Source organism: Rhinolophus sinicus, chromosome 8 (assembly GCF_057876585.1).
Source record: "Rhinolophus sinicus isolate RSI-liver-muscle chromosome 8, RSI-T2T, whole genome shotgun sequence".
NCBI classification, from domain to species: Eukaryota; Metazoa; Chordata; class Mammalia; order Chiroptera; family Rhinolophidae; genus Rhinolophus; species Rhinolophus sinicus.
In genome coordinates, this window is record NC_142508.1 from 33,406,975 (window position 1) to 33,479,063 (window position 72,089).

Here is a 72,089-nt window from a genome sequence, read left to right on the forward strand (position 1 = left end):
AATTGAATTTTACAAAACATTCAAAAAAGAATTATCACCTATTTTTCTCAAGCTGTTCCAAAAAATCCAGAAGGAGAGAAGGCTCCCAAACACTTTTTACGAGGCCCCTATCACCCTGATCCCAAAATCAGCAAAGGCACTACAAAAAAGAAAACTACAGGCCGATATCTCTAATGAACATAGATGCAAAAATCCTCAACAAAATATTAGCGAACAGAATTCAGCAATACATTAAAAAGATCATACACCATGATCAAGTGGGATTCATCCCTGGTATGCAAGGGTGGTTCAACATTCGCAAATCAATTCATGTGATTCACCACATTAACAAAATGAAAAATAAAAATCACATGATCATATCAATAGATGCAGAAAAAGCATTTGACAAAATTCAGCAGCCATTTATGATAAAAACCCTTAAGAAAGTGGGAGTAGAGGGATCGTATCTTAACATAATATACGCCATATGTGATAAACCCACAGCTAACATCATACTCAATGGGGAAAAGCTAAAACCACTCCCCTTAAGATCAGGAATAAGACAAGATTGCCCACTTTCTCCACTTCTATTTAACATAGTGCTGGAAGTTCTAGCCACAGCAATCAGACAAGAAAAAGAAATAAAAGGCATCCAAATCAGTAAGGAGGAAGTAAAATTGTCGTTATATGCAGATGACATGATACTATATATAGAGAACCCTAAAGACTCCACCAAGAAACTATTAGAGCTGATAGATGAATTTAGTAAAGTAGCAGGATACAAAATTTATATTCAGAAATCAGTTGCATTTGTATATACCAATAATAAAACATCAGAAGGAGAAATTTAAAACAATCCCATTTACAATTGCTTCAAAAACTATAAAATACCTGGGAATAAATTTAACCAAAGAAGTAAAAGATCTGTACTCAGAAAATTATAAGACACTGAAGAAAGAAATGAAAGAAGACACAAATAGATGGAAACACATCCCATGTTCATGGATAGGAAGAATTAATATAGTTAAAATGTCCATACTGCCTAACGCAATACACATATTCAACACAATTCCTATCAAACCACCGATGACGTTTTTCACAGAAATAGAACATATAATCCTAAAATTTATATGGAACCATAAAAGACCCTGGATAGCCTCAGCAATCTTGAGAAATAAGAACAAAGTGGGAAGTATAACGATACCTGACATCAAATTATACTACAAGGCTACAGTAATCAAAACAGCATGGTACTGGAATAAAAACAGACACATAGATCAATGGAACAGAATAGAGAGCCCAGAAATAAATCCATGCCTATATGGCCATTTAATCTATGACAATGGAAGCAAGAATGTACGGTGGCATAAAGACAGTCTATTCAATAAATGGTGCTGGGAAACCTGGACAGATACATGCAAAAAAATGAAGCTGGACCACCTCCTTACACCATATACAAAAATAAATTCAAATTGACTTAAAGACTTAAATGTAAGATCTGAAACCATAAAATTCCTAGAAGAAAATATAGGAAGAAACTTCACAGACATTACCTGGAGTAAGATTTTTACTGATATATCCCCTCGCCCGAGGGAAGTAAGAGAAAAAATAAACATGTTTTTTCACAGCAAAGGAAACCATCAATAAAACAAAAATGGATCCTACTGAATGGGAAAAGACATTTGCCAATGACATATCTGATAAGGGGTCAATATCACAAATTTATAAAAAACTCACTCAACTCAACTCCAAAAAAACAAACAACCCAATTTAAAAATGGGCAGAGGACATGAAGAGACATTTTTCTAAAAAGGACATACAGATGGCAAACAGACATATGAAAAAATGCTCAACATCACTAACCATCAAAGAAATGCAAATAAAAACCACAATGAGATACCACCTCGCCCCAGTCAAAATGGCTATCATCAAGAAAAGGGAACCCTTGTGCACTGTTGGTGGGATTGCAGATTGGTGCAGCCACTATGGAAAACGGTATGGAGGTATCTCAAAAATCTGAAAATGGAACTACCTTATGACCCAGCAATTCCTCTCCTAGGTATCTATCCAGAGAAATCCAAAACTCTAATTTAAAAAAATTTATGCACTCCTCTGTTTATTGCAGCACTATACACAACAGCCAAGACATGGAAACAACCGAAATGCCCATCGGTAGATAACTGGATAAAGAAACTGTGGTACATTTATACAATGGAGTATTACGCAGCCATAAAGAAGAAATCTTACCATTTGCAACAACATGGATGGACTAGAGAACATTATATTAAGTGAAATAAGTCAGACCGAGAAAGACAAATACCATATAATCTCACTTATATGTAGAATGTATAGAAGAGAATAAGCGAATGAACTAATCAGAAACAGTTTTGGAGACATAGAGGAAAAACTGAGGGTTGCTAGATGGGAGGGGGGGTGGGGATAAGGGAGAAGGTGAGGGGATTAGAAAGCAGTCAGTAACTACAAGATTGCCACAGGGTTACAAAAGTTAACTTGGGGAATGTAATCAATAATGTTGTAAATATTTTGTAGGGTATCCGATGGACACTTGTCTCATTAGGGAGACCACCTCAGGGATGATGTAGATGCCTGATCACTACACTGTGCACATGAAGCTGAAGCTGAACAATAATGAATGTCAACTACAAGTGTGTGTATATATATATATATATATATATATATATATATATATATATATACACACACACATACATATACATATACACACACACATATATATATATGTGTGTGTGTATATGTATATGTATATGTATATGTATATACTTACAAGAAGCCAAGTACAGCATTAGGAATAGAGACGATGGAAATGTAATGGCTGTATGCGATGTCAGAGGGATACTGGATGGGGGTTGGGGGCTGGCACAGTGTGAGGTATATAAATGATAAACATCTAAGTATTACTTTGTTTTGTGCACCTGAAACTAATTTAAAAAAACACTTAATAAAATGGGTATAGAAGGAAAATACCTTAACATAATAAAGGCCATATAAGACTAACCCTCAGCTAATATCATAATTAATGGTGAAAAACTGAAACCCTTCGCTCCACATTCAGGAACAAGACAGGGCTGTCCCCTATCACCATTGCTTTTCAAAACAGTATTGGAAGTCCTTGCCAGAGCAATCGGAAGAGAAAGAAATAAAAGGCATCCGAATTGGGAATGAAGAAGCTAAATTATCACTTTTTGCAGATGACATGATGCTGTATACAGAAAACCCTAAAGACTCCACCAAAAAGCTATTAGAAACAATAAACAAATACAGTAAAGTTGCCTGCTACATCAACCTACAAAAGTCCACTGCATTCCTATATACAAACAATGAAATCTCAGAAAAAAAAAAACCAATTCCTTTTGCAATTGCAACAAAAATAATAAAGTACCTAAGAATAAACTTAACAAAGGATGTGAAATACCTATACACTAAAAATGTAAGACATTTTAAAAAGAAATTGAAGAAGACACAAAGAAATGGAAAGACATTCTGTGTTCATGTATTGGAAGAATCAACATTGTCAAAATGGCCATATTACCCAAAGCAATATACAGATATAATGCAATTCCCATCAAAATCTTGATGGCATTTTTTAAAGAAATAGAACAAAAAAATCATCAGATTTTTATGGAACAACGAAAGAACCCGAATAGCCAAAGCAATCCTAAGAAAAAAGAACAATGCTGGAGTGTCGTGCGGGGCGGCCTGCGGGGTCTCTTGTCCCGCTCCCCACTTAAGAACGCAGGATACAGTGAGGCCAACAAGGAACACCCACGGAGCCATAGGTAGGGGAGCCATACCACCATGGTCTCACTGGAGGCTGGGCCCACCGGACGCGTGACCTGCCGTCCGCTTTTCCGCCAACCGACCGACCGACGACTCTTCTCCACTCTCTCCTCTGTTCCTCTCTCTCGGCTCTCCTCTTCCGCTCTCTTCGGCTCTGCTCGGCTCTGCTCGGCTCCTCGGCAATCCTCGGCAGTCCTCCGTAGTCGCAGCAGTTATACCAGCAGCCAATTGGCTAACCGGCCACAGCCGACGGCCAATCAGCCACAGCCGACGGCCATTCACCACCCGAGCCAGCACCCTTCCACGTGAGGCCGAGAGCCTGTAAACTACTTTCTGGGGCTCTGTCCCCACATGGAGGTATCACACTCCCTGACTTTAGCTTGTACTACAGGGCAACAATCATCAAAACAGTATGGTATTGGCAGAAAAACCGACACATAGATCAATGGAATAGAGCTGAGAACCCAGAAATAAACCCACACAAATATGGAGAGATGTTTTTCAACAAAGAAAGCCAAAAACATACAACGGAGAAAAGACGGCTTCTTCAATAAATGCTCCTGGGAGAATTGGAAAGCCACGTGCAAAAGAATGAAACTAGACTGCTCTCTGTCACCATGTACCGAAAGTAACTCAAAATGGATCAAAGACCTAAACATAAGACCTGAAACAATAAACTGCATAGAAGAAAACATAGGAACTAAACTTACGGACCTTGGGTTCAAAGAGGATTTTATGAATTTAACTTCATAGGCAAGAGAAGTAATAGCTCAAATAAATGAATGGGACTATATCAAACTAAAAAGCTTCTCCACAGCAAAAGAAACCATTGATAAAATAAAGAGGAAACCAACTGAATGAGATAAGATTTTTGCAAACAATGCCTCCAATAAGGGACTAATATCCAAAATATATAAGGAACTCATACAACTCAACAAAAAAACAAACAATCCAATTAAGAAATGGGCAGAGGGCATGAACAGAAACTTCTCCCAACAAGACATGTGAACGGCCAACAGACATATGAAAAAATGCTCAACTTCACTAGCTACTAGGGAAATGCAAATCAAAACCACAATGAGCTATCACCTCACCCCAGTCAGAATGGCTATCATCAACAAGACAAATAGTAACAAGTGTTGGAGAGGCTGTGGAGAAAAAGGAACCCTCATACACTGTTGGTGGGAATGCAGACTGGTGCAGCCGTTATGGAAGGCAGTGTGGAGGTTCCTCAAAAAATTACGAATAGAATTACCATATGACTCAGCAATCCCTCTATTGGTTATATACCCCCCAAAAAATCTGAAAACATTTATCCGTAAAGATAATATGTGTTCTGATGTTCACTGCAGCTTTATTTACGGAGGCCAAGACATGGAAACAACCAAAGTGCCCTTCGATAGATGAATGGATAAAGAAGTTGTGGTATATATACACTGTGGGGAGCCAGAGTTACAGGTGACTCTAAGCTTTACAGAATGGCTCGGTTTATGCTACCTGTTTCCTCCCCCTGAGGCAATTGTTTCTGCCTGCACCTGGGGGGAGCTTGAGCTTGTAAACTGCTGAGGAATGTGGTGGGAACGGCCAGTTCCCGGACACAGAGGGCTGATGCCTATCAGGGCAATTGATAAGATAATTACTTGTGAGAGTTTCAGTAAATTTTGTATCCTCTATGTGAAAGTTAAAGAATTTACATTTGTTATATTAATACATACTTGCACGTACTCAAACTGCTTATATGGGTGCAGTAAAATAAACTCAGTGACTTCAGCATCACTGGAGCCCGCGATCGCCATCATATGTGAGAGTGTCTTTTATTCATTCCCACTCCCCCATTCGGGAACTGATCAACTTGTGGCGGCTGGCCCGTCACAATACACCATGGAATACTATTCTGCCATAAGAAAAGACAAAATAGGACCATTTGTGACAACATGGATGGATCTTGAGACTATTATGCTAAGCGAAATAAGTCAGACAAAAAAAGTCGAGAATCATTTCACTGATATGTGGTATATAAAACTGAAAACAACAAAGGAACAAAATAAACAAATGAAGAAACAACTCATAGACACAGACAATAGTTAAGTGGTTACCAGATGGTACGGGGAGAGGAGGGTAGTAGATAAGGGTTAAAGGGATCAAATACATGGTTATGGAAGGAGCACTGATTCTGGGTGGTGAACACACAATGTGATATATAGATGATGATATATTACAGAATTGTATACCTGAAACCTATGTAACTTTACTACTAACAAATGCCATCCCAATACACTTTAATTTTAAAAAATCATAATTTCTTAAAACCAATAATAAAGAAAAAGTTTTAACACTAGCCAGAGGGGGGGAAGAAAGATACGTTATATACAGATGAAGATGACAGCAGATTGCTTATCAGAAACAATTCAAGTGAGAAGATAGTTAAAATTTTTTTAACTACTGAAAGGAAAAAAAAGTATCTTTCAAATACAAAATTATTTTTAGATATGCAAAAGGTAAAACAATTCATATGAATTGAGACATAGAAAAGCTGCAGCAGTCCATCAGACCTGCACTACAATGTCAAAGTCCTTCAGGAAGGAGAAAATGTACACAAGATGGAAAAATGGATCCCATCAAGGAATAAAATGTGGCAGAAATGGTAACTGCAGGAGTAAATGTATGAGTGCAAAATCTCTTTCAGATATTGTTTAAATAAATGTTAAAAGATTGTTTAAATAAAAGTAATAATGTAATGTGGGGTTATAACGTATGTACAAGTGAGATGTATGACATCAATAAAACAAAGATCAGAAGGGGAAAAAAAAAAACAGATGTAGAAACTCCATCTTGGATGAAGTTAAGAAACATGGTGATTCTGAGCTTCAGAAACACGAAGAAATGTTGCTAAAAGTGATGAGAATCCTGGGAGAGGAAGCTACTCTTGCACTCGAGAGCACAACACTCCTCCAGAGCAGTGGCATGTCTGGAAGGGCAAAAGAAGGGCACCTTGATGGGAGCCACATATTACTCTGAAAGGTCTGGCTTCAGAAGCCTCCCTAGGTGAGGTGAGGGACAGGAGGGCTCAAGGAGGAAGCAATCGGGTTTTGAAAGGTGAATGTGACAGCTGAGAGGGAAACTGCCAGTGATGTAAAGGGCTATAAAAAAATTTTTTTTAAAGGCAAGGCTCAATCCTTGCCACTCAGTAGGGCCATGGCCTTGCGGCATCAGCATCACCTGAGAACTTATTAGAATCTGGGGACCCAGACCCAGTAATTCAGAATCCACACTTTTATAAGCCCTCCAGGTGATCTGAACACACAGTAACGTCTGAGAATCACTGAGCTAAAACAAATTTCCTGCTATTCTGAAGTATCGCCCTTTGATAAACAGCTATCAGGAAGAGCTCTACTCATTCAAAACTTTAAAATCCCAGCCTGCAGAGATTCTATGGAATAATGGTAGACTTGGACCTACAGAACTTCCTTCTACCCAAAGTGGACAAAATGAAAAAAAATAAAGAATATGCCAGCATCACTGAAAGAGGAAAGTGATACCACCTCATATCACACACTATGAAAAGCATAATATAGGAACAACAGTTAGGGCCACACTAAATGAACTTTCAAGGCTCTTTGGCACTCTCTGCCTTCTGATAAGAACATAATGGAGGAAAGGTACACAGAAGAAATTCTGAAAAACTTGACTAATGTATCCCAACTTGGACAAGTTGGAGCCCTGGACAAAGGTGCATGAGTTCCTAAGACTCCTTCTTCATTCTAGATAGACACTATTTGAACAGGAAAGGCAAGTTGGCAGTATCTATTAAAACATCCTATCTTTTGATCCAGCGATTTGTCCTCCACAAATATTGGTGAAACCTTTCAAGAGCACATGTACAAGAATATTAATTGCAACAGTTTTTAAAAATAAAAGATAAATCCTAGACCCACAGTGAGCCCTGCCCTTGCTAAATGCTTATTATTTAAGATCTGCACTTCTGATAAAGATGGAATTATAGGAATTAAATAGTTTGCCCTCCCACCTGAAATGCAAAAAAATAGGGCAAAATACAGGAAAACTTGGTGTTCAAGACATTGGATATCAGGCAATGAGACGGAGATCCCTAGGGAACACAGGAGGTGAGGACAGTAGTATGAGTTCCGTGTCCTGCACGTGTGGTTTCCAGGCTGTGGCCTCTGTGAGCGGAGACAGGGCTGGGAGTCCAGGAGACTGAGATGGGCAGAGTTCACAGGGCAAAGAGCCTGAGAGCTTAGAGAAGAAACAACCTAAACAACTGCAGTTTTCACAAACTCTAGTTCTTACCTGAATACTGATGAAAACAGGCATGTGAGCAAATTATCTGAAGCTGGGAAAAGAACTGATGGAACTACATGGCAAAATAGACAAATCCACAATAAGAGATTTCAACATGCATCTCTTAATAGAACTCACAGACAGAAAAACAGTAAGGATGTTGAACACTTAAACAACACTATCGGCCAACTTGACCTAATTGACATTTAAAAACTACTCTAACCAAGAACCAATATACATTCTTTGAAATGCACCAAGAACATTTACTAACACAGACAACATTCCAGGCCTTAAAACATGTCTCAGCCGGCCCAGTGGCTCAGGCGGTTGGAGCTCCATGCTCCTAACTCCGAAGGCTGCCAGTTCGATTCCCACGTGGGTCAGTGGGCTCTCAATCACAAGGTTGCCAGTTCGATTTCTTGAGTCCCACAAGGGATGGTGGGCTCTGCCCCCTGCAAGTAAGATTGAACACGGCACCTTGAGCTGAGCTGCCGCTGAGCTCCAAGATGCCTCAGTTGGTTGGAGCGCATCCTTTCAACTACAAGGTTGCCGGTTTGACTCCCGCAAGGGATAGTGGGCTGTGCCCCCTGCTACTAGCAACGGCAACTGGACCTGGAGCTGAGCTGTGCCCTCCACAACTAAGACTAAAAGGACAACAACTTGACTTGGAAAAAAGGCCTGGAAGTACACACTGTTCCCCAATAAAGTCCTGTCCCCCTTCCCCAATAAAATATTTTTAAAAAGAAAACATGTCTCAATAAATTTAAAAGGGGTCAAGTCATACAAAATATGTTTTTTGACTAGAATGGATTAAATTAGAAATCAGAAACAGGGAGATAATTGGAAAATTCCCAAATATTTGGATCTAAATAGCCCAATTTTTAGTAACCCATGGGTCAAAAGAGAAACCAAAAGGGAAAACAAAGTATTTGGGTTGAATGAAAGTTAGGACATAGCATATCAAAATGTTTAACATTGTACTTAGAAGGAAACATATAACACTAAATGCCTAAGTTATAAAATAAAGCTCTCAAGTCAATGACTTCAATTTCCACCTTAACCAGAAAATTAACAGCAATGAAACCCCAAGTCAGCATAAGGATGGAAATAATAAAGATAAGAATAAAAATCGATCTTGGATTTTTTAATACTGATTTTACAGAACTCATGTAAGTTTAAATGAAAAATTGTTCTATTATCCTGCATGATCACCCTTCACAAACCTGGTAGTTGTTTGCTCAGTGGCACTCAAAGTTAGAGTGACCTAACCATGTGATCAGACATTCAACAAAGTTGTCTTAACGAGATATGGGTGTTTTCAAAAATAGCCTTTGCAGAAGGAAAACTTACACAGAAAGAGTTCAATTATATACAACCTATTTATGAAAAATAACTATGATTTTATTTCTTACATATTTTGCACAAGCTGGAGAGATTGAAAGCTATTGTGATCAACAGCTGACAGGAGAACAGCCTGGTACATAAATCCAGGGGTTTCCCCATATCTTAGTCAGCTCGGGATGCCATAACAAAATAGCAAGACTGTGTGAACTCAACAAAAGAAATTTCTCCCTCCTAGTTCTGGAAGCCGAAGGTCCAACACCAGTGTGGCCGCATGGTTGGATACTGGTGAGGGCTAGCTTTCTGGCTTGTAGACACTGCCTTCTTGCTGTGTCTTGACAGCACAGAGAGCACAAATCTCTCTGGTATCCTTTCTTTGAAAGATACTAATACCACCATGACAGCCTCACCCTCTAATTACTTCTCAAAGGTCCCATATCCAATACTACCACGAGGGGTTAGGACTTCAATGCATGAATTTGTGGGGGAGGGACACATTCAGTCCATAAGACCCCGTTCTCCACCAATTACTTATTACACACCAGTGTTCTTACATGAAAATACCAATGTTTATTTATATAGACAAATTTTCAAATTAAACAAATAACTTCTCCCTGTTCTGAAGTGCCTCGTTTTTCAGTGTACATCCTGTTTTCCCCCCATTAGCCTGTCAGGCTTGTTATTATTCACACCACGGTCACATATCTACAAAGACAATATGGTAAATGTTTTACCTTTTCTCTACATAATGATGAGTGCTATCTTTATCCACTTAAAGATTCACTCTTCTTTATTCTGATAAAAGCGAACTGGCATTTTAAGAAAACTGACCTGGGAGCTCAGAGGTCTATGGATCAAGCTGAGCTTCCTGTTATTTCCTAGTCCTGAGTTCCTGTTAAATTTTATGGTTCTAACATCCTGTCTGGAGGAACATATATAGGGGCCATCTTGGGACAGTGCTCTTTCTGCACGTGGCCAGGGGCTGGAGGTGCACGTTCTCACTGCTGTGGTGGTTTGCTTTTTCCTTTTCCCAGATAAACACTTTATTTATTTATTTATTTATTTATTTGTTTGTTTGTTTGTTTAATTTTATGAGTTTCAGGTGCACAAGACAAAGTACTACTTAGACGTTTATCATTTATATCCCTCACACTGTGTGAACCCCCCTCCCCCATCCACTACCCCTCTGACATCGCAGAGCCATTTCGTTTCCACTGTCTCTATTCCTAATGCTGTACTCCGCTTCTTGTAAGTATATACATATATATATATGTATATATATATATATATATATATATATATATGTATATATATATATATATATATATATATATAAATTATAGTTGACATTCATTATTGTTTAGCTTCAGGTGTACAGTGCAGAGATCAGGCATCTACATCACCCCTGAGGTGGTCTCCCAAATGGGACACATGTCCATTGGATACCCTACAAAATCTTTACATTATTACGTTTCCCAAATTAATTTTCAAAACCCTGTGGCCATCTTGTGGTTACCGACTATTTTCTAAACTAAACCCTCTTTTTAGAAGGCTACCTGAAAATTTATTTTATCCAGTCGACTTTTTGGGGTGCTCATCCAGGATCCAGAGAACAAACTCTGGCAGCTTCAAAACAGTGAGCAAACCAGCTTTGGCACCTCACAGGGCCAATTCAGTGCCATGCTTTTTTGCTCCACCCTAGAGGCCTCAGGCGAGTTCTCTCCTGGATCTGAGACAATGCCTGTGTATCTGACACTCTCCAAGCTTTATTTGGGAATTGTTTTTAAAAATTTGTGTGTGAGAATGCGTTAAGGGCCTATTTGTCTGTCTATGTTTTTTGTGTTAGGTCAGCTACCGGCATGATCAAAGTGGCCAGGAGCCAAGTCAGACCTCTCTGCCAAGTCAGACCCCTCCTCGCATGATGGAAACTGGGGCCCCTGGCGTTTCCCCGAAAAGGCAGCAGACCGTTGGTGCGATAACTCCCGGATGCAGCTGCCCATGCCTGATCTGCACTGGGGGGCCTGCTCAACTGCCACCTCACTCAGCCAATCCCACCCCAAAAATCGTATATATGCCTCCCTCGCTCTGCCCTGGGTGCGACTTCACCGGCCCCGTCTGCGGATGGGTGAATCTCGCCCAGCGGCGCAGAATAAAGCACTCACCTTTCTCAACCCACCTGACTCTCTTAGCCTCATTATCTCGCCGCAAGCCTTACAGTTTGAGTACTCGTAGCACATCAGCTTGAATTCTTCAGAAAGTAAGCTGTCCTTTGAGACAAAAATTGGACTTTTCCTAAAGTCCCTTTGGGGATAGAGGTTATTTCTACTGAAACTGGACAGTTTGGGCCGGTATTAGACTGTGCCGTCTCATTCAGAAAGTGAGAAGAGTGCCATCCAGCTCAGCCTATAACTTAACTCTCTGAGAGTTGGTTATTTCTATGGAACTGGTGTTTAGCCTTAGGCCTGGTTCTCAGTGATCAGACTGTCCAGAGTGAGGTGAGCTGGAGAACTGCAGGTTGCTCGAGTTGTAAGCTGTTTTGGGCACAGTATTAAAAATGAGATCTCTGCTGTCTAAGCCTTCTGAAACTGTCCCTCCAACAGGGACACCAGCTAAGTATATGTTTAAAACCCACGGGGAATTTTCATGCACGTATTTTATTAAATGGAAAGATCTGACTAAGAGTAATTTAGAAAATCAGTGGCCATTTTGGGAAACTTTGAGATTCCCAAACTTGATTTTCTTAAAACTAAATTGGATAACAGCACTGTAATTAAGAGGAATGGACTGCCATTTTGAGTGGTACATTGGGACTTCCAAACAAGGCTATGAATCTAAAGTTGCCCGTTTACAAAATAAAGTCTCAAAGTTAGGAGGGCTGCTAAAAATTCAGAGACAAAATGGCCCCTGAAACCTCGTGCTCTCCACAGCACTGCCTTGCCCTCCCCTGCACTCCTCCTTTGTTTCACGCTCCGTCCCGGCTCCATCTTGTCTCACTGCTGCCGCCTCTGCCTTCAGCTCAGCCCCTAGCAGCACCTTCTCTTGAATTTTCCTTTTCTCCTTCCTCAGAACTTATCAGTACTTCCCCAATTAAGGTTAAACCCTCTGGAGATCCTAATAAATCCCACATCTCCTATGTCCCCTAAAGGTGAGTTAAGCGAGATATTGTAAAGGAATTCCCTAAGGTAACTGAGGACTCTGACAAGTTTGCTGAGGAACTTGATAGGACTATTCAGGCCCATCAGGCTGGGTTTTCTGATTTGTCCCAGCTAATCAATGTTAGGTGGTGAAGGCCAAGCTCAACATTGGAGAAGGATTGCGGGATGGGAGCATCCTGATACATTTAGAAAAGCAAACCTCCAATTGGAAGGAAGCAGGGAACTTGCTCAAAACCTACATCAAGCAATTCCTAAGGCCTTCCCAAGGTCTACTGATTGGAGCAAAATTCACACGTGCTCACAGAGGCCTGATGAATCTGTTCACGACTATTATAATAGATTCCAGGTATTTTTAAAGGAAAATTCTGGTCTTCCTTCAGATATTGACCCCACACATGTAACTTCTAATTCTTTTGTCAGTGGGTTAAATAAAAACCTTTCCCCCCTGGTTAGAAGATCCAGGATGGGATGGGGAAGTATGCCTACCCTAGACTTGGTAAATTTGGCCAATGAGCTTGCCAGTACCCTACGAGCCACCTAAAAGATTGCCAAGACTTTTGACTTTCAGCAGTGGCAAATGAGAGGCCTTATGCAAAACCAAATAATTCCAACTTTTTTCCACTACTGCAAGGAGCAAGGACCCTGGAAAAGGGGTTGCCGTAAGTTTAAGCATATGAGATGCTCTCTGCCTTCCAACCAGTCTTTTGCAGGTCTTCCCAATTCCCAGTGATGGGGCTCCAAGGAACTACAGGGGCTTTTTCCAATCCTTCCCCTTAATCATCTTGGAAAAACTCTTCAAATTGGGGAGGAAACTATTTCTGTTCTTATTGACATCAGTGCTACAGTCTCAGTGCTCAACCCCATTGTTATAAACCAGCCCCTGCCTCAGAGTAATAAGACATTTCACATAGTGGGGATTTCAAATAAACCTCAACAGGTTTACGTATCTGAACCTGTTCCCTTTCGTCTAGGCCCCTTAAGAGATGAACATTGTTTTCTCCTTAATTCTTTTGCCCCTCCTCATTTATTAGGCAGAGACTGCTTAGAGAAACATGCTGGAATACCCTTTTCTCAAAAGGGAGAAATACAAGGTCTGATGGTAACCGTGAGAATCACCAATCAGGTGAATTACACGACTTCAGAATCTTTCATTTGTACTGTCTCTGATGGTGCAGTAGCTGAACCTGAAAGCACTGACAGGTGGTCCCTATTGAACCAACTACCATCATTTTTATGGGTAAAATCTTCAACTGATATTGGCAGAATTCACAGTGCACCTCCTGTCAAGGTTCAAATTGATCCTTCAAAATCTCTGCCCAGAACTAATATTCTATAAGGAGGCCTTCCAAGGTATAAAGCCCATAATAGAAGATGACATAACTCAGGGTCTTATTATCCCTTGCACTAGTCCTTGTAACACTCCTATTCTGTGAGAAAGCCAAAGGGACGAGGTGGAGGTTTGTCCAGGACCTCTGAGCAATAAACCACATTGCTATCCTTTGACACCCTGTTGTTCCTGACTCTCATATGCTGCTGGCATCCATTCCAGCTGGAAGTATAATTGATTTACGCAGCACATTCTTTAGCATCCCAGTTGATGAAGCTAGCCAATACCTTTTTGCTTTCACTTGGCAAGGAAAGCAATTTACCTGGACAGTAATGCCTCAGGGGTTTACTGATAGACTTTCTTATTTTGCACAGATTCTGACGACTGATTTGGATGATGTAATTTTTCCTAAAGGTTCCACCTTGTTACAATATGTGGATGACTTACTTCTTTGTTTTCCTCAGGTTTCTTCACAGGATGATAGCATCCATCTGTTGACACATTTGGCCTTAAAGGGACATAAGGTCTCTAAAGAAAAATTACAATTTGCTCAAACTCAGGTTAGATATTTGGGACATCTGATATCAGAACAAGGTCTACACCTGGATCCAGACAGGTTCCATGGTGTCTTAAGTTTCCCAAGCCCCAAAACTAAACGCCAATTGCGAGGTTTTCTTGGGCTACGTGGCTATTGCCAGAATTGGATCCCAAATCTCTCTTATGGCAAAACCTCTGTATGTCCTATTAAGGAATGACAGTCCTGATCCAATTTCATGGGAAGAACAGGATGACATGGCCTTTAAGGCCTTGAAGGAGAGTTTAATGAACCCACCTGCTCTTGGGCATCCTAACCACCAGATTCTTCTTTCTTTCTGTGCATGAAAAGGCAGAAAATGCCCTTGCGGCTCCTACTCAGAAACATATGGATTAACATAAACCCCTAGGACACTGTAGTCAGAAACTGGACCCTGCGGCTCGGGGATACCACACTTGCCTCAGAGCAATTGCTACTGCCCTCCTGGTGAAGGCCACAGGGAAGATTGTTGTGGGATCCCCTCTAACCATTTCTGTGCCTCATGCAGTTAAAGCTCTCCTGAATTCTCATCACACCCAGCATGTCAGTCAGCTGCCTTACTTCCTAAGAAATCCTTCTGTGCACTGTTTCCCATATAACCCATTTGCACTGTGATCGCCTTAATCCAGCTACTTGTCTTCCTTCTGAGACTGAGGAAGCCCCTCACGACTGCCTGACACTGACCGACCACCTTCTGACTCCTCGTGATGATTTACAGAAGACCTCTCTGGGTAAAGCTGATTTCTCATAGTTTACTGATGGTTCATACTTACAAAACAAGAGTGGTGAATACTGTGCTAACTATGTTGTAGCCCCTTCAGAAGTCATTGAGGCAGCACCTTTGCCTCTGGCCACTTCAGCACAGCAGGCTGAATTATATGCCTTCATTCAAGCTTGCATTTTAGCAAAGGGTAAAACTGTCAACATTTATACTGATAGTAGGTATGCTTTTCAAGTGGCTCACGACTTTGGCATGCTATGGAAATGTGGCTTCCTTGCCTCCAATGGAGATAAAACTTAAAATGGCCCATATGTACGGGAATTACTGGATGGTTTTCCATGATGCTTTAGCTATTAAGATTCCAGGACCTTCTAAACTTGGTTCCCTGGAAGCTAAAGGAAATCACCTTGCCCAAATTTCTGCTAAAAATGCTGCCCTAAAAGGCGTCAGCAGCAGTCAAACCTCTGTCATGGTCCAAAGAGAAGCTTTTCGAGTTGATAACTTAGAAAAACATAACTGGAAATCCAACAATTGCTGGTTTGATAAGGAGAAGACACTGGTTTGGATCAAATAACAATCCAGTCCTACCAGAAACTCTAAAATTCCCGCTCCTAACCATTGTACATGCGTTGAACCATTGGTCTACTGACAAAGTGGTAGCTTTCATGCACCAATAGTGGTGGGGCGATATTAATAAGGCTGTGTAAAGTGCCTACCTCAGCTGTTCCACCTGTCCAAAGTATAACTCAGGGAAGCCTGTTCATACTGCCCCTGGACATTTTAAGTTGCCAAATGAACCATTTGAGGTCTGGCAAATAGATTTCATTCAGCTTCCCCCATCTCATGTATACAAGTATGTTTTAGTCATGATATGTATGTTTTCTCACTGGACTGAAGCTTTCCCTTGCAGACAAGCTAAAGCGCCTGCAGTGGCTAAAGTATTGTTAGAAGCTATTATTCCCACTTGGAGAACTCCTCTTTAACTCCACAGTGATCGAGGAACACATTTCACATACAAGCTAAAGCAAGTATGCTATTTGGCCAGTTCTACCAACAGTTTCACTATGCTTACCATCAACAATCTTCAGGATTGGTTGAACACACTAATGGTATTATTAAGACTCAACTGGCAAAATGTGTAGAAACTCTTCAAATACCAAAACAAAGCCATTAGTCCTTTTAAATCTCAGATCTACCCCTTTGGGACTCAAGCTTTCACCTTTCGAGATAATTACAGGATATCCTATGCATTTGGCTCCTGCCTCCTGATCCACAGTTGGTGAAAGGAGACATACTTCAATACTGTAAAGGTTCTGTTGCGTCTATCGACAATAATCATGCTTTAGTAGAACCATTGTTTCACTGTGCACCCCAGGGAAATGAAAAACTAAAAATTCATACTCTATAACCTGGAGATTTTGTTTACTGGGAAAAACACCTCAAAAAGGATTCCCTCCAGCCATGCTGGAAGGGCCCTTACCAGATACTGCTGACTAACCCCTGTGCTGCTAAACTGCAGGGAGTAGACTCTTGGATACACGTCACACCTAAAGAGGGCACCAAATCCTGACTGGAACTGCACACAGTCTGGGGACCTGAAACTAAAGCTGTCAAAATTCAAAGCAGGTGATTTCTAAGGAGATGAGTTATCAAATATTTTATATGTTATAGCTATAAGTGGCACCCTGGTTTTCCAGGAAGTCCCTTATATGGGATAGTTGTAGTTATAAGGGATAAACTCAAACTCTTTCTTCATGTGATGTTAAATCAGGCTCAAAGCCCATCCACAAAAGTGTACTTGACAATTCCACTTTGCTGTATGTGAACAATGAACTAGCTCTAAAACTACATTGAAAATAAAATATCAGTGATTCTTATCAAATGAAGAATGGTCATTTGAAAGTGACTGATCCAATCATCTGAGCTTGATTAAGACCTATGATAAGGTCACTGCTTCAGATGATTTCAAATTCTCAGGTCAAAAGTCACCAAGGATTTTTGCTCTTTGGCTTTCAAACTGGGACACATCATCAAATGGTCCCATTTTTACGAAATTTATGTTAGAGACAAATGCATTTTTGCCATGCTTCTGTCTCTACTTTCAAAGCCTCAGTCTTTGGTTTTATAACCACTGCAGGCTTTTTCTTTGGAATGTATATTCTGATGTCGAATCAGGGATGAGCTCCGACTATATGCCTTCCCACATTTACTACATTCATATGGTTTCTCTGAAGAATGACTTCTCTGATGCCGGATAAGATCCGAGCCACTGCTAAATGCCTTCCCACACTCACTACATTCATAGGGTTTCTCTCCAGTATGACTTCTTTCATGTAGAATAAGGGATGTGCGTTGACTGAAGGCCTTCCCGCATGTTTTGCATGTATATGGTTTCTCTCCAGTGTGAATTCTTTTATGTTGGGCAAGGTGCGCGCTCTGACTGAAGGCCTTCCCACACCGATCACATTCATATGGTCTGTCTTCAGTATGGATTCTCTTATGTCGAGTAAGAGATATTCGATGACTGAAGGCTTTTCCACATTCCTCACACTGATAGGGTTTTTCCCCAGTATGAATTCTCTGATGCTCAATCAAAAATGATTGACGGCCAAAAACTTTACTACATTTATTGCATTTAAAAGGTTTCTCTTCAGAATGAATGTTCTGATGTATTTTAAGGTTGGCAGTTCCAGAAAACATCTTCCCACATTCCTTACATTCAAACAGTTTCTTTTTCTTTGTATGAACTTTCTGATGTTGAATAAGGGACGAATGTCGATTACAGACCTTCTCACATTTATTGCATCTGTATAGTTTCTCTCCATTGTGAATTCTTAAGTGTAGAATAAGGGTTGAAAACCACCTGAAGACCTTCTCACATTTGTCACATTTGTAGAGTTTCTCTGAGGTGTGAATTCTCTGATGAAGAATAATGGATGAAATCCTATTAAAGAATTTCCCACATTTTCTGCATTTATAAGGATTCTCTAAATGGTATCTTTTCTGCTGACTTAAGGCTTTCTGACTTTCATGGGTTTTCTCTCCAGTATGAGTTCTTTTATGTATAATAAGGACTGATTTCTTAGTGAAGCCTCTCCCACATTTATTGCATTCATGTGTTTTCTTTCTAGTGTGAATTTTCTTATGAAGTAAAAGGGATGACATTCGAATGAAGGCTTTCCCACATTTTTTGCAATGGTGAGCATTCTCAACAAGGTGAATTTTTTGATGTATACTGAGAGATGAGCATTGATTCAAGGCCTTCCCACAGTCAAAGGTTTCCTTTCCATCATGAATTTTCTCATGTAGAACAAGGGTTGTTCTTTGAATGAAGCTTTCCCCACATTTATCACATTCATGGCTTTTCCTTCCATTGTGAATTCTCTGATGAAGAATGAGGGATGAGACTTGTCTAAAAGCTTTTCTACAATTACTACATTCATAAGGCTTCTCTTCAGTATGAGAGTTCTGATGAAGTTTAAGAGATAAACTTTGACTAAAGATTTTCCCACAGTCATTACATTTTAAAGATTTCTTCCCTGAATGCACTTTCTTGGGTTTTATTAGGACTGAATTTTTCTTGCAGCCTCTTTTTCCTGTGAGATCTTTTTGTGATACAGAAACTGGTTTCTGACAGATGCTTTGCCCAGATTTGTTGCAATGATTTGAAGGTAACTTCTTGGTTTCACATTTAGACCCTGAGTCTGAAAGACATCAACAAATTAAATATTTTTTATTTAATTTTTTTTTCTGTCGTGTAAGAATCTAAGTTGAATTGACATGGAAAATATCCTAGGATATGATAAGTGAAAAATTAGTTTGTCAAATTTTACTGCAAGACTGATTCCATTTTATAAGTTGAAAACATTTGGAAGTTGTGCATCAAAACAGAAAGTGTTGCTTCTGAAAGGATCACCAGTAATATTTTCCTTCATGGTGATTTTTGTCATTTTTTAAAATAAACGTGTTTCTTGTGAATATAAAAATTAATAGTAATTTAAAATTATTATAGTAGCTCTTTCAAATATTACAAAGGAATGGTGAAAATTGAACATCATTAGAAATTTAAAACTGCTTGAACCCCTTTGATATTTTCCCAAAATTAATGTCAAGAAAAATTAATACTGTGAAAGCTGAATTTCATTAGGCTGATTAAATTTGAGGCCAGGTGGCTTTTAACTAAATACTCATTTTTGCAAGAACCATTTGGAACTCTCTTTAGAAGAGAAAAACCACTAACCTAGAATTCTGTGCCCTGTGAAAATATCCTTCAAAAGTGAAAGAGAAATAAAGACTTTCTCAGACAAACAAATATTGAGGGAGTTTGTTGCCAGTAGACCTGACTTACAAGGAATATTCCAAGAGATGCCTTAGATAGAAGGAAAATATAGACCAGAAACTGGGATCTACATAGAGAAAGGAGCAGTGTGAGTGTGTGTAAGTGTGTGTGTGTGTGTGTGTGTCTGTGTGTGCGCTCTTATGTATAAATGAAGTGAATGACAGCAATAACATTGAGGATGGAAGGAAGGAATTGGTATTATTTTCTTATTTTAAGATACTCATACTACCCAAGAAGTGGTATAGTGTTATTTGAAAGTGGACTTGGATTAATTGTAAATATGTAGTGTAAACTTTAGGGCACCAATTAAAAAAAGTATAACTGATATGCTAAGAAAGACAGAAAATGTGATAATGTCAAATGCTCCTTCAAAACCACAAAAGGCAGAAAAAGAGTGGAAGGCAAAAATAGGATAAAGGGAGAAAAGAATAAAGGCAACAAATAGAAAATAATAATGAATAATGGTAACTATATGTTCATTTCTGATATTATATATCAACTATATCAATAATCACTGTGAATGTAAATGGTCTAAATGCACCAATTCAAAGAAATTGTCAGAGTGGATCAAAAAACATGACCCAACTGTATGTTGTCCATCAGAAACCCACTTTAGATATAAAGGCACACAGAGATTAATAGTAACTAGATGGAGAAAAACATACCATGCTAAAACACTATTCAAAAGAAAGCAGTAGTAGCTATATTAATTTTGGACAGAGCAGATTTGAAAACAAGGAAAGTTATCATGAACAAAGAGGGGCAGTAAACAATGAGAAAGGGGTCAATTCTTCAGGAAGATATAACAATTCATAATGTGTGTGTGCCTAACAACGGAGCATCAGCTAAATGAGACAAAGACTGATAGAATAGCCAGGAGAACCAGATGAATCCACTATCCTAGATGGAGACTTCAACACCCCTCTCTTGGAAATGGGCAGACCCAGAAGGCAGAGAACCAGTAAGAATAGAGTGGAACTCAACCATACCATCATCAACTGGATCTAATGGACATCTGTAGACTATTTCATCCAACAGCAGCAGAATTCATATTCTTCCCAAGCTCACACGGAATATTCACCAAGACAGAGCATATTCCGGCTGCTAAAACATACCTTAACAAATTTAAAAGACTGGTAGTCATATAATGTCTGCTCTCAGACTGCAATAGAACTAAACTAGAAATCAGTAACAGACAGGTCACTGGAAAATCCTCAAATACTTGGAGATTAAACAATATACTTCTAAACAACACACAGGTCAAAGAAGAAATCTCAAGAGAGATTTAAAAATATTTTGAACTAAATGAAAAAACAACTTATCAAAATTTGTAGGATGCCACAAAAGCAGTGCTTAAAGGGAAATTTATAGTATCGAATGCATATATTAGAAAAGAACAAAGATCTAAAATCAATAATCTAAGAGTCTTCCTTAAAAAGTAAAAAAGAGCAAATTAAATCCAAAGTAAGCAGAAGAAACACAGTTGACCCTTGAAAAGCATGGGTTCAAGCTGTGGGGGTCCACTTACACACAGATTTTTCTCAATAACTATACAGTCGGTATAGTCGGTCCTCCATATCCCCAGGTTTGGCATCCATCCCTGAATTCAACCAACCTCGGATCGAAGACCTTATTTTTGATATGTGGTTGGGAACCGACTTGAGTTATATGCAGATTTTCAACTATGCAGGGGGTTGACGTCCCTAGCCCCCATGTTGTTCAAGGGTCAATTTTATTAGCAATGTGAATTCAACAGCACAGTGAAAGTATCATACACACGAACAAGTGGGATTTATATCTGGACTGCAAGGATAGTTCAATATGGAAAAATCAATCAATGTAATATATCACAATAACAAAATGAAGGACAAAAACCACATAGTCATCTCAATTGGTGCAGAAAAAAGCTTTTGACAAAATTCAACACACTTTCATGATCAAAACACTCAACAAACTACAACTAGAAGGAAACTACCCCAATATAATAAAAGCCATAATTGAAAAGCCCATAGCAAACATCACAGTAAGTGGGGAAAGACTGAAACCTTTTCGTCTGAGATCAGGAATGAGACAAGGATGCCCATTCTCACCACTTCTATTCAACACAGTATTGGAAGTCCTAGCCGGAGCAATTAGACAAAAAAAAAAAAAAAGGAAAAGAAGTAAAATTCTCTCTGTTCACAGATGACATGATTATATTTACAAAACTCTAAAGATTCCACATAGAAAAACTGTTAGAACCAAACAAACTCAGTAAAGTGGCAGAACACAAAATTAGCATTCAAAGCTCAGTTGCATTTCTGTACACTAACCATGACCATTGCAAAAAGGAAACTGAGAAAACAATCCCATTTACTATAGTATCAGAAAGAATATAATATTTAGGAATAAATTTAACCTAAGAGGTGAAAGACTTGTACACTAAAAACTACCAAACGTTTGTAAAAGAAATCAAAGAAGGTAACAAATAAATGGAAAGATATCCTGTGCTTCCATGGACTGGAAGACTTAATACTGTAAAAAACAATCAAATGATTAAGATGATCTACAGATTCAGTATAATCCCCATCAAAACTACAATGATAGTTATTTAAGAAATAGAAAAAACAGCCCTAAAATTCATATAGAATCTCAAGGGACCATAAATACACAAAAAAAATCTTGAAAATGAGGAACAAAGTTGGAGGCCTCACACTTCCTGATTTCAAAACATTACAACAGTAATTAAACAACAGTAATTAAGATGGTGTGTTACTGACATAAAGATAGATATAGAGACCAATGGAATAGAATAGAGAACCCAAAAATAAACACTTGCAGATCTGGTCAAATGATTTTCAACAAGGGTGCCAAGACTACACAATGGGGAAAGGAGAGTCTCTTCCACAAATGGTGTTGGGAAAACTGGATATCTACATGCAGAAGAATGAAGTAGAATCCCTCCTTACCTTCTACCATGTACAAAAATTAACTCAAAATGGATTAAAGACCTAAATGTAAGACCTAAAACTATTAAAGCCCTAGAAGAAAACATAGGGGAAAAGCTCCAGGACATCGGATTCGGTATTGATTTCTTAGATATGACAGCAAAACCACAAGCAACAAATTGAAAAAACAGACAAATGAGATTACATCAAACTTAACTTCTGCAAGTCAAAGGCAATGATCAACAGAGTGAAAAGGCAACCTGCAGAATGTGAGAAAATATTTGCAAATCGTATAGAGAGAATGCCAAAAAAGCATATACACATTTTAAGAAAGGAAAAACCTATTAAAATTGTAATCCTCAATATACACTAACAAAAGATGAATACAAGTCACATTTGACCTCTGTAATTATAAGAGGTGCTCAAAGTGGTTACCATCAGTGTCCAGACACTTCTGATTACAGAAAACTACTGCTTGAGCAACATTGACCATCTCTTAAAATGTGTATGTATTTTTTTGGTACCCCTGGAATCTGATAAGCGGTTAATATGCAGACTACATAAGGAAATTCCACAATTCAACAACAAAAGACAAATAACTCCACTAAAAAACAGGCAAAGGGGAGTGGCCAGATGGCTCAGTTGGTTAGAGTACGAGCTCTGAACAACAGGGTTGCTGATTCGATTCCCACATGGGCCAGTGAGCTGCACCCTCCACAACTAGATTGAAGACAACGAGCTGCTGCTGAGCTTCCGGAGGGGCGGCCGGATGGCTCAGTTGGTTAGAGCGCGAGCTCTCAACAAGGTTCCAGTTCCCACATGGGATGGTGGGCTGCGCCCCCTACAACTAAAGACTGAAAATGACGATTGGACTTGGAGCTGAGCTGCGCCCTCCACAACTACCATTGTTTTCCTGAAAATAAGACCTAGCTGGAGACCTAGCCGGTCCATCAGCTCTAATGCATCTTTTGGAGCCAAACTTAATATAAGACCTGGTCTTATATAAGACCCGGTATATTATATATTACATTATATTATATTATTATATGATATTATATATTATTATGATATTATATGATATTATGTGATATTATATTATACCAGGTCTTATATTATGTTAAAAAAAAGACCAGGTCTTGTATTAATTTTGGCTCCAAAATACTCATTAGAGCTGATGGTCTGGCTAAGTCTTATTTTCGGGGAAACACGGTAGATTGAAGGACAACGACTTGTAGCTGATGGGCCCTGGAGAAACACACTGTTCCCCAATATTCCCCAATAAAAAACATTTTTAAAAAACGGGCAAGGGACTTGAACAGACATTTCTCCCAAGAAGGTAGACAAATGGCCAATAAATACATGAAAAAATGCTGAACTTCACTAATGATTAGGGAAATGTAAATCAAACACATAATATCACCTCACACTCATAAGGACAGCCACTATCAAAAACAACAGAAAATAACAACTGTTGGTGAGGATGAGAAGTTGGAACACTTGTACACCGTTGGGGGAAATGAAAAATGGTGCAGCCACTGTGGAACACAGTATCGAGGGTCCTCAAAAAATTAAAACTAGAACTACCACATGATCCACCTCTGGGTACATATGCAAATGAATTGAAATCAGGATCTCAAAGAGATATCTGCACCCCCATGTTCACTGGAGCATTATTCACAGTAGCCAAAAGGTGGAAGCAACCCAAGTGTCCATCGACAGTGAGTGGATAAAGAAAATGTGGTACAATGGTCCCTCAGTATCCTCAGAGGATTGGTTCCAGGACCCCCAGGGATATTGAAGTCCATGGACGCTCAAGTCCCGTATACAAAATGGTATGGTATTTGTATATAACATGCACATCCTCCCAAATACTTTAAATCAACTCTAGATTACTTATTATACTCAATACTTTGTAAATGTTATGTAAATAGTTATTATACTGTGTTGTTCAGGGAATAATGACAAGAAGAAAAATAATCTGTCCATGTTTAGTACAGATGTGACCAGTGTGGATCTAACTACATAGCACACGTTGGCAACGTTAACATCTTTTTTCAAATATTTCAATTCATGGTTGGTTGAATTCACAGATGTGGAACAGGATATGGAGGGCTGACTGTATGTACACACAATGGAATATTATGCAGCCTTTAAAACCAAGAAAGGAAATCCTGTTACATACTACAACATGGAAGAGCTTCAAGGTCATTAAGCTAAGTGAAAAAAGCCAGTCAGAAAAGGTCAAATACTGTATGATTCCATTATTATGAAGTATCCATAGTAGTCTAAATCACAGAAACAACATCAGAAAGGTGGTTACCAAGGGCTGGGGGAGAACTAGTATTTAGAGGGTATAGAGTTTCACTATTGCAAGATGAAAAAGTTTTGGAGCTCTGTTGCATAACAATATGAATATACTTAACTGTACATTAAAACGTAGTTAAGATGGTATATTTAAGATGGTACTTTTTTACCACAATTAAAAAAAAACAATACCCACACAACATGACCAACCAAAGAGGAATCTATTAGAAAAGGGAGTGAGTTCTTGAAAAGTAGTCAAAATGAACAGTTATGGAAAAGATTTTCATTTTAAGGAATGAAGAGAATGATACAAGTTTGGACATTATCTTTAGATGTAAGATTATTAAATAAGTCACTATTTTTTTCTTTTTTTTTAGATCTTAACTCACTGGCATTATTTATTTATTTTTTAGACTTTTTTAAAATTAGTTTCAGGTGCAAAAAACAATGAATAAATCATTATTAAGTCATTAAATAAGGTCACTGAATAAAAAAGAAATACACTTCCACTGAAAGGAAATATGAAAGCCAAGGCAGGGAAAGTGGTAGGTGGAGGTGAGGGTGTTAATATCTGAGCTTCTGAGACCAAAATGTGGAGTTCAAACCACCCTGAGGCCACTTCTTAGGTGAGTGATCTCGTGCAAGTCACTAATGCTCTGTGGTCCTCAGTCTCCTCATCTATAAAACAGGAATAACCTGCCTATAGCACTATTGGGAGGAACCTGTACTTAGAAGAGTATCTAATACCTAGTAAGTGCTCCTTAAATAATAGTTCTTCTCCCTCTGCAGGGGTGACACTAACGAGACTTGAATTTTCTCCACAGGCTCAGGGCCTCAGAGGTGAGGAAAGTGTCTCTTAGATGTTACCTTTAAGAGGTGGCCCCTCACAATAGAGTGCACTTGTACATAGAACGCCAACTTCTAAGCCTTGGTTCTCTGTCACTCACCCAGGCCCCGGCGTCTTCTCACTGGTTCCACCATCCAGGGTGCTCTCCCTTTCTCCAATAAGGTGATCACATTTGGCCTCCGATAGGAAAGTCCTGCACATGGAAAAAACAACAGAACTGAGCATGCGGGTGCCACAAACATCAGAGCCAAGCCCTGTGTCAACAGGAATGGAGGTTTCTTAGCACGTAGGGCGTGGAGGGTGTGAAGGGCAGCTGGAGAACGGGGAGGATGAAAATTCAGTGACAGCGAACAATTTTTCATTTCTGACTCGGCAGAGCCAACTGCTGTTCTGAAATGTTGGACCAGAAACTCCTGAAGCTGACTATTAAGCTACTGCTTTTCAGACCTTCCCCCTCCCCCGACCTGTTTTGGGGGCAGAGGCTCCGCAAACCCACTATTCTCTTTCACCAGCTGCTCCCTCAGTGTCCACCAATAGGGGTTCTGGCGGTTTCAATGTCTGCTTTTCTTTTTCTCCCTCCACTCCCAGACTTGCCTCATCTTGCCCCCTCAGAAATATAAACACCAGGCAGTGCACCCCTCTCCTTCAGAAGTCTGTGTCCCTTCTCCTATGTCCTAAAACCTCCAGCTCTCCCTTAGGCCTAGGGGATGGCTACATCCTGCAGTTACTGTGGCTGCTTGTCAGTGTCCTCTATTCGCCCATTAATAGTACCTGTTAAGTAAATTCCTCATATTAAACTCTCTCTCTTAAACAACCAGGGTGTTCTGAAAAGGACATATGAATGTATGCATATATAGTTACTAGTTACTGCGTGGCCAGCAATCCCACTCTTCGGTACATACTCAAGAGAAATGGAAATGTGCATCTGTATAAAAACCTGTACAAGAATGTACACAGCAGCATATTCATAATAGCTGCGCAGTGGAAAAGCCCAAGTGCCCGTCAGCTGACAGATGGATAGACAAGCTGTGGCCCATCCACACACGGGAATGGTATCTGGCCATAAAAAAGAGGCACTGGCACACACTACAGTGTGGGTGGCCCTAGAAAACGTGATGCTCAGTGAGAGAAGCCACGCAGGACCACACATTTATGATGCCACGTCTACGAAAGGCCAAGAACAGACAAATTCACAGGGATAGAAAGCGGACTGTTTGACAATTCTGGGGGGATTAGTGGGGAAATGAAGAGTGACTACTGACAGGGATGGATTCCTTCTGGGGTGATGAAAATGTTCTAAAATTGACTATGGTGATGCGTGCACAACACTACCAATAGAAGCCACTGAATTGTATACTTTATATGGTAAACTGTATAGTATGTGAATTACAGCTTAGTAAAGCTGTTAGAAACAAAACCCACCAAAACTGGAGTGGCTTCTGCTTTCCTGACCAGACTGATGGGCTTTCCTGACCAGACTCAAAGGGCTGCTGAGGGTTACGGCGGCCTTACCAAGAGACAGCAGATTCTGGTAGTTGTCTAACATGACATCTTTGTACAAATCCTTCTGAGTGGGGCTCAGCCATTCCCACTCCTCCTGGGAGAAGTAGATGGCCAAATCCCCAAACGTCACTGGCACCTGAAATGGAAAACCACACGTCTTCTCACCATGGGCTTGTGCTTCTGCATGCCTGGGGAGACAGTGGACTTGTCCCACACCTGGGGGCTATGTGGCACCGGGTATATAAACCTAAGTAAGACAGTCCGACCTGATACAGCCATTGTTAAAGGTGGTGTTGCATGAAAAAGCGTATCAACCTGGATGTACTGGGCATTGAGAGTCCAGGCCTCTTCCTATCACCAACATGTACTGACCCTTTTAGCACCCATGTTAGCCAGTGACCGGGGCACTACTGAGGTCACAGCAATGATGCAGACGAGGAAAGAGGCCCAGAGGCTGAGGTGACTTACTGACGTTCTGCCAGCTAGTAAATGCAGGTGCTAGGCTTCAAGCTGGGCAGTCTGGTTCTGGCTCGTGCTCCTAACCACTTGCTCTCTAAAAAGCATGTGAACATGTCACACGCAGCAACTGGTTCTTCATAGATGTGATCAGCTGACCTTAAAATAAAACAGGGAGGTCATCCTGGCTTGTGTAGTGGGCCCGATGGAATCACAGGAGCCCGTAAGAGCAAACTTTTCTCCAGCTGGTGACAAAAGAGGGAAAGGGAAGTCAAGGAGATCTGAGGCACAAGCTGGGCATGCGCTGCTGTTGCTGGTCTGAAGGTGGGAAGAAGGGGCCACACGGAAAGCGGGAGGAGGAACTGAGCTCTGCCGGTCATCAGTGAGTTCAGAAGAGGACCTGAGCCTCAGGTGAGACCAGTGCCAGCGACACCGAGACGTCAGCCTGCGAGACCCAAAGCAGATGTCGCAGCTAAGCCGTGCTGCGCCTGAGCTCCAGCCCACGAACTGGGCGATGATAAATGTGTGTTTTGAGCTGCCAACTTGTGGAAATGTTACGGCAGCGACAGGGAACGGGTACACACAGCTCAGAGGGCGAAGTTGTTTGTTATGAGAAGCGGCCTTCGAGATGCTTACTGTAGAAAATCACTAACGTGGTGAAGCCTGCTCATCACAAGGGGCTGCCGTTTCCACCTCATCGGCTGGGCTCCAACAAACCCAACCTGAATACAGGGTAATGGGCAGACTCCTAAAGTCCGAGCTGTCCTCCTTGTAAATACGAGTGGTACAAGTAGAAACAAAGCGACATTAAGGGTTAGCTCTGAGCACAGCAGTGACTCGCCCTCTGCCTCAGCAGGTCCCACCTGGGCACACATCTCCTTCTCGAGAAACCATCTTCCCTGTGGGGAGGGCATCTCTCCCAGCACCAGCAGAGAACCTCGAGATGCTGGACCAACCGATGAGTGGTCATGTGCACACTGAGGAAAGGGGGGGGGGGGCACTAGGCAGCTACTTGGGTCGCTGTGGCCCTTCTCTCGCTCCCAACCTCTGGTGATGGGAGAAAACTGAGGGCCACGTCTTGGCTGGGTCTCCGTCGGGCAGGAAGTGTCCATGCAGGGAAAGCAAATGATCTGCGTCTTACAAGATGGAACTTTCCCAAAGAGGAATCACTCCTTACCTTGGGTTTGGACTTCCCTTGTGCAGGAGGCATCTTTTCTTCCCTGATGAGAGTCTGCATCTGGGGAGGGGCAGCATGCTGGGGAGGTGAGGCTGCAGGAGAGAGAAGTCAGGAGGCTGACCAGGTCTTCTGGGTGGTCCCAGAGCCTCAGGGATAAGAAATACATAGCTCCTCACCCTGGACATATCCGTGCATGCGCACACACGGAGGGAGGTCACTCACAATGTCTTCTGGAGCATCCCCACCCCTTTTCAGGGTCCGGGAGGGGCCACAGCCAATGCTACTGGCTCCTAAGATCACAGAAGGCTCTGGATCAGGAGGCAAGAGAAACATGCACAGACCCCTGTTCATCCATCTGACAAGTATGTCCTGAGCACCTTCCAGGTGCTGGGCACTGTCCCAGGTGCTGAGGAGAGAGCAGTGAGAGCAGAAAAATACCGGGTCCCATGCACCCTACATTCCAGCAGGGAAGACAGAACAGTGTTAACTGAGATCACTATGAAGAACAAAAAAGGACCAGGGTGGGGGGGGGGGGTGGAGTGATGGGTCCTTGGGGTGGTCTCTCAGAGGAGGCAACATGGAGCTAAGGTCTCAATAGTGTGAGCACGAGCCTCATGGGCGCTGGTAGAAGAGCATTCTGGGCAGAGGCATAGCAGGTGCCAAGGCCCTGTGGCAGACACCTGCTCGGTGTGTGGAGGGAAGTGAGGAGGCCAGTGTGTTGCAGCGGAGTGAGTAGAGTGGGGAGTGGTAGGCCAGGAGAGGGGTGAGGTCAGGAAGGTCAGATCATGAAGGAGGTGGTGAGCAGTTTGGAACTGACCCCAGGTGTGGTAAGACATCACTGAGGGAGCAAGTAGCCGTACAGAGAAGTGACATATCTGACTTAACATTTAACAAAATTTGGGGGGTGGCTATGTGGTCAATAAACTGTGTGTGTCTGTGTTGGTGGGAGGTGGGGGACAAGAGCAGAAGAGGAGCTCATTAATAGGTATGTGGAAATCCAGCAGGAAAATGTGGTGGTGCATTAGGATGGGAGGACGGGAAGGGGTGACACCCTCAGGAGACCCGAGGCACTACACCTGTGCTGTCCAACTTGCATGCCACTAGCCATGTGTGACAAGTGCGTTCTGGAAGTAAGGCAAGTGCAACTGGGAAACTGAATGTTTTATTTTATTCAACTAGCTTATTAAAACCATAATAAATAAATAAATATTAAAATTACCTAATTAAAATTTACTATTAATCTAAAATTAAAAACTTGTCCTAATTCAGTTACTGTAAAACTCTTAAGGTATGTTTGGAACAACTTGGTGTATGAATCTGCTTTTCCAGGATACATTTTATGAAATTTCAATACATATTGAATAACTCCAATGAAAATCAGGTGTCTGGACTGAGGTGCACCACACATGTAAAACACACACCAGCTTTGGAAGACTTAAAAAAGTAAAATACCTCATTGGTAATTGTTTATATTGATTACAAGTTGAAATTGTAATATTTTGGTTATATTGAGTTTAAAAAAATTAACTTTCATGATTGATTTCTTTTTCTGTTTTTTTTTTAACTCTTTTCAGCGTGGCTACTGAAACAGTTTCAACTGCCTCACCCTGTGCTTCCTGTGACAGGACTACTCCACCCGGTACAGTGTGTGTCCTGGGGGCTACTCCACGCTGCACAGCCTGCACTGTTCTGCTGCCCAGCGCGGCCTACTCCCTGAAAGTGCTTTGTTTGTTCGTGTGTCTACATGGATACCGTCTCCCCACCATGACTTGGGCACCACGACAGCAGGCACCTTGACTCCTCCGCTCACTGCTCTCTTCCGGGGGGCCGAGAATTGGCCTGCAGAGCCCCGCAGAGTGGTGCAAAAAAATGCTTGCTGACTGCCACAGTAACCAGCCCCAGTGCTTCCCAGCCACCCGCGGCATGCTGAGACCACACCACACAACAGTTCTGCCAGCAGTCACCCCACCTCTAAACATGACTTTTAGAGAAGGGTGAGGTTTGGAAAAGGCAGAAATGGGAGTATACTTTTCCCCTATTTCGAAAACTCTGAAATCTGGAGAAAAGAACAGTACAATGAACACCTAATCACTCTTAAAATATTAACATTTTCCTTACTGTTTTTAAAAAATTGAATCATTTCAGAGTAAGTTGTAGCCATGGCAACAGTTCATCCCTCAATGCATCAGCGTGCACCTGGGGAGAAAGCTAGCATCACACCCCAGTGCCAACAGCAATGGGTGCCTCTGAAAAGCTTTGTGATTTTTCTGAGAAAGGCACAGCGGGAGGCAGTCTGGGAAACGGTTTCCCTCTACAGGTGTTTGCGTTCTTTTCTCTCTTGCGAGTGGGGGTAAGGGAAGATAAATGAAACCAAGACCATAATTAAGGTCAGAGTTAGATAATGGATATGTTCTGATTCAAAATGTCAACCATAACATGGCCTCGTACTGTTTATTTAAAGGAACCCAGACAAAGAACGTTTGATTTATTATGTTTCTCTCTGTACAAAGAGAAAAGCAGTAGTAACAGTTATAAGTAATACTAAGATTAATTATTAATAAGACTGATAAACACTGAGTGCTTATATGTGCCAGGCATCACTCCACAGAGATCACCATTTAATTCTCACTCTGAGCCTGAGGCAGGTACTCTTAACCCCATTTCCAGAGGAGGAGAGTGAAGCACAGAAGTGAAATCACTTGCCCCAGGTCGCAGGGCAGGGAAGTGGCAGAGCAGGATCGAGCTTGGGTATGGGCTCCTCACTCCTGGCTAACCCTCTGGGTTGCAGGAAAGAGCTGGGCAACCTACTGTTGTGTCAAACACATCACTCTTGAGTTGGACCACCTGGGTGTGACCACTGTTTTCGTTAGCCATGGGCCCATGAACAAGTTACTTAACCTCTCTGTGCCAGTTTCCTCCTGTTAAACGAGGACAGTACAGAACCACTTCTGGAGTTGTGAGGATTAGATGAGAGTCCACGTGATGTTTGGCCATATTTTGCCTCCCACGTGTTGTTAATGTGTGTAGGACTCTTGCTAACGCTGGCCTCCTTGCCAGGCTTTGACCTTGCTCCACAGCCGTCCCACAACCCGGTCAGCAGTGCTCTTCCCGCCTCACTTCCGCACGTCCTTCCATCTTTGCTCCAACTACACTTTCTCTGTCAGGCTTACCCCAACCATCCTATTTAACACCACCACGTGCCTCCGACCCACCCATCCACCATTCCCATCTCCCTCACCCAGTTCTGACTTCTCCTTTCTCCGCAGCTCTCTCTGCTGTCCAATGTGCTACATGAGTTAATAGAAAAAAATGTATTTTGGTCTCTGTCCCCGGGTCCTGGCACAGAGCTCCTGAAACCTTTGTGACTTCCTAAGGGATGAGAGCACTTGGAGCATCTTTTGTCCTATTGAGGTGACCCTGGGTGGGCTCCCGGGTGGGGTCTGGTCAGCAGAAAGACCACGCCATTAGAAGCATGGGATTTTGAGCCCCATCCCCATCCTCTGGCGAGGGGAGACGGGCTGGAAATGGAACTAATGATGGATCACGCCTACAGGAGGAGGCCTCCATAAAATCCCTCAACGACGGGGCGCATCTGGGTTGGTGGACACATCCATCCAAGAGGGTGACACACCCAGCTCCAAAGCTCAAAAGCTGCTGGGACCCCTCCAGACCTTTCTCTATGTACCCCTTCATCCTGTGTCCTTTGCCATATTCTTTAATAAACTGGGAAACGTGTTTCCCTGAGTTCTGTGAGCCGCTCTAGCAAATTAATCCAATGTGAGGAGGGGGTGGCAGGGACCTCAGATTTATAGCCAAGTCAGACAGAAGTGGTGGGTAACCTGGCACCTACTACTTGCAATTGGCGTCTGAAGTAGTCTTGTGGCATTGAGCCCTTAACCTGTGGCATCTGACACTGTCTCCAGATAGGCAGTGTCAGGATTGAGTTAAATTGTAGGACACCCAGGTGGTGTCACAGAAATGCTTGGTGGGGAAAAGCCCCACACACATCTGGTGTCAGAAATGTTGTGAGTGGTGACAGTTGAGAGGAAAGGAAAAGCACGGGAGAGACTGAGTTTTCCCCCAAAATACTATGTATTTTGTCTCCTTGTTCTGTCTGGTACTTACAGTCTGTCTCCACCGACTCGAGGGCAAGCCCGCTGAGAATAGGCCCTTTGTGTATCCCCAGTGCCCTGGACCAATGCCTGGCAAAGGGCTTGCTAACATCTGTGACCTGAGTGACTAAGCGAAGTTTCCTTACCATCACTTCTTCAATGAGCTGTCCCAGCCCCTTGGCTGGGGTAGGGGTCCCCTTGCACTGCACTGGGTGCCACTTCATCACGTGGGCAACTAATTCTGTTGTGACTTCACTTCCTGTCCTGCACCAGACACTGTGAGTTGACCAACGTTCCTGTGTGTACCGTGGGACTTGGGGCAAGTTACTGAACCTTAATGGGCCTTTACCTTGATCCTTTCCGCTGTAAAGGGAGGATGAGGGCTGCTGCTGTGAGCAGATAAGACAGTATCACGGTGAGTGCTCAGTAAAGGGGAGCTGTATTTCCCGCTGTTGTCACCAGTGTGGGGTGGGGCCAGTGCTGTGGACTGTGAGTCTGGCAGAAGCCAAGTGACCGTCCTTCTGTCTGTGTGCTCTGTGGAAGCGTTCTGGTGTGTGTGTTGAACATGGTTGCCCCACCCCCACCCTGAGGGTGACACCACCACCTCCTGGGTTAAAAACAAGTCTGAGGATGAGAGCTGAGCTGGGTACTTTATATGCATTATATGATCTCCTTTCATCTTTCGAGCAAACCAACCACATGGAGTTTGCATTTTCCATTTTGAGGGTGAGAGAGGGGAGATGACCAGCGAGCTGTCACAGAGCCTTATGTAATGGAACAAGGGTCTGAGCCCCAGTTGGTCCACATGCAACACCACCTGCCCTCCTGGTGTGGGACAGGAGTCTGCATGGGAAATCCACCCTGTCCTCTCTGGCAGGGTTTCAGAGTGTCAGCGTGGCACCACTTATGACACATTTACCTGTGACAGCAGAGTGGCCACAGGACCTGGGGGCGTTTTCAGCACACTACGTTGAGGGTTTGTAGCTTAGTGACAAACCCAGTGGCCTGGCCTGCAATTCTATGATCGCCGAGCAAGGCTTCCACCATGCTGAAAGTGGAAACAAGGGGCCACCCCAGAACCCCAGACCCAGAATTCTCTCTGGATTAGACCCCAGGACAGGGGTGTGTTGCGTGATTTGAAGCGTCCGCCAATTTCCATGGTGCAAAATACTCCCATCAGGGCCCAACATAATTACAGCCCCAAACTGAAGTCACTGAGCATGGAGCTGGGGACAGGCGTGCGTAACAGGCTTCTGTGAGCCAGTGCCAGCCAGCCCCAGCATTCCACTGTCGCCGGCCCTCTGAGAATAGCACTCTGTCCCTTGCCTGGGAGTTCTCACACTTTCGACTAATATCCCCCAACAGTAGAGGAGGCTTAATGCCTAGTCCTGTGTGCTGGGACACACCGCAAAGCAGCTGCCTTATAACAGAAAACTCTTTTGCTGGTTGTTTATTTCATTCTGAAACATCCATACGATGACTTTAGCATCCTATGTCATAATAAATCAGATCTGTGTTAACATAACAATCATGTTTTAAATTACTTACCACATAAGTACACTGCTTGGCTTTTCCATTCCATTTCCTCACGTCAACCGGATTGCTCCCGGAAGTGGCACTGTGTCCATCCTGTGGCTTCTCATAGCTGTTTGCGCTCAGCCATGCACCCAAATTGGAGAGGCACAATTCTTGTCCAAAAGACAATTTTCTCTGAGGAACTCAGCTCTGCTGGGAGGAAAGAACAGCATTTGGTATTAGGGAATTCTGGGTCCAAAGCCTGCCCGTCAATTACTGGCTGTGGGAGAGCTACACATGGCCTCAGTTTCCTATCTCTTGGCTGTTAGGAAGTCTACATGAGCCACGTGGTAATTTCTCACCTTCCTTTCCCTCTTTAAGTCAGTATATACCAAGCACCCAAAAGACCAAGGAAGGCTGAGGCCACCAGAAGGGCTGAGGCTCAAGTCCTCACAAGGTACTGGCTGGACGGAGACTGGCACCGCCTCAGTGGAGGGCAACTGGGCAATACCGTTAAGACTGAAAGGCACATTCCCCCTTCACCCAGTCACCTCATTTCTCGTATTTACCTTTGGATGCTCTCACGTGTGTGTAAAATGACAGACTGTGGCAGGGTTTGTAGGAAGAGGCAGGATGGACCCGTGGTGAAGGGCAGGTGCCTGGAGCCAGGCTGTCTGGGTCCAACTTCTCACTCTGCCAGCTCCTCTATGTGACCTCACACTCTCTGTGTCCTCTGGGCCTCAGCTTTCTCATCTGTAAAATGGGGCAAATAACAATGACTCCATAGGGCTGTCGTGAGAATTCAATGAGTGAAAACATGTAGCGCAACTTAGAGCAATGCCGGTGCTAAACAAACATCCGGTATCAAGAGACTGGAAACAACCCAACTACCTATCAGGAGGAAAATGGCGAAGTGAACATTATGTGCACATAGGGGACACTGTGTAGCCCTTAAAAAGAACGAGGTAGCATTAAGTCAGAAGTTTTTCCTTAGGGGCAATTTTGCCCCCAGGGGACATTTTTGATTGTCACAACTGGGGCAGAGGAGGCCATGGCATCAGTGGGTGGAGGCCAGGGACACTGTTCAACATCCTACACCACACAGGCCAGTCCCCACAACAGAGTGATCTGGCCCAAATGTCAACTGTGCCGAAGTTGAGAAACCTGCTCTGTGAACTGTATGAAGTGATCCCCAAAAGACAGCGGGGTAATGATAGGGGAGGGGTAGAGAAAAACGCTTAGCAAAAACCAAACACAGGACACAAATACACGAGTTTGAAAAGTTCCGGAAGGGCAATCAAGAAGCTGGTGGCAGCAAGAGTCTCTGAAGAAGGAAACTGGGTCCCTTGGCATAGGAAAAGAAACCCCAAACTCTCTTTTCCCTATGTACACTTTGGCATTTTGTATCACACATATACGAGTATGATCACCTCCACACACCACCACCACAAATGAAATGCAGAGGCTACACCCACGACCTCAGGGCAGGGCTGCACACCTGGCCTGTCTCCCAAGTCCCAGACCACAGGGTGGGAAAGGGCTCTGAAAGGCACAAAGCTAAATTCTTGGTCCTAAGCTAAGGACCTAGCTGGAAACAACCTTCAAAGAGTTACTGGATGGTGGCCATGCCTCCCCTCAGGGGCAGGCAACTAGGGTCCCCCTCAGCCCGGCACCCCTCTGATCCCGGAGGGCTGTGCCCAGCAACGCACTGCAGGCAGGTCCTGACAAACCTGAAAGCCAGCCGTTTAATGCACGGGCAGTCTCCCTGTTTCCTTTCAGCCAGAGCTTACTTTTGCTACGCGACCTGTCAAATATTTGAAGATCATCCCTTACCCAGAGCCTGCCAACCTCAGATGCTAAGGATATACGAAGATCGTTCTCTAAACACCAGAGTCCAGCTGGAACAGGAAACATGGGCACTGCACATAAATATGGGCCCTGCCATTTCTCTGCTTTGCACTGGAACAGACTTCACTTGTAGGACGGGGCTCGGAATGTCCCTGTCGCAGGGAAGCGCGGCTGTCAGGACTGCCTTTGCTAAGATATTGAAAGCACTGGTCACTCATCTCCTCCCTGCTCCACGAAATTAATTTCTTTTACTCCTAGAAGCACCAGAGGAGCCCGCAAGCTGTCAGAGCTGTAGCTCTCAGAGTTTGTACATCAGAATCTCTTGGGAGCTTTTTAATAAATACTGATGGCTATGCCCCATGACAGACCAATTAAATCAGAATTTCTGGGGACTGAATCTGGGCCTTTTATTAAAATAAAGTTTTCTAAGGTGACGCTAATGCAAAACCATGTTTTAGAATCACTGTCCCAGTCTCTGAGCCTCAAAGGCAGGGACAGAGGTCTGACTTTTCCCTGTTGAAGCCTGGGCCTCAATGTTAAAGGACAAAGTCTTTGATAAGCTCAAGAGATTCCATCGAGTCACTGGTGGTGACCATCCCTGGCTTTGGAGTTGACTGAGATGCCCATGGGAAGCCTGGATATTGACTCTGAAAACAGTGCCTGCTGTCACCCCGTAATCCCTTCATCCCGCTTTTCAAAATACTTAATTGACACCTGTTATAAATGTAATTGTGGTCTCCCTACTAATTGCAAGGTCCAGGTGAGTAGGACCCTCATCTGTCTGGTCAGTTGACTAGCACAGTACCAGACCCATGGCAGGCATTCGACTGCTGAATGAATGTCTCTTAGAGCCCACCTGGGCTGCAGGCCAAACACCCTTTCTTCTCATCTCGGGAACACTATCCCTTTATCACCAGTCCTCCAGCCCCCCTCATTCTCCTTCCTAGCCTCACGTCTTGGGAGTGTCCAGTGTCCACGGTGCACCCTCATCGTGGTCCTGTACACCAGTGATTCTGGACTGGGATGATTTTGCCCTCTAGGGGACACCTGGCAGCATCTGGAAACTTTTTAGCTTTTACGATTGGGGCAAAGAATGTGCTACTGGCATCTGGTGGGCAGAGGCCAGGGGTATTGATAAGCATCCCATCATACATAGGACAGCACCCCACCCCGGGGCAAAAAATTATTTGGCCCAAAGTATCCGTAGTAAGAAGGCTGAGAATTAGTTTAGACAGAGACATCTCCACCCGCAGTGTTATGGGAAGGTACCCCTCCTCTGGCCCTGCCACTTCCCAGCTCCAGTAGTCCCCACAGGCTCCCTAGGGACAGCTCCATCTAGGAAGACCATCTGCTCTGGTCTCCTCTTCCCTACCCACTCCTGCCCTTCCAGGACCCTGATCAGAGTTCTGAATCTAAGCCCCTACAGAGATTTTCACATTATTTTATCTCTTGACCTGAAACCCTTACCCTGGAGCTCCACTTTTTGCTTTTCTTTCTGTGGATTTTATTCTCTTGGTATGAGATCTGTGCAGTTATTATGTTAATAAAGCAGTTATAATGTATATGTTGCTTACTTGTGTCAAGCACTGTTTTACTTAATGCTCACCACAGCCTAGGACTGATACTATTATTATCCCCATTTTGCAGGTGAAACTTAGGGGCAGTGGATTTAAGCGACCTCTCCCTAAATCACACAACTAGTGAGTGATGAAACCAGGATTCCCAGAGTCCATGCTCTTCCTCCTCCAAGCTCCACTGCTCACACAGCCACAGGTTCAAGAGGCCAGGGTGGGCTCTGCCCTCCCTTCAAATGCACACTAAGGCAGCAATGGACATTGGTGTGGCTGGGCTACTGGGGACACTGCTGCTTGACTGGGAGAGGTCAAATCTTCAGCTTCAAGGACGAATGCCCAGTCTCAAGTTCCAGCGTCCCCCATTGCACCCCCACCTCTGTACTGGGTAAAAAAACAAAAAAAAACCCACCACCAGCACTACAACGAACACGCAGCACCTAAACAGTGTTAGCAAGCGCCAAGCGCTATGCTGGTGTTTCACCTGTTACCTCATTAAATTTTCCCACTACCAGGCAGGCGCATAATTATCATCCTATTTTACCAAGGACAAGAGCCTTGCACAACAACACACATACTGCCTTTCCCAAGGCCCATCGCACCTGCGCAAACACTCAGAATGGTCCCCACAGGGATGCCCCCCTTCCACAGTTACAGGCAGATACACACCAGGACAGCACAATCACAACTGCAAAACCGCTGACACTCGGTCGCACCCAGTCAAAGCACACAGCCACTCCAGACGGTGAAGAAACGACCACATCAGTCGGTCACACACACAAATGCGCTGCAGTCACACAAATCCTCAGGGCCACAGTCACACACCCACTCCCAGTCCCCTAGAGATGCAGTCATTCCTTTCTCACATCAACACCACAGACCACACAGTGAAATATACGATCCTGAGACGCGCCCCCGTCACCACACGCTGCCTCTGTCACACAGACACCCACACAGCCTTCTCACAGCACATCCGACGCCACGATACATTTCAAACAGTCACGGCCCTACCCCTCACACTCAGTCCAACACACCACCAGACACGCAACTCCATGGCAGCCACAGCCGGTCACAGGCGGAAAATCCCAGGCAGCCTCACAACCCCACGCAGCTTCGGGGCCACGACCCCACGCAGCCTCAACCCCACGCAACCGCTGGAACAGACATGAATCCACATCCGCACTCACCTCCGACCTCTCGGGTCGCGCCCACCCTGACAGCCGCGCAGGCACCGCACGCTCCCCGCGCCGGCACTCTCCGCTCCGGGACCCGATAGGACACCGCGCGTCCCGCCCCCTCACGCGCCGCACTACACAAGCCGCAGCACCGCCCCCAGGGCGCGAGGCCCCGCCTCTAAACAAAGCCACGCGGCGCGAGTGCGTTCACACCCCTGTGCCCGGCCATCCCACAGGTACCCACCTGAAGTCCCGCCCGTCCACACGCAACAGTGTCCTCCAGCACGCTCACGCAATCAGAGCCGCCCTTGGGAGACATCACCGCCCGCGCGCCAGCCCGAGGCCCCGCCCCTGTGCCAACCCACGTGGCCTGCACGGCCCCGCACGCGGGCGGGGCCTATTTTGCGCTCCTCGGGTCCCCACGCCTCACTCCCCCTGTGAGATCACGTAGAGGTACTAAGGCTGCGGCCCGTCCTTGATCTGTTCAACCAAACCCAACCTCCACGTTTTCCGTCCTGGCTTCCACGCCTGCGTGTTCCCGTCAGGGGGCTTTTCGCTGCAGCACCCTCCCCTGTGCCCCCGGGCGCTCAGCGGGACTTGGAACCAGACTGACCAGCAGACACTGACGCACGCACTTGGCGTGCGTACTGCGAGCTCAATGCGCATTCCCAGAAGCCTCCGGGGCGCAGCGCGGCCCTGGGTGGCCACTGCCAGGCGTGAGGTGGAGAGAATCCGGGCAGCGCTGGCAAAGATCTGCCGTTGCCGGGGACGAATTGACCCGGGAGAGAGGCAGAGGGATGTTCCGCCAGGCCAGGAGTGGAATCTCACTTGCTCTTTTGACTGAGGAGCCCCAGAGTCCTTTGCGCGGTGCCCTTCCGGCGCCCAGACTCCATTTCCCAGGAGACCCTACGGCCCGTTTCCGCGGTGACACGGCTGCGCGTCCTTCGGAAGGGGGCCGAGGGAGGGGCGCGGGCGCGCGCTGTGTGGTCGTGAGTCTCTGAGAGGGAGGGCGTTAGGTGTGAACCTGTCCGCCGTCTGCGCGTGATTGTGCTTTTGTGTCTGTGAGGCACCGGTGTTATCGTGTAACTATGTGAGGATGAACCATTGTCTGTGAACGTGTTTGACCCTGTGTTTCTGGTTTTGTACCATTACAGCGTTGTGTTTTGCGTGTGTCCTTACACGTGTGGGAGACCCAGCTTTTGTGCTTGTGTATGTGTGTGAGGAGCACTGATATAGAATATGTGTGTCAGTATTCTCTATGGCTGCTTTTGCACATCTGCAGTTGAGTGGTTGCAACAGAAATTCTACGGCCCAAAGAGCCTAAAATGCTGTCTGATTGATCCCAGTGTTTGTGGTTGTGTCCTGTGTGTGTAGGGAACCACCGACAGAGAAGATGTGTATGTGTTTGTGGAAGCGTGTCCTCGTGTTAAGTCCGGGAATCTTTTACCCCTTAGAAAGACAGAGACACACACACGACAATGTAAGGCACACAGCGAGGTTTATTTCCAGCCAGCTGGGGTCCCCGTCTCTGCCCGACGCAGCGGGTTTTAACAAAGAACCCCTAGCCTACAAAGCTAAGGGTTTTTATAGCAGTTCTAAGGTGCTTAGTAATTACTAAAGTCTTAGGGAGTACAGTATGGACGTTAATTTTTACATAACTAAGGTTTGGACGTCAATTCTCACATAACTAAGACATTCTGTACTTTCAAAAGTCTTAGGGAGTGTAGATTGTGTTATGCTTTAAGGCTGTTAGGCTGTTAATCTTACTCTGACTTTAAAGTAACAGTTTTTGAGCCCAGGGCTGCCAGGGCTGTTAACGTTATCTTAACCGTAAAGCGGCAGTACTTATGCTAACAGTCCCTTACATTCCCCACTGTTTGTTGTTTATAATGAGGAATCTTGTTTATTTATGGGCCAGCTGAGGTCTCCAAGGGCGGGCACTTTTTTATATTGTTGTCTGAGGACCATGAGCTGGACAGTATTAACCCGATCTTTTACAAAATTAATAAGCTTGTTTAATATATAAGGGCCAAAGGTTAAAATAAGCACAAGTAAAATAATTGGGCCTACTAAGGTTGATACTAAAGTGGTGAACCAGGGGGATTTATTAAACCAAGTTTTAAATTAGTTTTTTTGAGCTTTTTTTTTTTTTACGTGTTGTTTTTTTTTTTTTTTTTTTTTTGGCTAGCCCTTTTTTAACTTTTGTTATAGATTTTTTTACTACCCCAGTATGGTTAGTATAAAAACAGCATTTTTTTTTCAGCACAATACACGATCTACTTTGTTGGAGACAACAAATTAAGTCCTCTTTTATTTTGGAGTACTACTTCAGATAGGGAGGTGAGTGACTTTTTTAAATGACTAATAGAGGTTTTTAACCTTTTTATATCTTTATTTATGGCCGCTCTCAGGGAGGTTATTTTTGATTGTTGAGTAGCTAGGGAAGCTATGCCGGTCCCCCAGCTATTCCTAAACTGAACAGAGTGGCAATGGTTAGGGCAGTGATGGGTTTTTTTTTACTTTTTATATTTGTGTTACTATCCCAATGTCAATACATATTCTCTTCAGGGTGATAGAGAACACGGGGCAATACAGCTATCAGGACACAGAATTTATTAGAGGCATTGAAGACCGAGGTAGATAGGCATGGGGTGAGGCCAGTCTTTGAACATATCTACCATTTATTTGTATTGGGGATGAACCATTTGATGTTACTTTTTTAACTAGGGGTGTGGTCTATGGAGGCACATAGACTTAGCTTAGCCCGGGGCACTTTCCCTAAACAAGTTCCATTGCAACCTTACTAGTTGCAGGGTTAAGCCAATTTTACGATCCCCCCATGAACACTGAGAGGGGTTCTTACTGTTAGAGGCAGTGTAAGTGGCATTAAGCCCAATTGCCTCGTAGAACGGGGGCTTAACGTTATAGCACAGCCAACAGGAAATTGTGAGGTTAGGACTGGTGGCATTAAGGGCCTTATATACAGTGCGCATTAGTTTCCGTAATGAGTCTTTAGTAGCCTATATAACAGGTGTCGAAGGAGTTACAGGGGTCTTGGGTTGGGTTCCTTCGACTTTTTTTGTGGTGTCTTTATCCCTGGATATTTCCGGGGTCTTGGTAGGGATAAGAGGGGCCAGTACTTTATTTGGACCTACCTGAGTGCTAATTGTTTCGACTGACAGTCGAGTAGTTAGAAGACCGCCGGGGTGGGGGCCCATCCATGCCAACCGACCTATATCTAATTGGAACCCCCAAGTTAATCCTGACAACCAACCACGCTCTTTTCGTGCCGCGTCTTGGTTAAATTGGACACGTATCTGGGGTACTTGGTTGTGGGGGTCCCTAAAGGAGAATTTGACAAGATCTTTATTCCCCACGTCCCACTGTCGAGGCCCGTTATAGGAGGTGACACAACTCCAGCTACCACAATAGTAGCAGTCTGGGCCGCCACAGGCTTTTTAATTGTTTTTGAGGTTCCCCGGACAAGCCCAAAACCCTTGTGTACTATGTCCTTGATAGGTGTCGATTAAGGCCCGCTTGGACCTGACTGAGTAGTCATACTGCCGTCCACGTTTAAGGCCAAAAATGTTATGCAGGTTAAAAAACAAGTCTGGCCACCAAGTATTGACTGGGGCAGTATCGGTAGTGCTATTAAGGGTTGTTTGGGTCTGTCCGTCCGTTAGGGTCCAGGTTAGCTTATGGGGTTGGTGTGGGTTGATCCCTGCGTGGCTTTTTTCCCAGATGTTGAGTAGAAGCAGGACTAGCAGCCGCTCCATCGTTGGCGGTTACAGGGGGCTTGACGCTTCTTCGAGACCTGAAGAGTTGCAGCTTCAGAGGGTTATCAGGGTGCTGCCGCGCAGTCTATTTTTCAGCTTGTGTCTGTTCCAGCTGGTTGGCTCGGCGCACGTGAGAGTGATGGACCCAAGGCCCGATGCTGTTAACCTTTAAAGCAGTGGGGGTAACCAGAATAACCATATAAGGACCTTTTTATCTTTCCTCCAGTGTTCGGGACCTGTGTCTCTTTATCCATACCCAATTTTCCGGAACAAGGTCATGTTTTGGGTTTGGTGCGTCTTTAATTTTATAGAGAACGCACTAGAGGCCATATCTTATGCTGGACCCCTTGCAGGGCTTTTAAACTGGCCAGATAACTTGGGGCCACATTGGGGTCCAGATCCGAGAGAGTCCGGGAAATAATGGGGGGTGGTGCCCCGTATAGAATTTCGAAAGGTGTCAGACCATGTACATATGGTGAGTTCTGGACCCGGAAAATGGCATAAGGTAAGAGGGTCACCTAGTCCCCGCCAGTCTCGATGGCCAGTTTGGATAAGGTCTCTTTTAAAGTCTGATTTATTTTTTTTACTTGCCCTGAGCTCTGGGGATTATATTTACAATGTAACTTTTAATTGGTCCCTATAGCTCGGGCTAGCCCTTGTAGGACTTTACTGATGAAAGCTGGGCCGTTATCGGAGCTTAAAACTTCGGGACCCTATATCTGGGAAAAATTTTTTTTAATAACACTTTAGCAACAACTTGGGAAGTTTTTTGTTTTGTGGGGAAGGCTTTCACCCAGCCTGAAAATGTGTTAACTATTACTAGTAAGTACTTATATCCAAACTTCCCCGGCTTTACCTTAGTGAAATCCATTTTCTAACTCCGTCCCGGCACCCTTTCCCGTATCCTTGTACCTGTATGTTGGGGTCCTTTTTTACTGGGTTTCATAGCCTGGCACCCAATGCACCGATCTACGATCTCTTGGATCTGAGCTGTTTGTCGGGGAAACCGGAGGCGGGCGGACTCGAGAATTGACAGTAATTTTCTTTTCCCCAAGTGGGTGGCTTGGTGTAGGTTGGAAAGAAGAAACAGTCCTAGGTGTGCCGGCAGTATTAATCTTTTTTTTGTATCTTGATGTCACCTTTGCTGATTAGACTCTGGACAGTGGTGGCTTTGGATCCAGTGCAGGTCTTCCGGAGTGTAGTCAGGTCGCGGTGGCAGGCGCGGGAGCTCGGGTGTGGGCAGGTTGAGGGCTAAAGCTGATGTTGGTGTAGCCATTGCCGCTATCTTGGTAGCTTTATCTGCTCGTCTGTTTTTTTTAGCTTCTGGAGTCCGTGTAGTCTGGTGCCCGGGGACGTGGACGACTGCAACTGCCCGGGGCATTTGCATGGCCATCAGCAGTCTCTGTATCTCAGGAAGATTGTGCAAAACTTTTCTTTTTGTTGTAACAAAGCCCCTCTCCCGGTAGATGGCGCCATGTACATGAATAGTGCTAAACAAGTTTTAACAAAGGACCCCTAGCCTACAAAGCTAAGGGTTTTTATAGCAGTTCTAAGGTGCTTAGTAATCACTAAAGTCTCAGGGAGTACAGTATGGACGTCAATTCTCACATAACTAAGGTTTGGACGTCAATTCTCACATAACTAAGACATTCTGTACTTTCAAAAGTCTTAGGGAGTGCAGATTGTGCTATGCTTCAAGGCTGTTAGGCTGTTAATCTTACTCTGACTTTAAAGTAACAGTTTTTGAGCCCAGGACTGCCAGGGCTGTTAACCCTATCTTAACCGTAAAGCGGCAGTCCTTATGCTAACAGTCCCTTACACTCGTATATGTATGCGTGTGGCCCAGTGTTTGTGGTTGTGTATAAGAAACCACTGTCTGTGATCTTGTGTAGAGACCCAGTTTTTGTGTTTTTATAGGTATGTGTATGCATAATTCTGATTTCAGTGCTAGTGGGTGGATTTTTTCCCCCACCATCAACCAGTTCTTCAACACACCAGCTGAATGTTTTACAGTTCAACTCAATTCTAACACTGTCTAGCTGGCTATAGTTTCAGATCCCCCAGCTCAGTCCCCAAGACTGCCCCACATAAGCTCGCACATCAGCTGCCAATCACAGTCCAGGTTGTCAACTTATGCGTTAGACTGACCAGCTAAACCCAATGATTCCCCTCCTACAGTTTGATTAATTTGCTAGAGTGGCTCACAAAACTCAGAAACATTTTACTTCCTAGGATCCCTGGTTATAGTAAAAAGATATAACTCAGTATGGCCAGATGAAAGGGGTGCACAGGCCCAGGTATGGGGAAAGGGCCTTGGAGCGTCTGTGTTCCTGGAGCTTGCCACTTTCCCAGCACCTCCACATGTTCAACCCCCAGAAACTCTCAGAAGCCCGTCCTTCATTACATGGGCATGACTATCAAAATCACTGTTAAAACAACCTGCAGCCTCTCTCCCCTCCCACGAAGTCAGGGGTGGGACTGAAAGTTCCAACCCTCTGATCACTTGGTTGGTTTCCTGGTAACCAGCCCTCATCCTAGAGACTTCCCAGGAGTCATCTCATTAACGGAACAAAAGACTATTACTTTCAAAACAGGAAATTCCAAAGGTTTGGGGAGCTCTGTACCAAGAGAAGAACAGATAGATATTTCTTATTATAAATCACAGTATGTGATCTGGGGGGGGGGGGAACCCAGGGTTTGTGGTTGCACTGGTGTGGCCCTGTGAGTGAGTTTTTTGGACTAGGTATTTAAGAGTGAGTGTAAGGAGCTAGTTTTGGTTTTTCAATTCAGTGACTAGATAGTGGTATTAATGAAAATAGCAGCTAAAACATTATTATTAGGAATTTTCCAGTTACTTCCATCAGCACTAGTAGTAGCAGCTAGCACTTAACTGATTGTTGTTCTGGCCCAAAGTGTTTTTCCATTTAAGGTTTTGTTTAATCCTTTTAACTTGTCTTTTAGTTCATTTCTACTAAAACCTCCTGTTTCCAGATATATAAACTGAGGCACAGGGGGCGGTTAAGTAACTCACCCAAGGGCAGGATACATGTGGAATGGTCCAGATTTCAAAGATACTGAGAGGTAGTCAAGAATCTAAAAAAAAAAAAAAAAAAAAAAAAACACACCGCAGAGAGTAGGGGCAGGGCGTGAGATTGTATTTGTTTGAAATGTTTAAATAATGTGGAACCTTGAAATCTGCTATGGAATTAGAAAATTATCAAGTCAATGCAAATCCATGCAAAGCGTTTAAATGGCAAAGTGGCAGGATATGTGCAAAGACCACTAGGTGCTCCCTATGAAATTAGAATTTTAAGAGGGCAGGCTTAGTAGGGAGCAGTAGATCAGATTAGATTTGATAAGGCTATGTCAATAGGTGATTCAACTGACAGCTATGTTCAGGACTAGGATAGTGACAGAGAACACGGGAGTTACAAAATATTTAGATAGTGGGTACAAAGTGATTTGGTAACTGTTTGGATTAGGCAGCGTTTCTGAATTATTGCGCCACTAACACTTTGGACCAGATACTGAATTTTTTGGGAGACATTACAGTTTTGACTAATGGAAATAACCTGAGATACGAGAGAATGTAATTGGGAAAAATGAATACTAAGAAAGGGCATTTGTGCAGTGGTTCAACAGTATATTCAGTGTGTTGCTGAAGAATATTTGGGGCAAGACATTTTCTCCTGCTGACCTGCTCCAGAGCAACACAAATAAAACAAATATAAAAGGCAGATGTAGACAGCTGCTGGTAACAGAACACCTGACAAACACATGTCCAGAGGACATTTTCATTAGCTACATAAATCTCTGCTGCACCCTAACATAAAGTTGCCCCTGGGGAAAGCAGCTCAATTGCAAATCATCACCTACGATTCAGAGGAAATAGGGGTTTGGTGTTCACATTTGAAACCCAGTTGGGTTCCTCTAATCATGACATCTATGTAGGGCTTGTCTTTCCCAGTCAATAGCTCCACAAACCTCTGATGCATAATTTCAGGAGTTAAAGGAAGGGTCTAACTTTGATTATCCCTAGGGATGTAAATGTGAATCTGTTCTCTTCTTTTAAATATGATACAAACATGTTATCTAAATTACACGAATCTCTCTCAACCCACCTTATGTGATGTGTAGTAGATGATGAAAATATTCTTTTTTCACACTGTGTTGTATTTGACAATGTCCCCCTAAATAGCAGGTGGAATGCTGTGGGGACAGAGCCAGGAGTGCAATTTCCAGGCTCTCAGCCTCAGCTGTGACTAGTTGGCCATCTGCTGTTACCGGTTAGCCATTAGCCATTAGCCACTGATATAACTGCCGCGGCTAAGCTAATAAGGTGCTATAGTGGTGGTGTAGTGGCGTGGCGTGGTGGAGTGTGGATTACAGATTGCAGAGAGGCAGATTGCAGCTAGCAAGTGAGGTTGATTGGCAGAGACAAGTGGACGGCGGGTTGCAATCGTGTGGCTCCTGCCTCCTGTGTCTCCAACCCAGGCTATAGTGGTATGACTCCCCTATCTATGGCTCCGTGAGTGTTCCTTTTTGGCCTCACCATATCCTGTGTTCTTATGTGGGGAGTGGCAACAGAGACCCCCAGTGAGTCCCTGCATGAGAACCAGAAACACCAATTAGGAGCAGAAAATGTCTAATATTAGACAAGTATGAGTCTGAGGAAAGTAAACATCCTAGCCAACCAAAGAACCCCTTACATGTATTATTACAATTTTTAAGTAAGCTAATAATCTGTTTTCCTTCCTCATCTACTGCTATTTGTACCTCAGGATAAGTTTGGCTAGATGAATGAAGACTCTATTATTTTATGATCTAGAAGTTTTAATTTTTCTTTTGGCCAATTAGTTTCCATAGAAAGGACTTCATGGAGAGGATTAAGTTCAATTTTCCAATACATTGGATTTTCAGTATCAGTATTATCATGGATTTTATTAACCTCAGGCAAAGTTAATTTGCCTATGATTTTAGTATTATACTGTGGTCCCATAGTATTTACTGTAAACCTGGTGTCATTACAATAGAAATCAGTATGACAGAAGACTTTTCTAACCCTTCCCAACAAAAGTGTCCCCTTCCCATATACTATATATTGTTGTTTGTTGAGGTCGGTATGATATGCCAGGATTGGGTAAATTCAGAATTCCATTTTGATTGAGGACATACCTATTTACATTTTTGATTTAAAGTGGCCTGTCTACTTTACATTGGAAGCAATGAAATGTTATTTATTAATCTGATTTCTGCTAGTTGTATAACTGGAAACTGTAACTTTAAGGTTTAATAGGGGCCAAGGCTGTAAAAACACAATGGTGTAAATTACAATTACTACCTAAAAATTTCTAGAGGCCAGGAGGAGAGTAAGAGTTTCATAAATAAATTTTCTGTGCCTCAGCAGCCATTATAGGAGGCCATTTTTAAAATATACATCCGCTTCAGCTTCTATCTGAATTAATATAATTAGTAGTCTATGTTGAGTTTAGGGGGTAAGTATAATTGGATTCTAATATAAAATTCTTTTCTCAATATTTATTTTCCACTAACCTTCTACAGCTTCACTCATCCTTCTCAGATTGTCTCCTTTTCCTCATTCAGAAATAACTTACTAGGACAAACTACTTTCTTTTAACTTCTGTCAAAAATACACACACATCCTTTTTCTTCCTTCTATAATAATATTCCTACTAAATTTTAAACCATAAAAATAATATGATTGATAATATAAAGATATCTTATACACCTTCAGCAATTAATAACAGGCTATATAAGTATAGGTTTTGAGAAAAGCCTAAAGAACAAGTATAACTATTATTATTACTAATATTATTAGCAGACAGGTAAAGACAATCAAACAAATGGTTATTTTAAGTTCAATATCAATTATGCAAGTATACAGGCCTTCTCAATGTCCTGGGATAGCTGTCTAACCCTGATATCGGTGGCTTCTCATCTTTGAGGAGTCTTTGGTATCCACTGATATGTCCCTTCCAACAAGGTTAGAGAGTCTTTAATTGATCTTGTCCAATGGACAAAATATCCTGGTTGTGAGTCGTGGTCTTTGAAGTTTTCGTCTCCCAGGAGCACACTGAAGTGAATCAGTTACTAATTTAGTAATTCCTTTAAGATAACTGATAAGCCCTTGATAATAATGTAGAATGTCTCCTTTTAGTAAGGTTGGTTCCTAAGTCCCTTTGCATACAGTAAACAATGACTAATGAGGAGAAAGCCTGTGTTTACCAAAAGTGTATCTCAGGTTGAGAAGCACTATAAGGAGAGCTTTTGGCCAAGGGAGATTGAAAGCTTCTGAAAATTTACCTAGTTGAGTTTTAATATACTATATGTACATCCTACCAATTCAGAGGACTGGGGTGATAAGCACAATGAAAATGCTGGAAAGCCAATTACACAGGGACTGTATCATTGGCTCAGTGAAATGAGTCCCTCCGTTATTATGTAACTCAGGGAATTCTCTAATTGAGGATTCTTTATTATTATTTTATATAACTTCCCTACCATCAAGGCTGTTGCTCTCCTGCAAGGGAATGTCTCAACCCAGTGAGACATCATATAAATCATGACGAATATATATGTGTATCCTTGAGATGGTTGCATTTGGATAAAATCTAATTACCATACCTCCAATGGACCTAAAGGAGATGGGAAATGTTCTTGGGACCCATGCAGTGATTTTCCAGAGTTATATTTTGGACAGATAGAACATCTGCTATACACTTTGTGAGCTACAATAGAGGGTTTCTAAGAATATTGTTTATTCCATGAAACTATCTTTCCAAGACCAAAATGAGTTAGCTCATATACATGCTAAAGTGTGTCTGGATCAAAGTTTCCCTCTTTTTGTTGCCATCCTGTTTTTCTTCTTCTGCAGCTGTTCATTGGAACTGTAAAAGAGAGTCTTTTATTGATTTAGTAAGGAGAAGAAACATTCTCAAGTCTAGATAATTTGGCTGTTTATTGTTGCTGGTCTAGCTTCAGTATCAGCTAAATTATTTTCTTTTGCTTCCATGGTGGCAGCCTTAGAATGTCCTGGAATTTTTGACAATTGCCAATTGTTTCAATTTCTGTATGATATCTAATTTAAATTTTGCAACCTGTTTTCCATTCTTATGGGCTGCCTTGAGGAAGTTAAGAAGGCTTGTTGCTTCCATATCATTCAAAAGTTGTGAGCTACACTAAAGGTATAACAACTATCAGTATAAGTACTGGCTATTTGATCTTTGGCTCATTTACAAGCTCCTGTTAGATCAATAATTTCAGCTTGTTGGGCAGATCTTATTCAGGTAAATAAGAAACTTAAATTTATGTTCACCATGGAAGTTACTGCATATCCAGCTTGGTAATGTCTCTGTTCGTCTTTCAGATAAGAGTCAGCATTATCAATAAGGGTTTCCTATGAACCATTCCTAAGAACAAGAAGGTGGTCAGTAAGAAAAACTCAATTGTGGACGTCTTCATCCTGTAAAGAGGGTAATGTAGTTTCTGGGCCAGACTGTTACATCGATTTAAAGTAATATTAGGTGCAGAAAGAAATAGTACTTTATAAGAAGCCAGTCGACTAACAGAAGTGTTGAGTGTGATTCAATAGAATGAGTAACATAAATAAAGGAGCACCTATAACTATCTCTTCTGTTTGCATAACATGACTGTAGCAGAGATGGCTGTCATCCAGGTAGAGAGCCCTTTAACTACGTACTGAGTTTAATTGTCTAGAGCAGGGGTGTCCAAACTTTTTTCAACGTTTTTTACAAAGGGCCATATGCGGTAAAATACACAAACAGCCGGGCTGCTCACTCGAGGTGAAGTACATATTGCCTCACCTGGTTTATTTAAGTAAACTAAGTATATTTTTGGAATTTGCTGCGGGCCAATTAACAATGGCTTGTGGGCCGCAATTGGCCCGCGGGCTGCAGTTTGGACACCCCTGGTCTAGAGCTTCTTTAGCTTGTTTCCCTTCAGGGTTCCATTGAGTTGGATTGTTACAGATACCAGGACCAGAAAGAACCCAAGCGGCACTCAGAGTTAGGAGAGTCAGCTTTATTACGCCAGCGGGCTCAGCGGGATCTTCTCAAAGACTGAGCCCCTAGCAAGGTTTTGAGCAGGTTTTTATGGGTTGGGGTCTTCCTTGAGTCAGGGAAGGGGTAGGTGTCGTCTGGTGATAGGGTCAGTGTGTGGCTTGGAGGGGGTTATGCAGAAATGGGCTGGGGCTTAGGCTGGGGACTTCTCTCTCTGCTTGGGCCACCATTTTAGCTCAGTTCCATGTGGCAGGGAACCATTTTAAGGTCAGTTTCCCCATCATGTCCCCCCTGTTGATGATCGTAAGTGGTAACAACTTAGAGATCATCATAATGGCTAAGAGGACGATAACCCCGTAGGGCAAGGATCCGGGCTATGGCCCAATGGGTGACGGAGGTCTCTGTGAAACGTATGACAGCGTTAACTATGCATGGCCCAATGGTAGCAAGGGGGAGGATGCAATGAGACCAGCAAAGGCTAGAAACAATAGGAGTCCAATGACAGCGAAAGCGGAGGCCAGGCAGACGATGGTGAGGCTCATCTGGGCTGTTTCTTGAGGGTCAGACGGAGTGGACGGGCCGGGTCAGGTTGGGCGATTGAGGCGTCATCCTCCGGCTGGGCTGTTTTAAGTCGAGTGTGGTGGATCCACGGATCAATGCATGAAACTTTAAGAGTGGTGGGAGTAACAACTATGACAGTGTGAAGGCCTGTCCACCGGGGTCGGAGGGGCTCGCGCTTCCAATCTTTGACCCAGACTTGGTCTCCCGGGGTAAAGGGGTATACGGGGGCCCCGAGAGAATTGGGAGCCCTTTCCAGAATGTAAGCACGTACATCTGTGAGGACCTTGCCTAGCGCAGCCATCTGGTTTTGGAGACTGGAGAACCCCAGCTGGCGAATATCTCCAGGGAGGCTGGTCAGCAGGGGAGGGGGCCTCCCGAACATAATTTTGAAGGGAGAGAATCCAGATTTGCCAGGGATGCAGTGCACCCGAAGGACGGCTAGTGGTAGAAGGTCCACCCACCCTAGGGAGGTCTCCTGGTGCAGTTTAACTAATGTCTCCTTGAGGGTACGGTTCATGGGTTCAGCTTTCCCTGAGCTTTGTGGTCAGTATGCTGTATGGAGTCTCCAGTTGATGCCCCCCATGGCCCTGGTTACCATCTGGAGGAGTTCTGCTATGAAAGCTGGCCCATTGTCACTGTGGATAGAAAGTGGAGTCCCGTAGCGGGGGATAGTCTCCCTGAGGAGGACCTTGGATACTTCGCGGCTCTTCTCAGTCCGAGTGGGGAAGGCTTCGACTCACCTGGAGTAGGTACAGACCAGGACCAGCAAGTACTTAGTACCATGGCAGTTTGTCATGTCAGTGAAGTCGACTTCGAGGTCCTCAAAAGGTGCAGCACAGCTTCTCTGAATCCCAGGGATGGGGCTAGGGCCGGACTTTGGATTGTTCTTTGCACAAGTGAGGCAGCGTTCTCCAATGGACTTTGAAAGAGCTGACAGCCGGCTAATGTAGAAGTTTTTGGCTAGGAGGCCCTCGAGAGCAGTTTTTCCTAAGTGGGTTAACTTGTGATATTCAGTGGTTACTTGAGGACCTAGCAGGGCTGGGATGAAAAGTCTTCTGTCGGGCAGTTGCCACCACACTTGTGGCAACCTGGTGGCCCCTTCTGACTTTGCTTATCTGAGTTCTTCTTTTGTGTACCGCGGGAGGGACGTGGTGGTGGTGTCAGTGACCAAGAGTAGTTCACTAGGGCTTCCCATCGCCACTGATTTGGCCGTGGTGTTGGGAGCCTGTTCCCGACTGCTGAGGGCTCATTGCCTCTCTGGTGGCCCCGACAGTGAATAACTGCAACCTGCTGGGGAAGCCAAATGGTTTGCAGGAGCTTAAGGATTTCTTGTTTATTTTTAATAGTTTTTCCCTCCGTGGTCAGAAGGCCTCTTTCTTTGTATATAGCCCCATGGATATGGACGGTTGCAAAGGCAAACCGAGAGTCAGTGTAGATGTTGACATTTTGGCCCCCGGATAGAGTAAGGGCTCTTATTAGTGCCCATAGTTCTGCCCGTTGGGCCAACCATTCTGATGGAAGTGCCCTGCCTCAAGTACCTCATCTGTGGTAGTTACCACATACCCTGCGTGACATTTTCCGTCCCTCAGGAAGCTGCTGCCATCAGTATACAGAGTAAGGTCCGGGTTAGGATGTGGGCTGTCCCAGAGGTCAGGCCTGGTGGCATAGACCTCGCTGATAACTTCTGTACAGTCATGTTCTGGATCCCCGTCCTCGGTTGGCAGGAAAGTGGCTGGGTTCAGGGTACACACAGTTTCTAACGAGATCCGAGGGTTTTCCAGGAGTAGCCCCTGATACTGAGTCAGCCGTGCATTCGACAGCCATCGGGGTCCTTGACTGTTCATTAAGGTGGTGACCAAGTGGGGTACTTTAACTATGAGACTTTGGCCTAAGGTGAGCTTGTCTGCCTCTTTGATGAGAATCACAGTGGCTGCTAGGGCCCGCAGGCATGGTGGCCAACCCGCTGCTACCAGCTCTAGTTTCTTTGAGAGGTAGGTGACAGGATGGAGCCATGGTCCAACTGTTTGGGCCAGCAGTCCTAAGGCTACTTTGTCTCTTTCATGGACAAATAAGTGGAATGGCCTCTCAGCATCAGGTAACCCAAGGCCTGGGGCCTGTCCAAGTGAGCTCTTGAGCTGCTGGAAGGAGTGTTCTTGATCTTCTGTCCATAGCATGGGGGCCTTTTCTTGACCAGCTAGAGCCTCATATAAGGGCTGGGCTATTGCCGAAAAGCCAGGAATCCAGATCTGGCAGAAGCCGGCGGCCCCGAGGAACTCACGGAGCATTCTCCGGTTTGGGGGCCGAGGGAGGGAGGTGATGACTTTCTTCTGCTCAGTGCTGAGGGCCCGCTGTCCTTTGGAGATGACAAAGCCCAAGTACTGTACTTGTTTCTGCAGAGTTGGGCTTTCTTCCAGGAGACTCTCTACCCCGTCTCGGCTGAGTGGGACAGGAGTGCCCGCATTGCAGTTTGGCACTCGGTCTCGGTGGCACAGGCCAGGAGCAGATCATCCACATATTGCAATAGAGTGCAGCGGTATTCTTCTCGAGGGAAGGTGGCTAAATCTGAGGCTAGCACTTCCCCAAAGAGGGTTGGGGAGTGTTTGAAGCCCTGTGGGAGCCGAGTCCATGTCAGCTGGAGCTGCTGGCCGGTATCAGGTTCAGTCCATTCGAAGGCGAACATTGATTGGCTCTGGGGTGCCAACCAAATACAGAAGAATGCATCTTTCAGGTCCAGGCAGGTGAACCATCCGGCCTCCGGGGGCAGCTGACTGAGAAGAGTGTACGGATTTGGGACTACGGGGTGTAGGGAGACTGTGACTTAGTTTACCACTCTTAAATCTTGTACTGGCCGGTATTCTCCATTAGGCTTCCTTACCGGCAGGAGGGGCATATTCCATGGCAACTGGCACTCTACGAGTATCCCTGCTGCTCTGAGATGGGCGAGATGTTTTTGAATCCCTGCCCGAGCTTCCCTGGAGATGGGGTATTGGCGTAGCCGTTGGGGTTGAGCTCCCGGTCTCAGTTCCACCAAAACTGGGGCCTTATGTTTCGTTAGCCCAGGCGGGTTATCTTCAGCCCAAACCTCTGGGAAATTGGCCCTGTATGCTTCTGGGTTCTGTTCTACACTGCCGGACCCATAGAGCCTCCATTCTTCTTCCCTCGGGGTGGTGATAGAATAAGTCCTTCTGTTGGGGGCTGCAGTGACATGGTGGCTTGACCTGATGGTTCGAAGGAGATCTGCGCCCCTAACTTGGTAAGGAGGTCGCGTCCCAGGAGCGGGATTGGGCAGTCTGGTAAGTAGAGGAACTCGTGCGACACGGTGTGTCCTCCCAATTTACAAGTCCGAGCCTGGCAGGACGGTCGGCTCTTAGCTTGATCCCCAATGGCTCCCATTATGGTGACTCTGCGGTCCCCGAGCGGTGCCACTGGCGTGGTGACTACCAAGTGTTCTGCTCCAGTATCTACCATAAAAGTCACTGTTTGGCCCCCTACATCTAAGTCAACCATGGGCTCATGGGGGCCAAGTTCAAACGAGCCCGGTCCCCCTCAGTCTGACTCGGCTCCCTCTAATCCTATGAAGTCGGCTCCGGGCTGGTTGGGTTGTGACCACGGGGAGGCTGAGGCTTCCCTTTCCGACGGTTGGGACACTCAATTTTCCAATGGCCCAGGTCTTTACAATACGCGCATTGGTCTTCTTTTAGTGGGGCGCGAGGTTGGGAGCCTGTCTGCCGACGGGGAGGCCCTCTTTTTCCAGGCCTATCCCCTCCTTGTTGGAGAGCAGCTGAGAGGAGGGTTACTTTTTCTCTCATCCTCACATTGGCCTCTCATTTAGCTACAACCTCACGGTTCTGATAGACCTTGTTAGCCACCTCCAAGAGCTGGGTGATGTTCATTCCTGCAAACCCCTCGAGTTTCTGGAGTTTTCAGCATATGTCAGGGGCTTCCTGAGCGACGAAGGCTGCGTTTATCATCCTTTGATTTTCGGGGGCTTCCAGATTGAACAGAATGTAGACCCGGAACACCTCACAGAGACGTTCATAGAAGTCGCCAGGAGTTTCTTCCCTGTTTTGGGTTACATCGGCTGTTTTGGACATATTGGTTCGTTTTTGGGCTCCTGCCCGCAACCCTCGTAGGAGAGCATCTTGGTATTGGCGGATTGTGCCTCTCCCCACTTCAGTGTTAAAGTCCCAATCAGGCCGTGCGTCCAGAGCAGCCTCGGTCGCCCAGGTGGCAGCATCCAGGACTTCCCCAGGGGCCACTTCTTCTAGCCACTGCCTTGCCCCCTGTAGGATCCGTCGGCGCTCTTCAGTGTTGAAGAACATTTGGAGGAGCTGTCGACAGTCCTCCCAGGTGGGGCGATGAGTGTGGAAAATAGATTCCATAAGATCTATCATGGCTTGTGCTTCCTCTGAGTAAGCTGGGGTATGATGTTTCCAATTCAACAGGTCAGTGGTGGAGAATGGCTGGTAGTAGATGATGGGGCGTCCTGGCTGGAGGGTCCCATCGTCTCCCACTTGGTCTGGCCCTCTGGTCTCCCAGAGGGGCAACTGAAGGGGAGGCGGGTCTTTGGACCGAAGTCGACCAGCAGGCCCCGGTGAGGATTGGTGTGTAGGATCAGGGGCTCCCTGGGGAGGGCTTGGGAGGTCAGGTGTCGGTCCAGGGGGGGCAGTCAGACGGAGGCGGAGTGTCTGGAAGCAGCAGGGCCACACCGGCCGTTGGCTGTGGTGCGTAGGGAGGTGGTGGCGGCTCTTCCTCGGGGAACCCCTGGTAAATGGTCCTAGTCATGTCTTTCTGGGCGCAGCCTCATGGGTTCTGTGCATCAAGGATCCTGGACTGTCCCTTGCTATTGGAGCAGAACCGTCCCCAAGGAGGAAGGGTTCGGGCTATTTCCAACCACAAGTCAATGTAAGGGAACTGGTCTGGATGTCCAGAGGTCCCATTGACAACTATGTAGACTCGGCGAATCATGGGGAGGTTAAGAGTGCCTTCTGGGGGCCATCCCACATCAAAACCTGGCCACTCCAGCTCACATAAAGTGCGGAGACGTCCGGGGGTCATTTTGACCCCATAGTCACCTCCGAAACCTTTCCTGAAATTCTTTAACATGCAGTCTAGAACCGAGGGCTTCCCATGATTCCCTCCCGTGATGTTTGGTGTCGCGTAGACAAGGGAAGGGTCTCAATGAGGCGCCCACCTGGCCGTGTCCCTCGCGGGAACTTTGGGTACGTCTTGGCTAAGGTGTGCCCGTATAAGCCCCCAGCCAGGTCGCACTCCGAGAGTGCGAATCACCATTATGCCGAACGACGCTACCATGGAACGCAGGTTGGGGCTCACTCGGGCTCCGTAGCTGACAGGCCGTGGATCCACACAGAATCCCATTCAGGACCAAGCACACACACATTCAGGGAGGAAAGACGCCCTCCCCTGGAACGGCCCTAACTGGAGTCTGAAGTGGAACTCAGCGGGAGGTGATCAGGCTCCCCGTCTGCCCTCAGGCAGGCCTAACTGGGTCTGGGCCCTGGGGTCTTACCGTGTCCGATGTCCTGGTTGACTGTCCGTCCTTCCTCTCTATTGGGGGTCCAGCAGGGAGTCACGGGTCGGAGCCGGTGGGAGGTCGCTGGTCCCAGGCCTGCAGAAATCAGCAGTGCGCGCCTAGCCCCGTCTCGGCTCTCCCGCCACCCTACGGCCTGCTCTCACCCAAACCGGTGGCTTAAGGGGCCAGCGCGGTTGGGTTTTCCGGTCAGGGAACCAAGAATGTTACGGATACCAGGACTGGAAAGAACCCAAGTGTCACTCAGAGAGTTAGGAGAGTCAGCTTTATTACGCCGGCGGGCTCAGCAGGATCCTTCCCAAAAGACTGAGCTCCTAGCAAGGTTTTGAGCAGGTTTTTATGGGTTGGGGACTTTCTTGAGTCGGGGAAGGGGTAGGTGTCATCTGGTGATCGGCTCGGGGTGTGGCTTGGAGGGGGTTATGCGGAAGTGGGCTGGGGCTTAGGCTGGGGACTTCTCTCTCTGCTAGGGCCACCATTTTAGCTCAGTTCCACGTGGCAGGGAACCATGTTAGGTCAGTTTCTCCATAAGGATCATATTGATTTGATCTTATTAAGATATATAGAGGCTGGGCCTCAATGAAAAATTTGGAACCCAATTGAGACAGCATTTAGTCAGACCCAGGAAGCCTTTAAGCTGTTTTTTGTTCTTTGAAGAGGAAAGGATATTATGCCTCTAAGACTTTCAGGGTTAATTAGTAGCCTATCATTAGATATTAGATAACCAAGGTATTTAACTAGGTGTAAACAGAATCAAAGCTTGTCCTTTCTGTCCCTATGTCCTTTATGACTAGCTATTGTAATAGGTAAGTTGTGTCCTCTTAGGAATCTAATATATCCTAGAGCATAAGACTAAATCATCCACATATTGGATTACAGTAGAATTTCTGGGAAATTCAACATTATTGAAATCAGCTTTTAGTATCTGAGAGAAATAGGTGGGGCTCTCTGTATACCCCTAGGGCATTACTGTCCAAGTAAACTTTGATCTTCCCACGTGAAAAAGCAAAGAGGTTTTTCTTCTTCCTTTTTTTTTTATAGGATTGCTGAAAAAGGCACTACATAAATCTATCACTGGAAAATATTGTCAATACAGGAAAGCTGATAATAAGGTATATGGGTTTGGAACCACAGCATATCTTTATAGCTCTGAGATCCTGTGCAAATCTCCACCCTTTCCCATTGGGTTTCTTTACTGGAAGGATGGGAGAATTACAGGCTCACACATGGAATTATAAGCCCCCCTTTTAAAGGTAATCTTGTATAATGAGCTAATTCCAGCTGGTGTATCAGGCCTCAAAGGATATTGGCAAATATAAGGTAGAGACAAAGTATTATCAATAGTTATTTATATAGAAGTGGCTGACCACCTTGCCAATATCTGTACTGGAAAAAGCCTGTAGTTGTATTGGAACGTCCTGTAACAAACATTCAGTCAGTCTCAAGACTAGTTTTCTCTCATGTACTTTCTTTAAAAATCATTATTTTTCCAATCTGATTCATTTAGTTCTAACGAAGTACATTTCACCTTCTGGGAGAAGGATATGTGAGCATCGTTGGTTAGAAAGTCTCACTATCAGGTGACTGGGGGCAGATTTGAGTAGTAAAAATATATGTTGCCCCTTAACATTTCCTCGTTGGAAGGGAACACGTTCTGATTTAAAAAACAGATATTGGTAGATTAGATGTCCCTACCATTTGTACAAAAGCTTTACTCCAAGGGAGAGGGCAACCTAGTCAGGTGGTACTAACAGATAAAATAACCCCAGTGTTAGTAAGAAGGGAAAATGCCCTCAGAATTTTTGGAGCAGCCCTATGCTTGCTTTTATTTCTTTTCTTTATCTAAATCCCATTTTAGTTTTCTATAATCCTTAAGGTGACTTGACTTTCTACAATAAAAGCAGATTCCTTTATAGGAGTTTTTCTAGCAAACCTTTAGTAATTCTGTTGCTTTGCTCTCAGAAACCAGCAGGTGTATTAATTGGAATAAATAAGAAAAGCCAAGATCATAAGTTCATTCTAACACTTAATTCTAATTCCTTTGCGAAGTTATCATGGTCTGAGAGAGGGTTGGGAGAATCTTTAGTAGATTCCTCAGTCCTGCCTGCGTACACCCATCGATCCCCCTCTGTCCGACACCAGCTCTTCTCCAAAGAGAGCTGCAACAGAGGGGCAGGAGAGATGGAGGAAAAGGAGAGCAAGTCCGGGCAAAGTAAAGCACACAGTGGGACAGTCAGAGAAGAGGGAAAAGTGGGGTGTTGGCATTGAGCATCTTCAGAAACCTTTTTTAATTCAGAGACAGTCTCTGAAATTTTCTTACTAATTTCCCAGAGAGAAGAACGTCTCTCTGCATACCATTTCAGAGGCTTTTTTTCTATTTGCCCATTGAGGTAAGCCTCCCATTTCATTTAGTTTGATTTTTAAGCTGGCGTTTTCTAATTGTGCACACCAAAGATTTACTTGGATGTTATAAGAGCTCCATTTTGACCATCTTAAGTTGATATCACTTCTAGTTAAATCTTTCCATGTCTGTAAGTACTTGCAAGACTCTGAGTTGCTGCACATCTGCAGGAGTATTAATGGGGCTGGGGGCTGGGAGCTTGTCGGCCTTGGAGGCACAATTTCCCATGTTAATTTGTAGTTTTCTTTTGAGATCTACAGAGTCTGAACAAATTTGTAGTGATATTATGTAGTGGGTTGAAGTGTGCTACTTATGGGTTGAGCTCCAATAAGCTGTCACCTCCCGAATCGCTTCAACCCTCTTACGTGCCTCAGTTTCTCTCACCAGCTGTCTAGTACAACCGTGAGGATTTGGAGCATTAGGTAACCAGCTTTTATGTGCATGTCCACAGACAAGTCAAATATTTCATTACAGTTGTGTTGGAATTCCCTATAGGGCCACTGCACGTTTTGAGGAGAACCTTCAAATACTTCCACATAGATTCTTAGTCACCTAAAAATAATTGAAATTCGGGCTGGAGGGAGTAAATGCCCTTTATCTTTGGAGCTGAACAAGTTCAGACACTCATTTATCCAGTAAAAGGTTTTGTTCAGACTCGCAGTAAGCAATTCTAATTGAAAAGCCAAAATTAAAAACAGCCACCCATTTTTTCCTCCTGTCCCTGAGTTATCTTAACTTTTGTCCCTAACTTGGGTTATCTTAACCCTTAACCTTTAAGGCCACCTCAAGGATTAAAAAAAAAAAAGAAACCAGCTCAAATAAAGTCATGGCCTCCTATCTTAAAACAGGGAGGTCAGGAATTCCAAGAAAAACTCACCCAAGTTCACCGGATGTGAAGCAGGGAGCCAGTGGGGTACAGTGGGCCTCTGCTGGTACCTAGCACTGAACCCAGGTCTGCAGGGTGTCCCTGGGTGGGTTTCTTTGGAATCCTGCAGACTACAGCCTAGTAATGTCAACAAAAAAAACATCCAGCCTGAGAGAAAGCTTCTAAGCGTTTATTTGAGTCAAACTGACAGCAATTGCAGGAAGCAAAGTCCCAACGGATTGAGAAAATGCTCTGGAAAATGGTGTTTTGCAACTTATTTTATAAATAAGAATCAAAAGAGAAAAGTTACATGAAATCCACTGATTGTAGATTAAGGGGGAGGGAGAGGGCAAAGCAGGAAAACCTCTGGGATTGGATAAAAAGCTAAATGGAGACACACACACTTCTTTTACATTGGTGGGTACAGGATACTTGATACCTTTTTACAGCACATAGAGACGGTATTTGGGAAACAAGATAACAATGAGGGATTTTGTAGTTTCCTGCTCTGGTGTGGTGGGTTGTGTCCCCTGGGGGATCTAGAAAAAGGGATTACTCTGACATTTCAAGGGTCTGTTATCTTAGGTGCAAAAAAAAAGACAGGCTCACTTAAGGTAAAGACTGACCTTTGTCAAGGAAGCTACAGACCAAGGATGTGACTTCCTGCCATGGCCCACGTTATTGATGTATTTTTATGTTCACGCCATCCCCTGTGGTTATTTTCAGTCTCCTGAGCTTGTCAGGTTTAACATGTGACCCCTTTTCCCTCCACAAGTCCAAGATCAAGGCACTGGCCCATTTGGTGTCTGTTGAGAACCCGTATCCTGGGTCACAGGTGGTGCCTGATTGCCACGTCCATACGTGGAGGAGGGGGCAGTGATCTCTTTGGGGTCTCTTTTTTAAGGGCATTATTATCATAAGGATTGAATCCTGATGACCTATTATCTCCCAGAGGCCCCATGTCCTAATATCGTCACCTTGGGGGATAGAAGGTCAACATATGAATTTTGGGCAACACAAACATTCAGTCCATCTCACTGTACAAATACAAATCAAACAGAAGCTAGTTTAGCCCTACTAATATCAGACAAAGTAAACTTTAAGGCAAAACATTACACTTAGAGGTAAGTGTACACTATATAAAAAACTATGCAATACTATAAAAGAAAACAGGGTGAATTTCCCAGGAAGAAATAAGATACTAACTTTGCTTTTAATGCAAAGAATACCTTCTGAACACATAGCAAAACTTAAAAACTGCTACAAATATAAAGAGAAGAGGCAAAACCACTATCCAGTGGGAGGTTTAGCATAAACAGCTCAGTCACTGATTAAACAAGTCCTTGGTCCCACTGGACCTGGTTTTCTCCGACTATGGTGTTGGCATTACAGTAGAAACAATGTCATAGGGTTGTTCTACTTACTGTATGTCGCCACTTAGGAAATAGCCATGCAAGTTGTTTATTTCCCCCTTACTTGACCTTGTGTATTTTATTTTATTGTATGCTGAGTTCATTTCTTGAACATGATACATTCATAGTAATGGTCATTTTATCTTATTGAACCCATGTACCTCCTGAATCAGCCAGGATTAAGTCCTTCCCCACTTTCTCCCTCATGTAAAGGACATGACAACAGTGATGCCATCTTGTGACATTCACTGATGTCATATTGGTAATGTCAACGAAAAACATGAAGCCTAAGAGAAAGCTTATAAGAATTTATTTGAGTCAAACTGACAATTGCCGGGAAGCAAAATCTCAACGGATTCAGAAAATGCTCCATGAAATGGCTGTTTACAGCTTATTTTATACATAGAATCAAAGGAGGAGAGTTACATGAAATCTACTAGTGATAGATTAAGGGGGTGGGAGAGAGCAAAGCAGAAATCTCTCGGATTGCATAAAAGTAAATTGGAGAGACAGTACTTCTTTTACATAGGTAGTAATTCACATAGAGATGTTAATCAAGGGACAAGAATAATAATGAGGGATTCTGTCCTTTCCTGCTCTGGTCTGGAAAAAGGGATTACTGACATTCCAAGAATTTCATCTCGGGTGCAAAAAGACAATAGACAGGCCCACTTAAAGGCACAGATTAACTTTATGAAGGAAGCTTTTGGCTAAAGATATGACTTCCCACCATGGCCCACTAAGTTACAAAATTTTTATGCTCACTCCATCTTATGTGGTTATTTCCAGTTTCCTGAGCCTGTCAGGTTTAATATGTGGCCCCTTTTCCATCCACAGTATGTTAAAATTCTTCACGATGGGACTAGGCAAGTGCTGTAAATCAAGGCTTCATTCCACCCTGGTCCATTGTTAAGTATTTACCAGCATACCAGTGAATACAAGCAAATAAAAGATCTGGAAAGCCTTTCATGATATGTGTCAGCAATCCACACAGGACAGTCAGGGCACGATGAGGCAAGTGATGGGCAAACAAAACTTCGTCCCCGGTCACAGACCAACACTGGCTGCTGATAGAGGGTAAACTCTGGACGGAGATGTTTGTTTCTCTAATTCTTCGTGGGGGTGATGAGAGGTATAGAGTGGGGGCAGATTAGAAGTGTCCCTAAGCCTTTCGGTCTGTATGCAGCACTCCCCTCCACCCATTTCACTTGGCCAACTCACACTCACACTCCAGTCCTCACATTAACAGTCTGGTCTCCAGACTGGACTTCAGTGACCCCCTGGACCACAGGAGGCTTCCTCACTGTGATTCCAGTGGAATCCTCAATTCCCTGTGGGGTGACAAGAAGTCCACATAGTCAGTCCTCTAACAGAGAAGAACATGGGCTGTAGGAAAACCCTTAGTTGGTGAAAAAAAAAAAAAAAAAAAAAAAGCTCTAATGATTGGTCAAGAGTGTAAGAATTGGGAAGGTGTTAGTACACGCAGTCCCGGGAAAAGGTCCTGTGACTGAGGTTTGATCATCAGTGCAGGGCAGGGAAAGATGGAAGAAAGACCCTGGTAATGAATAGAGTTTCTTCAAGGAAACTTACATAGGAGAGCGTCTGGGGCGGCTGCAAGACAAGACAGACCTCCAGTCCCCTTGGCAGGTGCCACAGATTTACACAGGGCAGAAGATGGGACAAGTCACGCCCACTAGTCCATGAATGCTACCAAGTACAGGATATCCTCTTGCATGCTTGTCCAAGTCAGGATGACTGGAATGCTTTCCAACCCAGCATGTACAGAAGCCGGGAGGGGTGCTGGTTTGTGTCAGAACACACAGTGATGAAGATGAAAATAGCCTCCAAGAGAACCCATGACAAATGACCTTTCCTGCCTGGGTCCGGCCTGAGGGTCAGTCAGTGGTCAGGCCATGGAACAGTCTCCCCTCCACAGGAGGTTCCCCTGGTCTAGACTGGGGGATACTGGTCTCGGCTGCTGTACCCTGTATCTGTACCCTGCTGGCAAGATGGCTGGGGGTCGGCTGGTCTTGAGTGACCTTAACTAAGTTGGCTCTCCCCAGAAGGCCAGCTTGGGATTGGTCACATGTTGGTGGCCATTACCTGCCACACAATAGCTATTGTTATAACGTATACTGCAGCCTTAAGGTAGACAGCCTATCATCAAAGGATGTCACCTCCAAGCTAGTCACCTTCTAGCCTTTCTCTGCATTTGCTGGGGCCAGTGACTTCCTTCCCTATCTGACTGGGATTGTAGAGTGGGCTCCACAGCCAGAAGGGTATAGGCTGGCTCTTCCTTGGGGACCCGTACCAGTGGAAAGTGCCAACCATGATGCTGGGCCATGTGGGGCCACCTTTGGGCTCCGCGGAGGAGCAGACCACTGGTTGGGATGTCAGCTCAGGCTCTGCCTTTAACAGGAAGGAGGGTGCAGACAGCCCTGCCCCCTTCTCCTCTGATTCCTTCATTGATGCCCATGGAGCGATATGTAAGTGTGTCTCCCACGCATGGTCTCCACTGGAGACACTGGACTCAGGGGCCCCCTCGGTGTGGCGCTTTGCCGGCCTGGGCTGGGCGACGCAGTCAATATGAAATGCTTATTTTCTTCACTGCTGCGGTTTGCCTCATTTTTGTGTCCAAAGGGAGCATCGGGGCCTCAGCCTGGGTTCTGGCATCTCCACGAAGGAGTCTTGTGTCTCGACATCTGCTTATGGCTCTTTCTGTGGGGGGACTGAGGACAGGGACCATCTCTTTCTCCATCTTGCTATGTCACTCCAGAATCTCATTTTTAAAAATGTGCTTTCCCGATTTTGTCTTGATGTCTGTGTTCTCTCGTGGCTCACTGAGCTCTTCCTCCTCCTCTCTTTGAATACAGTTGTTCTTTCTTTTTTGAATACAGTTTATTTCTTTTTGTGAATACCCTTGTGTTTTTAACTATGTAGTTACATCACTGTTTTTTATTCAAGTATAGTTGATATACAATACAATATTATATTAGACATGGATGGGCCTAGAGGGTATTGTGCTAAGTGAAATGAGACACTGAGTTTTTTTAAGACACTGATTTTGAATTGTCTGTCAGGGAATCTTACATCTCCATTTCTTTGGAGTCAGGTACTGGGCTTTATGTTGTTAGTTCGGTGGCCTCGTGTTCCCAGTTCTTTCTGACTCTTGGAGCCATGCATTGATTTGTACACATTTGAAGAAGAGCCACCTCTTCCAGTCTTTATGGATGGACTCCAGGATGGAAAGGTCTTCACCATCCAGCCCAGCAAGAGATACGGGGAGTCTCTCAAACCTTATCTTTGGAGGCATCTACTCCACTCCTCTCTTTCCCTCCTGGAGGGGAAGTTTTAGATTTGTGTCGTCTCTCGGCCCCACATTGCTGTGTCATGTGCTGAGTGTTGTCTACTTCTTGTCCCTAGGACAAGGGTCTGAGATGCTGGGACAAAGGCACAGATGTTCCTTTTCTCCCTCCCTGAGTAACAGCCTTAGGATTGTTTAAAGCTCTTAGAGACTGCCTTGAAGTGGACATTTTTGTATAAATGATTTGACAAATGAGTGTCCTCTACAGAAAAGGAGTGACGTCAGCATGACATGGAAGGAAGAAAGAGTCAGCATAGATATGGTTGGGACTGGAGACTAGTTTCCTTCTGGTTCCTCAGAGAGCTTGAACATAAATTACACCACAAATGTAGACCCTTCGTAGGTCATGGTGTTAGTCTATAGGACTTCCATAGACATCATTCATTGGGAGCTGTTTGCCTTGCAGTAGGCCTGCCCTTCTAGGAAACATGTCTCATGTGTGCTTAGAACACTTTTTCAGGAAAGAGGGCACCTGGTAGTATTCCGCAGCCTCGTTCACAGCAGTTGGAGAATAGCACCAAAAGCATCCACTACAGAAATGTACACACTAAATTCTAACTTCTTATTTATTATGGGATGCCAAAAATACAGAGAAAATATGTGATTGTGGATGGCTATGGAAGACATGACGTATATGTATGCAGTGTTTCCTGGTGTGCTGTAACATATGTCATAGATATGGGAAAGTATTAACTTTTATTTATTAATCTGTTTAGAATTTGCATGACTTTTTAAATGTTGTTTTCATTATTTTGTATGTTTATAATATTACATAACTTTTTAAAATTAGTTTCAGATGTACAAAACAATGTATTAGGTTGCTGAAAAAGTAATTGTGGTTTTGGACCATGAATTTTATTTTATTTTTTTAAATTCACTCTTTTTTTTTTTTTTTTTTTTTTTTAAGATTTTTATTGGGGAAGGGGAACAGGACTTTATTGGGAAACAGTGTGTACTTCCAGGATTTTTATTTCCAAGTCAAGTTGTTGTCCTTTCTATCTCAGTTGTGCAGGGCGCCCAGTTCAGCTTCAAGTTGTTGTCCTTTCAGTCTCAGCTGTGGAGGGCGCAACCCAGCTCCAGGTCCAGCCGCCACTTTCTAGTTGCAGGGGGCACAGCCCACCATCCCTGCGGGAGTCGAACCGGCAACCTTGTGGTTGAGAGGACGCACTCCAACCAACTGAGCCATCCAGGAGCTCAGCGGCAGCTCAGCTCAAGGTGCCATGTTCAATTTTAGTTGCAGGGGGCGCTGCCCACCATCCCTTGTGGGAGTCAAGGAATTGAACTGGCAACCTTGTGGTTGAGAGCCTGCGCTCCAACCAACTGAGCCATCCGGGAGCTCAGCGGCAGCTCAGCTCAAGGTGCCGTGTTCAATCTTAGTTGCAGGGGGCGGAGCCCACCATCCCCTGCGGGACTCGAGGGATCGAACTGGCAACCCCGTGGCTGAGAGCCCACTGGCCCATGCGGAACCGAACCGGCAGCCCTCAGAGCCAGGAGTACAGAGCTCCAACCGCCCCACCCACCATGCCGGCCCCATGAATTTTAAATCATTATAACCCGGCTCAACCACATCTTTATTAATCAAAATAGGAAGCATTACAATCAACACATATTTGCCAGCGAGAACTAAGTTTGCTTATTTCTGTAACATAAAAATCCGTGCTTAGGGATTCGACAAACTCTTGGAAAGTATTTTGTGCGTCCTGCTGGTTGTGGAAGCATTTTCCCTGAAAAAAGTTGTTGAGATGCTTGAAGAAGAGGTCATCAGTTGGCAAGCAGTCAGATGAATATGGCGGATGAGGCAAAACTTCGTCGCCCAATTTGTTCAACTTTTGAAGCCTTGGTTGTGCAACATTTGGTCGGGCGTTGTCATGGAGAAGAATTGGGCCCTTTCTGTTGACCAATGCCGGCTGCAGGTGTTGCAGTTTTTGGTGCATCTCATCGATTTGCTGAGCATACTTCTCAGATGTAATGGTTTCGCCGGGATTCAGAAAGCTGTAGTGGATCAGACCAACAGCAGACCACCACACAGTGACCATGACCTTTTTTTGGTGCAAGTTTGACTTTGGGAAGTGCTTTAGAGCTTCTTCTAGGTCCAACCACTGAGCTGGTCATCATGGGTTGTTGTATAAAATCCACTTTTCATCGCAAGTCACAATCCTTTTGAGAAATGGTTCGTTGTTGTATAGAATAAGAGAAGACGACACTTCAAAACAATGATTTCTTTTTATTTGAGCTCAGCTCATGAGGCACACCCATTTATTGAGTTTTCACCTTTCAAATTTGCTTCAAATGCTGAATGACTATAGAATGGCCGATGTTGAGTTCTTCGGCAACTTCTCTTGTAAGCAGATCAGCTTCGATGACTGCTCTCAATTGGTCGTCAACTTCCAATGGTCGGCCGCTATACTCATCTTCAAGCCTCTCTTCTCCTTTGCATAAGTTCTTGAACCACCACTGCACTGTACATTCGTTACCAGTTCCTGGGCCAAATGTGTTGTTGATGTTGCGAGTTGTCTCCGCTGCTGTACAACCCATTTTGAACTCGAATAAGAAAATCTCTTGAATTTGCTTTTTGTCTAACATAATTTCCATAGTCTAAAATACATATAAAATAAACAGCAAGTAATAAGTCATTAGCAAAAAAAACATAAAGTGAGAAATGTGCATTAAAATGATGTATAACATAACCACATTTAAGAATGTATTCCAGGGCTGGACTGGTGGCTCAGGTGGTTGGAGTGCCGTGCTCCTAATGCTGAGGTCGCTGGTTCGATTTCCATATGGGCCAGTGAGCCACTAAGACTAAACAACAGCTCTCTCTGGAGCTGGGCTGCTGTGAGCAGCTGGAGGTTGGCGTAGGCTGCCTGCCGTGGGCTGCTGTGTGCTGTCATGGGCTACCGTGTACCACCGTGAGTGGTGGTGACCGACTGCCTCAGCCAAGGGGAGCACAAGGCTTATAATACCAGCATGGGCAAGGGAGCTGTGTCCTACACAACTAGACTGAGAAAAAACGGCTAATAATTACATATTTACTTACACCCCTCACAATGTGATAACCTCCCCCAAAAACTACTCCCCTGACATCATGTATATCTGTTACAATTCCATTGACTATATTCCCTATGCTTTAATATATATATAATGTAATAGTTGATATTCCATGTTATTCAACTTCAGCTTCAGGTGTATAGAGCAATGGTCAGGCATCTACACAGTCTATGGAGTGAACCCCATCTAACACCCTATATAGTCTTTACAACATTATTGATTATATTTCCCAAACTGTATTTCATATCTCTGTGGCTATATTGTAGCTAATTTGTACTTTCTAATCCCTTTACCTTCTCCCCCATCTTTACCCCCCTCCCATCTATCAACCATCAGTTCCCGCCCCCCCATATCTTTGAGTCTACTTCCATTTTGTTTTTTTGTTTATTCTGTTCTTTAGACTCTACATATGAGATTACATAACTTTTTGAAGCTGGCATGGCTTAAAGTTAATAAGGAACATGATTGTTTTCCATTCAGTATATAATGGATTGCAGGCTGAAAGTTGGCTTTGTATAAGCATGGCTGTACACAGAACATCAGGAAATTCAGCATTTAGGTCAATTCAGACATATGAGGACATTAATCCCATGGAAATAGGCCTTGAGGAAGTCCGGCCATCTTTTCTTGGTAAACTTTATCAAAGGCTTCACTCTGAGCCACTGTGAAGTGATTTTTCCAGTCTCCAGTGATTCCTGTCAAATACAGAAAACAATTACAGATCAGATGTATAAATATGGTCTCAAGATTTCTTTTGAACTTCTTCTGTGTCTGTCCCTACTGCCAATCTATCATAAAGAGGGAACCTGGAAAATGCAGGCAATATAGCCGAGTGGTTGTATTTTTCCTGTTTGGAGTCAGATGGCCATATGACTGTTCCTAGTGCTGGCCTCATAATGATATTGTGAGGACTGAGAAATAACAAATGGCAAGGACAACGATACCTAACATATGTCAAGTACTTTCTTATACGCGAGGCACTGTGTTAGGATTACATGTGTGCCCCATTTAATACGCAACACATTTCTTTAGTAGTAATAGAGTGGAGGTTCTTTTCTCCCATGCTAGACTCACCCTGGGTCATATAGGTAGGAATGGTATTCTTGCTATTGAGTGCTACTCCCCAAGCAGTCCTTCCGTTTCTTTTTAACTCTCTGCATTTGAACAGATATCATTCAATTATATTACCCAGTGTTTTTCAACTTGCTGTTTCCTTAACCTAGAATGCTCTTGCCTCGGATAATCCAGCAAATAGTCCAATGTCATCATCTCATTGAGTTCTCCCCAACCAATAAATCTTCCCAATCTATGCAGTCAACACCCTCATTCCTTGAGTGTAGTGGACATGTTTGGTCTTTATTATAGGGGAGTCAGCTGAAGGTTTGGCCTCAAGCTAAGTCTTTCCTCTCATTTTTCTCTCCACAAGGCCTCTATCTGCTAGCTTCTTTCGGTGGAATAGATCTTCCCATTGTCCATATATGTGAAAAGAAGGTCATGCTACGGGATGAGTGGAAACTCTCCAAGGAGAAAATATGAGTAAAATGGGTGGGGCCAGGTAGGTCCCCAAGTAACATATTATTCATCAGCAATGTTTCATTTTTACTAAGTTTTCTTTACAACCTTATAAATACCAAAACTCATTCCTTAAACTCTTAAGGTCTGGTACCACTTATGTGATTTTTATATATTCGGATATTTTCATTGTTCCATATCTTAGTGTATCAATAGATGCAGGGGCATTTGCTGTCCATTTCATTCATGTCCTAAAATTAGAAATTCTCTCTTACCTTTTCTCAAAAATTCTCCTTTGCTGTGATCTATAAAATGATCAGGTGCTTGGGAGTAATTGCTCATTTTATTCTCTTTCATTGCCTGGAAGGATACATTCTTGACCACTGAGTTCACTTCTTCTGGGCTTAGCTTCATGCCCAGGAACTGGCTGATCCTCTCTACACTGGCTCTTAAGTCCTAGAATGAAAACCACAAAAGACGATAGATGAAACTAAAGTACAATAGGGAACAAGAAAACAAACAGAGACAGCAGAGAATGAAGGTGAGGAGAAGAGAGACTAGAAAGAAAAGCAGGAAAAGGTTGAGCTTGTTGTGTTCATCTGGAAAATGTGCAATCTGAGTAAGTGATGGCAGAGACTTTTTAAGAGAATGCTCTTTAGAGACAAGTAGACTATTAAATTCACATCAGCCACTTTCTTTTGATGGCAACCAACATGTCCTATGAGTATTGACATAGTCCCTTCCTGCAGGAATCCCCTTGCTGTCAGTCAGTCTGGGAATATGTAAATATTTCTCGCACCTGCCCTGACCCTGTCAAGCCCCACCGTATACTCCATCCCCACCTGACACTGGTCCTGGGTTCCCTGATTGCATCAGATTTTTGCCATAGAATCATTGATAGCCCTCAGCAGGTACATATGTTGTTAAGTTCTTCCTCAGTGTATGTATTAAACATTGTAAAAATACAAAAATAAGAAAATTAAAGAAAGAAAATGTGCTAAGTAAGGAGGTCAATGAAGAAAGGCAATGACCCTTCTTGGTCACATTTCTGGGATAAGCACTGATTGAAAGGGTTGAATAGAAACACTAAAACAGGAGGGATGGTAGACAGCTATGAAAAGGAGTTGGACAAAGGAAGTTTTTGGAAGAAGTGTTACCTGTTGCAGCTCTTCATATGATATTAATAGGAAATTCTCTTTTCCTTTCATCTGTAGCCAGCCACGAACATGATCAAACCATGAGCCATACAGCACTGCAAGAGAAGTGAGAAGGAAAGGTGACTGGTTCACACCTGTGAGCTTCATTGCCTAGGCAACTCTGCACATTTCACATTTGCTGTAGGAATTTCATGAGCAAGTGATTAAAGTGCTGGAAATTCTTTTTCTTTTTCTCTCATTTGCATAAGAAATAGAATTCTGCATTTACTGCCTAGATGGCCAAACAGTGGATGCTATATTAGATATCATATTTAAGAGGAGTTCCAGGTGTCCATGTGATAAAATGATTTTGAATTGTGAAGAGAATTCAGTTAGCAAATGAAAGAGCTATACTTAAACTTCACCTAGTTCGGAGTCTATGTCTTTGTTCTTCTGTGAATAACAGGATATAATTAACTGTAGATAACGTGCTTTTTGCCTCTCCTTCACCTACCCCAAACCTTTGGGACAGCACGTCTTATGAGAATTTTTTTCTTGTCACATATGCACTCTATTCAGATGACTGTAGCTGGGGAATCATATATCAAGTGATCCTATCATTACAATAATGTTGATTTGTCCCAAATAAGGCACCTGCCAAATAAGGGTCATTTGAATATTCTTATAAATCTGTCTTTCATTTGTTTGTATTTTTCCTTGTATATATTTTTGTTCCATTGGAGAAAGGGAAATTAGACATGAAAGTGTAAATGCTAGAATGTCAGAATTTGCAAAATTACCCCAGATAGGTTTGTACCATTTCTCATTCTACTAGCAACAGAGGAGCATGCCTGTTCTCCGAGTCTTGCTACCATAGTGTGATTCAAATATTTTGAAACTGAGCTCTGGTAAGCAGAATAACGGCCCCACAAAGATATCCATGGACAATCCCACATTTCTGAATATGTTACTTTTCATGGCAGGTGATATTTTGAAGATGGGATTAAGGATCTTCAGATGGAGAGATCACCTTGGATCATCCAGGTAGAAACAATGTCATTACAAGTGTCCTCATAAGAGAGAGTCAGGAGTGTCAGAATCAGAGATGTGATTACAATAGAGTTTGGAAGGATGTGGCCATACGCCAAGAAATGTGGGAAGACTGTAGAAGCTGGGGAAGGCAAGAAGTGAATGATTTCCCAGAGCCTCAAGAATGGAATGTAGCTAGGCCCTCACATTAATTTTAGCCCATAAAACATATTTTGGATTTCTAAACTCCACAACATAAGAAATTTGGGGTCGTTGTTTTAAGCCACTAAATTTGTGGTGATTTCTTACAGTGCAGATAGGAAACTAATACACTTCCCAACACGATAGGTGAGAAATGGCACCTCAGTGTAGTTTGAATTCACACTTCTCCTTTTTTGAGTGTGGTGAA

At 43.9% G+C, this 72,089-nt stretch overlaps 2 protein-coding genes and 1 long non-coding RNA gene across 17 annotated transcripts in view; all 3 read right to left on the minus strand.

Annotated features, from left to right (window-relative positions):
• Positions 1-9,214: 9,214 nt before the first annotated feature.
• ZNF667 (zinc finger protein 667) lies at positions 9,215-39,991 on the minus strand. 13 transcript variants are annotated; one of them, XM_019716885.3, is made up of 8 exons: positions 39,603-39,991; positions 34,965-35,148; positions 34,429-34,605; positions 28,945-29,076; positions 28,769-28,860; positions 27,145-27,271; positions 25,733-25,825; positions 9,215-18,919 (listed from the first exon to the last, which is right to left on the minus strand). In XM_019716885.3, the coding sequence occupies exons 3-8, from the start codon at positions 34,460-34,462 to the stop codon at positions 17,325-17,327; spliced, it is 2,073 nt and encodes a 690-aa protein (XP_019572444.2). In that variant the 5' UTR covers positions 34,463-34,605; positions 34,965-35,148; positions 39,603-39,991; the 3' UTR covers positions 9,215-17,324. The 13 variants fall into 13 exon arrangements, with proteins under 13 accessions (XP_019572444.2, XP_019572443.2, XP_088656576.1 ...); XM_019716884.3 differs by having other exon boundaries at positions 39,489-39,991; XM_088800450.1 differs by lacking the exon at positions 39,603-39,991 and adding an exon at positions 39,234-39,596 and having other exon boundaries at positions 28,945-29,058.
• Positions 39,992-50,805: 10,814 nt separating this feature from the next.
• LOC141567590 (uncharacterized) lies at positions 50,806-60,353 on the minus strand. Its single transcript, XR_012490379.2, has 2 exons — positions 60,192-60,353; positions 50,806-56,994 (listed from the first exon to the last, which is right to left on the minus strand). It is a non-coding gene; the product is annotated as an uncharacterized LOC141567590 (long non-coding RNA).
• A 6,155-nt stretch (positions 60,354-66,508) lies between these two features.
• The window catches only part of LOC109439242 (sulfotransferase 2A1-like), an 18,881-nt gene continuing 13,300 nt past the window's right edge, over positions 66,509-72,089 (minus strand). For 2 of the 3 annotated variants that reach the window (XM_019719506.3, XM_074315423.1), the window contains 3 exons: positions 70,673-70,767; positions 69,791-69,971; positions 68,369-68,698 (listed from right to left, as the gene is read on the minus strand). In XM_019719506.3, coding sequence (XP_019575065.1) covers positions 68,586-68,698; positions 69,791-69,971; positions 70,673-70,767 — 389 coding nt within the window. In that variant the 3' untranslated portion in view covers positions 68,369-68,585. Of the gene's footprint in view, positions 68,699-69,790; positions 69,972-70,672; positions 70,768-72,089 lie in introns of all 3 variants that reach the window. The other variant, XM_088800472.1, reaches the window with a different exon arrangement.

Excerpts from the sequence above, each read along its gene's own strand:
- ZNF667 (XM_019716885.3), bottom strand. The coding sequence starts at position 34,462 with ATGGAATGGAAAAGCCAAGCAGTGTACTTATGTG. Across the intron at positions 29,077-34,428 it reads CCAAGCAGTGTACTTATGTG|AGCCTTCTGTGATCTTAGGA; the intron begins GTAAGTAATTTA and ends CTCCTGATCCAG. Across the intron at positions 18,920-25,732 it reads GAGAAGACGCCGGGGCCTGG|ACTCAGGGTCTAAATGTGAA; the intron begins GTGAGTGACAGA and ends GATGTCTTTCAG.